Below are 70,107 nucleotides of genomic sequence, written 5' to 3'. Positions count from 1 at the left end.
GATTCAATGCAGCAAACATGAACACACAGAGTTCCTAAGATATAGATAGGTTGGAAAATAGATTTGGAATAGAAAGGGGTATGGGATATATGCGTAATACAACATGAAGAAGATCTAGGGTTCAGAGCCAAATGGCCAACGTTTGGTTCCAGGGCGGGGGGCAACGTGTTGGACACAGCAACAAAAACGGAAAGGTGTCAATGGCACTGAGCGATTGGCCTTTTGGAGGGTAGGATATTTATAGGGTGAAGAACTACCTCTGGGGGTATCAGGACAACCTTGGGGGTTGCTAGGATAACCTCTGGGAGGTGAACAGATGGATTGTTTTGAGAAACAACAGTGCATTGTAAAGTGGTCAGAAGAAGTTAGGTACAGAAGGGAGTATTTGGGTTAAGATAATCAGAGGAGGCAATGACATCAAGGGTCTTCTTGGGGCTGGAAATGAATATCCATTCAGCAGGGCTACTGTATCGTGTTGAGAACGTATTCTTCCTTGGCTGTGGAGCTGAAAATGTGCTGATATGGGAAGCAAGCTGGGAGCATGAGAACAGGAAAACAATTCCTGGAAGTTTCTTGTAGGTAGATCTGGCTATTCTCAGAAAATGAACTCCCCATCTCTGCAACATCAGCATCACCCTACAGGCTGGGATACCTGCAGTGGTGGGATCCAAAAATTTTAATAACAGGTTCCGATGGTGATGGGATTCAAACAGTGGCGCCGCCGCACACACGCATCTCTAGTCCCTATTGGGCAGGGAGGTTGCTTTAGTAACCCCTTCTCGGCACTCAGAAAAAAATTAGTAACCACTTCTAGAGAAGTGGTGAGAACTGGTTGGATCCCACCTCTGGATACCTGTGAATAAGCACCTCTCCCCCCATCACTATGCCAGGGCAGCATGGTAACACTATGTTCCATGTAAAGATGATAGTTTGGTCACAGAATCATAGAACTGGAAGAGACCCCAAGGGTCATCAAGTCTAACCCCTGCAATGCTGGAACACACAAGTGGTCAGTTGAGGTGCAGCGATTGAGAAAGTTGCATGCTTCTGCATTAGAATATAGTCCTGAACAAACATGAGAATTATTCATTTTTATGGGCTCCCTTTGTCAAAACCATTATTTTGTGCATTATTGAACATGGTACTTTGATACAACAGCATTGATGGCAAAAGGGCGAGGAAGGCACTAGGACCCAGGCGGGGCATTCTTCAGCAAAGAAGGTCCGGCATGCTTTGTTCTGTGGTGGAGGAATATACAATCTATTATCTTTATGTTGAATCGAATATAAACCAGCCCTCTATGGCATCCATTTTGGGCAATATCCATTGCCCTTTTCCAAATTCCAACAAGTACCCAAAAGCTCACCAAGGCTGGAGAAACCTAGTTTAGCTTCTGCAAAATAAGATGCACCTGAATAACCAGGGGCAGCCATTGCTGCCGTGGTGAGCAACGCAGCAAGATAAGGGGCATGCATGGCCTGGCGGCTAGCTGCAGAACCGGGTGCAATGATTGGCTCCCACCGAAAAAGGCGGGAGGAGCCTGGGTATATCTAGACGCCTTCCCCGGTCCGCGCCCTTCCCGGCGGCGAGAACCAGCAAGGCGTGGTCGTGTTTTTGGAGTCTCGCGTAAGGCCTGGAAGGAGACTGGCCTTTTCTTTCCTTTCCTTTCTTAGCTGAATTTCCTTCTTCCTCTGGCCCTCCTCGCTTCTCTCGTTTCAACCTTTTCTTTCCTTTCACCTCTTCTGGGCCGGTCTCGCAGCCGCCATGGGGCCGAAAAGGGCCAAGAGCAGGGAGCCTGCTGCTGAGGCGGCGGTGCCATCGGGCAGAGCGTGTGCTCTGCTGAACAGGGTCCGGGCCCAGACTGGCCCGGGGACGTCGGACGACGGCCCGGTTGTTGGGCGAATCGGAGCGGCGGCGAGGGCGGCCGCGGGCTCGGGCTTGTCTCCCATCGGCAGGGGACAGCCGGTCGGCATGGCGGGACAGTCCCCCTTAGGAGGGGCCCTCCCCGCGGTCCCGGGGGGTGCCGGCCCGGCATCTTCCCGGCCCGAACATGTTGGCCATATTGGCACCGATCCTGCCTTGGTCCGCAACCTGGCGGACACCCTGTTGCATCTTTCACAAGTCCTCGGCGGAGCGGCTGGCGAGTCGGGCCCCACCTCGGGGGTCGGGGGCCCTGAGCCTACCGCGCCGGCGGCGGCCGGTGCGGCGCCGGCGGGGGCCGCGAGCGGAGCAACGGAGGAGCTGCACCTTTCGCCACCGGTTAAGCGTAGCGTCCACATCGGTGGATGCGTCCGTCGGCCCTCGGGCGCGAGGGCAGGAGGAGGGAGCGGTTGTCAGGGCGTTCCCGTGTGCCCCGGCGATCCCCCAGCTCTTCGTTGGCGGGCGAGTCTACTGAGGATGATGCCGCGCAGGCCACTGGGGAATTTTGGGTGCGGGGGGGAGAGAGTGCCTGCTCTCCCACCGTGGCTTGCAAAGCGCGAGGCGTTTCGGGGCGGCGAAGCGCCATCCCCTGGCCCGGCTCAAGACGACCGCGGCAACCCGCCCGGGTCCCACCTCCCCAGGAAGCTCCGGGAGCGGGCGCTGGATGGGTATTACGTGGACATCTTTAAGTTCCCGCGGCGGGAGGGGGAGTTGGGTTTGTCGGGCGGGAAGGCTGACAAAAAACGGAAGGACCCAGCAGCAGCCGAGCGGAATTTTAACAACTGGCTGCAGGGCTTCACCGAATTCCTGGCCCTCATCGGGGCAGCGTATCCCCTGCGGGCCTGGCACCTGGCAGCTCACATGGCTCATGTGCTGCGGGCTTGGGCGCTGGCTGGGGAAACTGCGGCCATCGCTTACGACGAGGCCATCCGCAAGAACGCCTCGCACAAGTGCCTTTTCCGTTGGGACCTCATCCACGACCAAACCTGGATGGTCGTGGTCCAGCCCGCCATGGGAGGGGCGGCGGATCCTCCTGTTCTTACAAAACCCGGCAGAGCCTACCCGGGGCGGGTGGGGGCTAAGGGGTTGTGTTGGGAATTCAACAAAGGTGCTTGCCAGCGGCCAAAATGTAGATTTGAGCACTCTTGCTCCTTTTGTTCCGGCAGCCACAGCAGGATCAGCTGTCCCAAGCCGGCGGGACGCCCTCCCTTTCGGCAGGCCCGGTCGCCCGGCGCCGGGCCCTCCCACAAAGATGCCGGTGGCCAGGGCAGTGCCCCCGCCCCCGCAAAACACTGAGATGCTCGCTCAGCTGCAGTCTCTGGCTCCTACACCCGTTCAAGTGGGGGTGCTTTTGGAGTGGCTGCAGCGTTATCCAGACAGGGGGGCTGCGCGCCTGCTGGGGGATGGTTTCTCTTCTGGCTTCCGCATCCCATACCAAGGCCCAAGGAGGGCTTACCAAGCCAGCAATCTAAAATCTGTCCGCGATCTCCCTGGAGTGGTGGCTGATAAGCTCAACAAGGAAATCCAGGCCGGCCGCATTGCTGGCCCTTTCAGTCACCCTCCTCTCCCCAACCTCAGGGTCTCCCCAATTGGCGTCGTGCCTAAGAAAGCCCCGGGGGAGTTTCGCTTAATTCAACACCTCTCCCACCCCCGGGGCGATTCCGTGAATCATTTCATTGACCCAGAGGTTTGTTCGGTCCGTTACGCCACCCTGGACGAAGCCATCCCCTGCATCAGGCAGGCGGGTCCGGGGGCATCCCTAGCAAAGTGTGACATTCAGTCCGCCTTCCGGCTCCTGCCCATTTCCCCCGTGGACTTCGAGCTGCTGGGCATCCACTTCCAAGGCAATTGGTATGTGGACAAGGCCATGCCCATGGGCTGCTCCTTTGCCTGTGCCGCCTTTGAGACTTTCAGCACTTTCCTTGAATGGGCTTTCAGGCAGCGGGTGCCCTCCGGTTTGGTGATCCATTACCTTGATGATTTCTTGTTTATCGGCAGGCAGGGCACCCGGGAGTGTGAGCTGGCCCTTCAGGCTTTCCAGGTCCTGGCCGCCGAGCTGGGGGTCCCCTTGGCTCCCAACAAGGTGGAGGGGCCCGCCACTGCCCTCAGCTACCTGGGCATTCACCTGGACACGGTCCTAGGCACGTCGTCACTCCCGGCTGACAAGCTTACAGCCCTTTCAGCCCTGCTCCAGTCCGTTCTCCTCCTCCGAAAATGCAGGTGCGCCTGGTCCAGTCCTTACTCGGCCACCTCAATTTCGCTTGCAGGGTGGTGGCCCCGGGTAGGGCTTTCTGCTCCCGGCTGGCGAGGTCCTTGTCGGGCTGCAAGTCCCCTGACCATCACATCAGGGTCTCCCATGAAAGAAGACCTACAGGTCTGGTTGTCCTTCATCCGAAACTTCAACAGCATCTCTTTGTGGCAATCAGCTTTGGAACCTGGCCTGGAGTTGCAGGTGCACTCTGATGCCTCTGGGGCTTTTGGTTTCGGTGTGTTCTTCCGGGGTCAGTGGGCGCAGGGCCTTTGGCCCCCAGAGTGGCACGCGCAGGGCATCACCAGGGATCTCACCTTTCTGGAGCTGTTTCCCATCCTGGTGGCGGTGCACATTTGGCACAACCTCTGGCTTAACAAACGGGTGCTTTTCTGGTGCGACAACCAGGCAGTGGTACGCGTGGTAAACAGACAGTCGAGCAAATCGGCACGGGTCATGCGCCTGGTTCGCAATTTGGTTCTCACCTGCCTCACTCATAACATCTCTTTCAAAGCTGCTTTTGTTCCAGGTTTGCAGAATGAGATTGCTGACGCCTTATCTCGCCAGCAGGTGGATCGTTTCCGGCGCCTGGCCCCCGGGGCGGAGCCGTTCCGCGACAGTGCCGGGCGTCCCTCTGGAGCCTTGGCAACGAGACGTCATCACAGGTGTTTTGAACTTCGTTGGCACCGGCCACTGCAGGCAATACAGCCGGAGCCGTGCGCGATTTCCTGAGCTTCAGCTGCGTCCTCCGGGCGCCGGGTCTGCGGTGGGGTGGACACTGGCCTCCTCCTCGAGTATTTGGTCCGGCTCCATGGGCAGGGGATGCACCCGCGCACCATGGGGGTGCACCTGGCGGGCATCGCTTTCTACTGCAAGGTTTCCGGTTTTCCTGACATCACCAAGGCGTTTGTAGTCCGCCGCCTAGTGGCTGGGTGGCGGCGGGTGGGCACCAGACAGAGGGACCTCAGGCGCCCAGTCACCAAGGAAGTGTTGAGGGCGGTCACTGGGGTGCTAAGGCAGGTGTGCGCTTCGCGCTATGAGCGCTTGCTTTTCGCCGCCGCCTTCCACCTGGCACACCACGGGGCTTTCAGGCCTGGGGAACTGGTTGCCCCTACCAGGGATCGACCTTCCAGCACCGTGCTGCAAAGGGACCACCTCGTCCTGTCGGGAGACATGGTCTACGCTTGGCTGGCCCATTCGAAGACCGACCAAGAGGGCCGTGGGGCTTGGGTCACCATGCCGGCCCTACCGGGCGACGCCACCTGCCCCTCCCCCCCCTTATTGAGTGGCTACGGCACAGGCCTCTGGTGGGTGGCATGCTCTTGGTGCACGAGGATGGGTCCCCCCTCACCAGGTTCCAAATGCTGGCGGTGTTCAGGGCATGCTTGGCTCAAGCCGGGCTACCGGCTGCGGAATTCGGCCTGCACTCGTTCAGAATTGGGGCCGCCACGGCCGCGGCAGCAGAAGGCAGGGCCCCGGAGGATATCCGCAATTTGGGCAGGTGGCGGTCGGGGGCCTTTCGGGCGTACATTCGCCCACACCTGACTTGTTGATTTCCCTCCTCAGTGCCTCCAGGGACGCCGCAGACTGTCTATCGGCAGGTGTGGGTCGTGGGGCACAGCCTTGTCAACAGAGTCGGGGACTACTGCAATTCGAATGGGGCCGGCATCTCGGACTCGCGCACGTAAGAATTTCCTGGATGGGGCAGGGGCACATGCTTTGGCATGAGCTAGAGCCCAAGGTCATTGAATACATTTTTCAGCTGGCTACACCGGACCTCCTGGTCATCCACCTTGGGGAGGAAGATCTCCCTGCCAGGTCGGGCCTTGACCTGCGTTTTGCAGTGGCCGCCACGCTCAGGAGCTTTGCCAGGCACCGGCCTAACATGACCTTGGTTTGGTCCGAGATGGTGCAGTGGGCCCATTGGAGCGGAGCGTTGGATCCCTCTGCAGTGGACAGGGCCTGCAGAAAAGTCAATAAGGCGGCCGCCAAGGTGGTGCTTTCCCTCGGGGGAGCGGTGGCGGAACACTCCGAAATCACCCGGGACGTCATGGACCTTTTTCAGCCGGATGGCGTCCGCCTGTCCCAATGGGGCATGGACTTGTGGCTTCAGTCAGTTCAGTTTACCCTTTGTCGGTGGTTAAGATAGAGACAGGCTCAGGCTTGAGGAGCTTGGGCGGTGAGCTGCAAGGGTGGGCAGCTCGTGGCGGGTTTGCAACGGTGTCGCACATCTGGGGAGAGAACGAGCCTTCCGGCTGGGGCTCCCAGGCTTGCGCCCTATGAGGGCCGGGGGGGTGGGGCGGGCAGGCTGGCAGGCCGGCAGGCCGGGCCGCTGCCCGACACCCCAGGGAGTGGGGTTGGGTTGGGCCGTTAGGCGGCCATGGGCTTAGCCGGTGCCCGACACCCCAGCAAGCACGGGAGGAAGACGGGCTGGGGGCGGCCTTGGGGCTCAGCCGGTGCCCGTCTCCTCAGCAGGGGCGGGAAGTGTGGAAGCATTTAGGAGTATGATCTCTGGGCTTCCCTTCCCGCCAGTTTCCCATTCATTGGGATGTGATGTGCGACCCGTTTGCCGCCCAGCTCTGATGTAAATAGTTCTTGTTTATATGTTTGTTGTTTAATAAACGGGCTGCGGCCCATTCCTTTCCAGCCTGTCGTTGTGGTGTACTTATTGAGCGAGGGAGTCTCACCATCTACAGCAACTTTAACTAACAGGCCAATGTACTTTTTAAAAAATCCTATCTGGGCAGACAGCTTCTTAGGCCTTAGGGTTGCCAGCTCCAGGTATGGAACAGTATGTCCTCACTTATCCCTCTCCCACCCCATTAGAAGATTATATGCCAGTTCACACTCACACAGCCTGTTTGGGTTTGTTTTCTTGTATTGTCTGCTCCTGAAAATCTGTCCATGTTAAACATTCATTTCCTAAAATAATTTAAGAACATTACCATTTTAGTTCATCCGCCAGAAGTGTGCCTGGAGCAATCCTGACTCAAAGTAGTTGAGTGAAAAGTCCACTCCCACGTACCTACGCCAGACTTTAAGAACGATATCAAACATGTAATGACTGAGTTGTTATTTCTACCCACCCACCCACTTTACCCCCAAGGCTTCAAAGCAAATTATGATACAACCTTATCTTTTGTTTATCTCCGCAATAATCTTGAGATAATTTAGGCTGTGAGATGATAACGACTTTCTCAATATGTTTCATGACTAAGTTATTGTTTCAACCGGTGCTAACAGCACCAGTTTTAATACAAGTTATCTTTCCACTGGAATATCATAGAAACAGGACGAGTCTGATCTCGTAAGACCTTGGAAGCTAAGCCGGGTCAATAGTTGGATGGAAAACCACCAAGAAGAACTGGGCTGCCATTCTGAGGGAGGCGATGGCTCATCACCACTGCTCTTCTCTTGCCTTGAAAACCCCATAAGGTGGAACTTCAGGGGGTTGTCATCAGTCGACTGTCGCTTGATGGCACACTTTATTTTTATCCTGCCACTCTACTGAGCAACATTCTTTATTAATGTTTATTAAATAAACATTAAATTAATTTAACAAACATTAAATTAATGTTTATTTAAAAATTAAAACAAGTCCAGAAAGCTGGTACAGATACTCTGGGAGATCACAGCAATCTTTGATGCCAACAATTCCCATCTATATAGACTGTGAATAATTGACAACATTTATGAACAAATGACCTAAACCCCCTTTTTTGGCTTTGCCGTCATTAAGATGTTAGGGAAGGTACACCCCCTACACAAAAAATAAATGAAATTCTTTAGGGTACTATATCCTTTGACAGTTTAATTTAACTGGTTGTGGTGGGTTTTCCGGGCTGTGTGGCCATGGTCTGGTGGATCTTGTTCCTAACGTTTCGCCTGCATCTGTGGCTGGCATCTTGTGTGTAACAGACTTCCCTCTGTGATACACCTCTGAAGATGTCAGCCACAGATGCAGGCGAAACGTTAGGAACAAGATCCACCAGACCACGGCCACACAGCCCGGAAAACCCACCACAACCAGTTGAATCCGGCCGTGTAAGCCTTCGGCAAGACAAGTTTAATTTAAGCAACTAAAATCTTCTATAGTTCACTCTGATCTAATTCAATTTATGTAGATGGCTTAACATAGGGGTTTGTTGCAAGGACCAGATATGACATAAGTGTGACTTGGTTGGGCTGGGTTTGGAAGGGTGTGTGGCTGCTCCTGTGGTTCAGTGGATCTCAAGACCAGAAGAATGACCCAAGCAGGGGTCTGAAGCAAAAAAGAAGAATTAGCAGGAGAGCCATAGCCCTGCAACAATGGCCCATTAAGTCTTTGGAGCTGAACTGAGAATGTAACCTCTATTTGCCACATTATGAAAATTTATGTGAACTGACGGTGAGCACATTAAGGTTCTCCTGCAGGGCAAATAGTAACTCCCACCTGGTCAGGTTGACAGGATCGGGGACAGATGCAAGGTGGGCTTGTAAACAGTGTCATGCATTGATATGCCTAAGCCACAAACAGTGACAGCTGGCCCAGAGAAATATGAATGAGACCACATAGCAGCAAAAGGCCAATTCATTCAGTCTGATACCAGCACTATCAAGTCAAGAATCTTTAATGGCATACATTCAAATAAAAGAGAACACACATGCTAAAGTAACCAAACATGAACTTATGATGACCAGGCAAAAGATTGATTAGGAGCACTTACTAATAACTATACTAAGAAACTTAGCTATTTGCTCTAAAACTGCGCCCAAAGTATTATGCAGAAGAAACGATACCTTTTCTTGATTGGTCCAGCCTTCAGAACCAGCCAAGAGAGATAGCAGAAGCTTTAACCTAGCTGTCTCATACAGAGGGCCGTGGAACAAAACGTGGTGTATAGATTCCTCATTATTTAGCCTGCATACACAAAATCTTCCATGATGCGGGATACTGGTACCTCTTCCTTGTCTTACAGCAAAGGGTAAGACATTGCACCTAGCTAAAGTTAGTGCACAATGCAGCTTGGGGTCAGGAAGTAAGAACAAATATTTGGCCATTTCCCAGGAGTCGTATGGAATACCTAGGGAAATTGGTGAGCAGTACTTGCTAGCCTGGGCCATCAAGCTATGATACCAGCACTATCTATGTACAGCCTCATATTATAATTCCTTTTACCTTTCAATCACTTTGCCGTCATGAGGGTTGCTGCCCTCTAGGCTTTGGTTGAGACTTTCCTGGGATTACAGCTGATCTCCAGGCGACAAAGATCAGTTTGCCTGGAGAAAATGGCTGCTTCAGAAGGTGGGCTTCATGGCATTATACTCCATTGATGTTACTCCCCTCCCCAAACCCCACCCTCCTTATCATATTGGAATTCTTTGACCCATACAACAACAACATTGACTGCCTGAAACAAACATACCTAATGGCAGCTTTGCAAATTCAAACTTCTTTCCGCAAGTCATAAGATTTCCCTGAAAGAAGGAACCACATATTTATTGCATCGTAAAACATTAAGCCTGGAAGCAACATGAAGTTCGTCAGAACTATCCCATGCTCTGAAAAAATAGAGATGAAGATACTCATCCAAACAGAGTTTGCTGTGTGTACATGTTGAAAAAGAAAGCAAAATGTACCACATCAAGAGAATCTGCATAGAAAGGACAAGGACATACATACGCAGATCTCAGAATTCAGTAGGAAACAGTGTCACTGTGAATGCGTAAAGGTCAGAGGTAGTAACTGCAACTCTGTGAGAAAAATTGGCAGAAGACAAAGATCACCAACAAACTGGATCTATGGGAAATTTTCTCTCTGGGTGTAAGTACAGATTTTCCCAGAGATATCTTTTGTTCTCTGATGATGGGGAGTGCAAAACCCATGTGGGAAAGGAAAACTTCCTGGACCCCAACGGGACATTAGTGGAGCACACAGTTATAACCCTGCACAATTATACCCCTTTCTTCTTTATCAGAATCGAGTCCCTCAAAGGTATTTTGCATTTAATGTGGCTTTGATATTCCTCAAAGGAGAGGGGGCATTTCTTTGTTGCTTCTCAGTCACATAGTGTCTCATCTTGTTATCCAGTGAGTGTTTAGACATGAATTCCCTAAACAAATAAACTTATTCTTGCAAATGGATTGTGCCAGTACCTAGTCCTAGAATAACTCACACCTTCAAGCAAATGTGCCTTTGCTGAATAATCTGGCCCAAATAGATGGTATAAAGACCATGGATCTCTGTCTACTGGCAAATGGTAAATTGTATGTGCAGCCGTGATTCAGAGGGAGGAGAAATTATCCAATTCCTCAACCACTCTTTTTTTCATTGATGGAAATTGGGCACTTTGTTATTTCAAAAAAATCCGTTAAACAGGATCCAGTTTTCCACCAACAAGTCCATACAAATGGAAAGTTGTTCTTCAATGCTTAAAGGGAGCAGTACTAAGCAGGTAAATTCAGAAGTTCCATTTTATTCAATGGCACTTACTCTCAGGAGAATGCCTTTGGGATTAAAGCCATTTTAAAAAAGTTAACTCTGTAAAGGAAGCTCTCTTCCCAGTGGGATCCAGCTAAATCTGAAACTGGTGTGGGTGCTGATTACTTCCAGTTGTCAGCAACTGAAATTGCAGTTAATATATTTTGAAACTGAATGTTGTGCAATTGTAATGTTAAGTATTTATAATGTTTTTTGTATAGTTTTATAAAATGATGGAAACCACCCTGAGCCTTTAGGGAAGAATGGTGAATAAATCTACTACTACTGCTGCTGCTGCTGCTGCTGCTACTTTGAGGGTGGGGTATGCATCATTTTAAAACCTTCCCTGCCAAGCTGATCTTGCAAGACTTTGTGAATGTGGTAAAGGAGGGGTGAAGGAGTGTAGCCTTTTGAATGAGATTCTGGCACCTTTCTGAGGCTCCCATAAAGACAAGAGGCATGACACTCAGTTGCTACACTCTTCAGGCAGAATTTGCATGGGATAGCCTGAGAGAGAAAAAATTCAACCTATCTTGCCGAAACCCGGGATTGAACCAGGGACCTTTAGATCTTCAGTCTAACGCTCTCCCAACTGAGCTATTTCGGCTGCTGGGCCCACACTTGCCATCTCAGCGCAGAAAATAGCTTTAGGACTGGCTTAGAGGTGCTGAAATTTGCAACTTTTGCCTTTGAAAAGTTACGGTTGTGAAAATTGCTGTACTTTGACCAGCTGCTCAGCCAGTTTGTCTACCTGTTATGCTAGTGTTGCATGAATTGATTCTCCAATGAACAATGTAGCTCTGCTATGGAAAAAAGCATTTAAGCAATCTAAAGGGACTTTGTTAAAAACAGTTTGAAATGTTGATGCTTCCTTCATAGAAAGTTATTTCCCTCTGTATCAAGGCATAGTGATTCCTGCTTCTGTTGGCATTATTAACTTGGTTTAATACGTCTTTTACAAGAGGTAAATAATGAGAATCAGAATGTTTTTGTGCAACAGAAAGGGAGGGAGTGGTGTGTGTCATTTATTGACTGGCTAAGCAGTATAAAATAATCATTTCTATGTTGCAAAAAGAAACATGACAGGTAATTTCCCATCATTTTCCATGTTCAAATTATTAAAATGTCACCTAGCCGTAATGGGCTTTGTCATGGTGTCTTTCAGTAGAAATTATCCAGAATTTGCTTTCAAGGATCATTATATTTAACTGTAAAGGATCATTACATCTACGACCTCCTGGTGGTAGCTGGAGATCTCCTGAATTCAGCAACCTGCTGAACATAGGCATATTCTTGGCTCGTGGAAAATTAGGAATTGGGAATTTTAAAAAAGCTTCTGGAGAAGAGCTGGCCCTTAGAACAGAATATTGTACAAGTGACCACAGTGCATAGTGCTGCCATATAATTTTTTAAACAGAGGAATTGGCTCAAAATGTGGTTGTCCTTACTTACAGAATAAGAGTTTGAAGTGAGAAGATAACTACTACTCTTTACACATTTTATTTATTTATTTATTTATTGCACCTCCCTAAATCCCCCAGGGCTCCATTTCCATATATAGTGGCAATGGAGGCCTCTCCCTGTGACATCACTGGTTCCTTGCTATGATGTCATGAATGTTGCATTCCGGAATGGTTTATGCTTCTGTATAAGCCACGGCACTGCACATATGGTCAGGGCAACATTTACAATGAAATCAATAGGCTGGTGATATGTCATCCTCAAGAAAAGCAGAAATGCACATCCTTTACAGGAGAACCACAAAAATGATATATAAGTCTTTTGGCAAAGCTAGTCACTCTGCTTTGGACTCCCGCAATCCAGAGTATGTCTATAAAAGCAGAGATTGATGATAAACCAAGATGGCATCTCATCAAAATAATGCAGAATTTGTCTGAATACTCAGTGCCAGCTGACGCCTAGCTATAACGGGACGGGGTGGGGACCGGCACACCCGGCGGGTGATGGTGGGGTCACATGAGGGGTGGAAAATTGCCCTCAGACCCCTTTCCCTCTCACCCGGCCAGGCCCCACAGAGGCTGTTGCTGGGCATCCGTGCCCAATCCTGCCTCAGCATAGCTATAAGGGGGCAGGGTGGGGACCTGTGCAAAAAAAGGAGCAAATCTCTTCTCTTCCCCTCTCCTCCCCGCCCTCCAAGCAAAATGCCAGATAAGTAGGACGGGAAGGGAACACAGGAGGCCAAATGCCGGTTGGGGGCAGCGTGGGGAGGGGGCTCCCAGGCGCATGACAGTACCTTCGGCAGGGGGCAGAAAACTTGAAGTCTTCCCCAGGCTCCATTTTCCCCAGTTACACCTCTGGCCGGCACCGTGGAAAATAGAACACACAGTAACCTCAAGAGAAGTAGCATGGCAGAGAAACCCACAAATGCACTGCTTAGCACCAACAATGATTCATAAAACAATCAAGTCAGTTACAATACTACTGTCTCCTGGATATTCCGCGTCATATCTACTTGAAAATCAAGGAGAAAAAAGTGCCAGTAGATACAGGTTCTATAAGAGAATCTCTTGTTTCTGTAATTTCACACATTTCAGGTGTTAACAAAGGATTCCATAGCACTGTACAACACTTATTCTGAAACAGATGACAAAGCAATTGTCCCTGGAAAACCAGCACAGAGAATACTGCTCTTTTTGTGACAATACAAATCTGGAAACAGAAAGAACTAGAAAGGGTTGGTGTAGGACTGCCTTTTTTAAAAGAAACAACACATATAATACAAAATAGTTGTACCAAAATGTACAAATAACAAAAATGACTTTAATTCCAATTTTTAATAAAAAATACTTTAAAGCTTCAATATTGCATTAGAATGCTGATGAAATTAAGATGGTCCTATTGGCATTAAGATTTCTAAAATTTCTTTCTAGTGTCTTTCTTGATAGTGTTGATGATTCACATTTTATATTTACTGAAGACATGGCAGCTTCAATTCTGGCCGCTCCATGAAGTTCCCCTCTCTCTCTCTCGATAGAACTGTGGCTTTGAGGTAGAATAATTTCCTTCTTTTTTGTCCTTGTAGCTGCGCCATACAAGTCATCCCGATTCTTGCAAAACAGGATAAGGCTCCAGAGCGCTCCCTGCATTCTTCCAGTTGTGGAAGTTCTCTTGATACCATTCAACTAGCATGAGAAAAGGACAAGTTTTAAAAATATTAATAATTACAGCCTATACAATCTTACAGCACAGCTTTACACAGTTTTATACAGTCATAACCCAGAAAATTCAGTGAGACTGGCTGATAACTTATGAGCATGCAGGATTTGGCCCTAAAGTTATTTCTGAGGCTCAAAATTATGAGAATAAATTTTGGAAGCAAGTTTCCAGCTTGTGACAATGGAGAAAAACCTCAGCCTAGGATATCAGTCAGCTTAGGGATTTGGAACAGAAAGGCATGGAGTTTAAAAAATCAGAATATTATGAATAGAATTTAATTATTATTGGAAGGGTGACAACACTGAACATTTAGGATTTGTGTAATTAGAATAAACCAGAGCTGGAATTTAGGCCCAGAGTGCCTCCCAGCACATAAGAGACCATTCAATGATGCTAACTTCTTATGACACTGGACACACTTGTGGCAATTGTGTTCCACAAAACATAAACCTGACATCTAAATTCTATATTGACTGTTTCCAAATGAACCACATAACTTCATGGAGCATTCAGAGTTAACACTGGAAGCTGCCCAAATGGAGTTAGAGATTTGCCAGTTGCAACTAGTAACCACTGTCTCTAGATTTAAAAAAGTTAGCCAAGTATCCTCTGCTGACCTGACCCAATGAAATACAAAATTAAGCGAGGTTATTCTGTTACAAAAAGCTGTTCCATAATACAGGCAATCCAGTTCATGTTTGACTAGCTTCCCCCCCCACCCCCACCCCCGCACTCACCACTTTACTTCCATCTCATTAAGCATCACATTTATATTTGCATGTAATGGGAGAGGGGTAGCTTTTATGTAACTTGCTTTCAAATCTGCAGCTACCCATTCCTATGAATGGCATTGGCCAAGGTAGTTCCAAACCAATGTGTTGGCAGCATCACCTACTTGTTTTCTTTATTCCTTCTTTCCAGGGTACTTTAGGTCTCCAACCCAAGCTGTGCATTTTTCCAGAGTTCATTGGATATCCCAAGTCATTTGTAGGTCTTCAAAAAAAATGACGAGAAAAATACAACCAGAATTAAATTGCACACCACCTCAAGCAATTCATGTGTGATTTGGACCCCCCCCCCCATGCAAATACAAGTTTAGTCCTTTCAGTACCCTCTTCTTCTACAATGGTCCTTCTGTTGATCCTCTAACCTCTTTAGCAAATGTACTAAACCACCATTTACGTCACCATTTACGTCGTGCATACAAGCCACTAAAAGATTTCTAGTCTCTGACTAGATGGCTACAACTGTTAAACCACATAAGAACAACAGAAATCAGAAGTTCCAGTTCCAGTCATTGCTAATGGTGACATCTCTCCCAAGAGGAGAAGCTCCCCCTCTGTTCATTTTGCCTGGAATGTGATCCTGGGGAAAGACCAACTTTGTAGGAGATATGAAGCTGGAAGAGGAAGCACTTTGCTCGGCTAAGGTGGGTAGGAGGATGAGTGAAGGTACTACAAGTATGCCAGCTGCCCTGTCTACTTCTCCCACTGTCTTCTAGACAGAGGAAGGCTGAGGAGGCAGCACTGACTGTCAAAGCCTTAGAGATGCAGTACTACCTGTGAAACATGATGGAAAGAAAGAAAAACAAAAGGATAATTTTGCCATCCTCCTTATGTTGTGACCAGTGAGAGCTCTAGATCTGCTAAAAGATGAATACTATCTGTTTGTACCCTCATTTAATGAACTGAGTCTTAGATCACAGATCGCCATTTTATTTGAATGGAAAACTTCACTGTGAAACAGAAACACTCTCTTAAAATTGTTTTCCTAAAAGAGATAATAGGAAAATAGTTACTATCTGGAGGAGAAGCAAATGAACTACAACTGTAACTCATCTTGAAAAAAGAAAGTTTATCCTGGTGACTGATTTTTTGGAAGGAGGAGAGGGTAGGAGATTGCATGGAGATTGGACTGAATAAAACTGAGTGAATTAAGGACATTTGTGAGCCAAGAAGGACATCTAGTGGTGAAAGTGAAGATGGCAGATAAAAAAAGAACATGAGCTGGATCGGACCCTATAAAAAAAATAGAACTGTTGTTAATTTCCATAGGAAATTATATGTCAGATATGGAGAACAAGATGATGCGGGAAATATCAGACATACAAGAAGATTAAAGGGCTAGCTACTAACTTTAAAAGGATTTCAGAGGTGGAATGAGTTAGTGAACTTCATGTCTCTTTCTGTTGCAGAAATAGTGTCTATGGTGGATAGAATGTATCATGTAAGATCCTTAGCAGCCAAGAACAAGAATCTCCTGCAGGTCATTTAAAGAAGAGATATTATTACCAGTAAAAAAATACAGTTTCAAGGTTGCGACCTAATCTTCATGAAAGAACAACCATGTGAGATACTGCTGAAATGTAAGGAGTATCAATTTCTCACAGATGCTTTGAAAAAGAAGAAAATTCTCCTTAGACTAATTTCACCTTCAATTGAGCCTACCAGAAGATCACAGATATTCAAGATGTGAGACAGTTCTTCAATAAGAACAAATCTTCAGACAACCTGAAAGTTGTTACCTTTTCTTTTGAATTCTTTTTATGGAGAGCAACATAACACCAATGGGTTAAACTGAGAATCAGGGGGGTAGGAGAGACAGAATAAGACAAAAGTTATAGATTTAAGATTTAACTAAAGGGGTTAGAGTAATTATAAATCCTTAAATAATTTGAAAATGGTTGTACATAACACAGGGGCATGCAACAGATAGAATGAGATAGACAGAGAAAGTTAGTAAAAATGAAATGTTATATATTTTTGTCGCTTGTTATATATCATTTATGTACAAATACAATAATATTAGTGGAAATAATTTTTTTTTAAAGTGGGAACTTTAATAACATAAGCTGGTATAAAAGTAAATGGGCTTAGTCAGAAATATTATATATAAGATGAAGGCAGGAGAGAAATCAGCTATAATTCTTTTTCTCTTTTTATTCTTCTATTCTGATCTTTTTTAAATTAAATGTCACTGTATGGGTTATTTTCTGAGGAATGGAGGCTAAAGTTTTGTATTTCATATCTGTTTTTTCTTTTACCTCTCTATGTAGGATGGCTCTTACACCATCTTGTAGTTGATATAATATTAAAAATTATTACTTCTTAAAAAAGAATAACAGAAGTCAGTCTATATGCCTAACTGAGCACCCCTATCACATATGTACACTGTAGCATTTGGTCAGAAATAAATACAGGTCCAGCTACAAGAGGCAGTGGCTGTGGGTCCATCCCATAGCTGCTGACATCATTTTAAAAGCATTTGTAGTTCTCTAAAGATTGCTGTGAAACCCCAATCCACACCTGAAGCACAGATATTTGCATAGCAAAAATTCTTCGTACTCGTTACAATCCTACCTGTCTTTAACGTAATCCATCCAGTATTCTGTCTCAGATTCTGAACTTGTATTCTTTATCTGTGAATTAAAAAACAACTATGTTACCAGGGAAAAAATTTAACCCAAGGCATATCTATCATATTCTGTATCCCCACATTTCTGGTGTACAATTGTAAACAGCTATTTAATGGGTTTATACAGGTTAACGGAGCTATCAATACATTCTTCAATGTCAATTTCATAACAATTCAGCATAAGGTCTCTTAAATTTGCAGTGCTGACAAAGAAATACACACAGTCCAGATTACCAAGAATGTTTATCCAAAGAAACACACCACTGCAGATGAATGCTGCTAAATGCACAGAAGTAATTATTTATTTACTCATTTAGCAAATGTTTATCTCACCCTCCTTTCAGGGAGCTCTTTATTCTTATTACAACCACCCTGTGAGGTAGGTTTGGGGATGTGAAGGCTAGGATAAACTCCCCCACTCCACTCCACCCTAGGACTGTTTTTCCAACAGAAAAAAATGGGAAAATTTTGAGAACACAGCAAAAATGGCAGGGGCGAGAGGACGGGAATTCATCTAGCCTGCTCTGAATTGTCCGCCCAGGTCAACACAACGCAGGTCAACACAAAGCACAAAGAAACAACTGCTCTCCTCCTGTCTGATAGAGATCCACGACTTACAAGTTTGGTTGCTCAATACTTCTCACAGATTTTAAAATTGTAATGGTTAAATCTTAAAAATTTTAAAGTGAAGACTTGTATGAATTATAAATAAAGATATAACATAATCTCCAATGTTATCTTTTTATAACATCAATTTTAACCATAACTTTTACCATCTTAACCTATAAATCTTTCTAGTGATATGTACATTTTAATTTTATGACAACAACGGTATTTGTACTTGTACTAATCGTGACACAGGCTCCCAATTTGTTTCTGAGCCCAGTCCAAGGGCTGGTTAAGACCTTTCAAGCTCTTAATAGTATGCAACCCACAAATCTGAAGGACTGTGTCTTCCCTTATGTTACCATTTGCCATCTATAGTCCTTCTGCAGGGCCATATTCCCACTGAAAGCAGCCCACCTGGCATCATCCAGAGCCCTTGCCTTTTCCATTGCAGCTCCCACTTTGTAGAAAGGGCTCCCTGAGGGGTGGGGGTGTTCTGCCTCTTGATATTGCCAGGAGGCAGTGCAAGGCTATTTTATTTGCTGAGATCTTAGTAGGGTGTCAGCTGCAGGCATTTACTTAAGGAGAGGGAGTGTTATTCGCCCGTATGCAATCTGGGTTTGGAATTATAATCTGCCTTGAGCTGCAAAGGAGAGGAAGAGCATCTCCTCACTATGTTCCAAAAATGTTAACAGCAGGAATTTATGCTGCTAGTTCTGTGTAAATACTCTCAACTGAGCAGACAGTTGTGTAATTACAATATGGTTTTATTAAAGAATATACATAGTAAAACAAGAAATGAACCTATGCACACAAAACATACAACATCTGACTAAGAGAAAAGGAAAGAAGTTGGCTAGGGTTTCAGGGATGGGTGATGGTTACCAGTCTTTAAGGGATGTCCAGGGAAAGCAGGGCTGAAGAGGAAAACGACCAGCGTCTCCAGGAACAAAAGAAAAAGCCCACAAGCAAGTGGGCCTGTGGGCAAGGATTCAGAACATGAACACACAACATGAATGGCCAAAGGACCAATATCTGTACCCCAAATTGGATCCTGAAGCAGTATGAGCTAAATTGGCAGGAAAGCCAGAGACAAAGGCTCAATTGATTTTCCAGGAATCCAACAAAAATAGGAGAGGCTTGATGAGTCGTCTGTACCCAAGAGAATTCCTGGACTGCTCTTTTGAATACTGACTGATTGCTAGAATGGGTGCAGATAGGATAGTTAATGGTCTGCTCAGAGTGTTGATTAAATCAACTTAGGGTGACACAATGGGGATTAGCTATCTCCAATGTCCAGCCAGGCACATCTTAAAGCCACGGGGAAAGTTCAGATACCAACCACCTTCCTGCCCAGGCAGGACAAACAAGATGGATCCCAGAATTCTCTGAGAGGCAGCCATTTTGTGGGAAGCAGCGTCTTACTCTTATGTAAGTTTTTAGCCCCCATGCCTTTGTGACACCCCTTAGTTTAAAAAAAACACTTTTTTCCCACCCCAAGTCATCATTCATAATATATTATTTATTCACATTCAATTGCCAATTCTATTTATTACTCACTAGATGGATTAGTTCCTTGGCAAGCTGTGTAACTGACAGCTCAAAACTGGTCCCAATGTTATAGATTTCACCAGGCTGTCCTTTCTTCATCACAGTAAGAAAAGCTTCTGCTACGTCACTGGCATAAAGAAAATGTCTCCTCTGCAGTCCTGAACCATGAATGCAACTAACGAAAGAAACAAGAAAGCAAGAATATTTTAATCTAATTTGCAGGGAAAAAAATTAGGGGAACTGTTTGATGTTCAAGTTTGACTTGCAAGATGACAAACAGCAGAACTACAGCGGAGCTGATAATATGTCAGAGAAAGTGCTGTGATCCAGGAGGTGTGCAGAGCAAATCTCACCACTGGCATGGATTTGTTAGAAGATCCTGGACAAGCAGATCTCTCTCCATTTCAATTCACCACCACCACCACTCACATTTGCAATATGGAGAAAATACTGCCCTACTTTACAGAACTGATGAAAGGATTGCAGCACGACAAAGGCTGAATCCAGAATGCACACAATCCTCTTTGTTTGTTAAGAACCTGCATGTGAGCAGTTCCCCATGACTGAAAGTTTCCTAGTTTGGGAAGGTGTCAATCAAAACACCAATCTGTCCAGTCCCAGATGCAGGTACTGAGGGAAGTTTTCTCTCCCCCACCTCCCAAAAAGTATTTCATTGTCGCTGTGTCTGCAATTTAAATGACAACGTAAACTGGAGTGTGACTGAACATTTCCTAAACTTGGAAGCTTTTAATTGTACTCCATGAGCAAGAGGAGGTAGGAATACACAAGAAAACCACACACGTAGCTATTATGAAATTATTTAAGCTTGAGAGGATGGCTAAAGGCAACCAGCACTGGGAACCCTAAAATTGCTACGTAAGAGCGGAATACTATCTTGGTCCAAATTAGATGTTTTTAACTTTGTCACCAGAGGAGAGATTTGGTGACAAGCAAAAGGAGAATTAAGATTACCTAGAGGGAAAGAGAATGAAGTATCTTAACATCAATGGCACAGGATAGCACAACCTCATCAGAAGCTAAGCAGGGTCAGCTCTGGTTAGTACTTGGATGGGAGACCACCAAAGAAAGCCAAGATAGAGACAGCCAATGGCAAACCACCTCTGAATGTCTCTTGCCTTGAAAACCCTCTGGGGCTACCATAATGTCGGCTGTGACTTGATGGCACTTTCCACCACCAGAGGAAATAGCTAACAAATGCAACCTTCATTCTTAGTATTTGTGAGGGCCAACAAATCCAGGCATTACCCAACATGTGCAGAGGAAGAACATGTAAAAGCAACCTGGCCTTGCTGTAATACCCATGCATGATCATTGGCTTGTAAGCACAGAGTCTAGATGCCCATCTTGGTTCTTGTGATTGGAAACTCTGCTTTTTCAAACATTCCTGAGTACAGGGACACATACACATCGCCCAAGCACATAGACTCACTGGTCACCAGCTGGAAATCATGTGCAGATGGGGTCACTGTGCCTGTGCCAACTCCCTCTCTACTCAATGTCACTCCTATTAATGGGCTTCTGTTGGCAAACAAAGCAAGTTAAAAAGCCTTGTGGGGGAGTATAACTTTTGCAGTTATCAGAATATTCAGTTACATGACCTTTTAGTATGTAGAAGTTGTCAGGATTTCAGCTGTTGTCATTTGAGCAAATAGATTTTGAGGCGTAAGATTGCATTTCAAATATGCCACAATTGACTGAGTCGTGTTGCCAGATAATTTTTTTCTTAAACAAACATGATGACTATACGTACCATTTTCTGTTCTGTTGCAGAAGAGAAATAAACTTTGGAATAACCTGAAAAGGAATAAAAACATATTTGTTCATTCAGACTAGTTGAGGAAAACACAGCCACAATTTTCTCATGGAAAACGGTAATGCAAAAAAATGCACGGCAGCTCGGATCCAGCTTATTCTGGTGAGCTATGTATGGCTGAACACAGACAGTGCTATTTAAAAAGTTTAAAACCTTCTGATCGTCTGTTGGCCAAGCAAAGAGAAACAGGGATCGGATACTGCCATGTGTCTCCCTGACAACAGATTTAAGGAATGAATGAGACCGGCCTTCCAGTTCTGCCCAAATCCACTCTAGAGCAATTGGAAATCAAGGAAGAATTCCTCCCCCCCACCACTCCCCAACTGAGGAAGTTAGGCACGCAAACAGTAAAGATGGACTTTTGACAAAGTGTCTCTGCAAACTTGAAAAGAACATGGAGAATCCAGGTATAGTGAAATCACTGATAAAATTTAGCAAGAATACTCATGCAAAGATGTGGACTGGACAAATTGTTACACCAACAGGATTAGATAACAAGTGTGGTGCAGTGGTTTGGTATGTAGATATGTCAGACTAAGATCTGGAACAGCCAGGTTCAAATCCCCATTTGCGCCACGGAAGTTTGCTAGGTGACCTTGAGCCAGTCACATATTCTCAGTCTGACCTTCCTCATAAGGTTGTTGTGTGGATAAAATGGAGGATACGAGAAGGAAAGCTGCTTTGGGTCCCCACTGTGGTGAAAGGTGGGATATAAATGAAGTACACAATTGTATGAAGTCTTATCAAAGCTATCAGGAAGTTCTTTAATCAAACTGACCTTTTCTGGAAACTGGTGGGGTCCATAGACATTGCTGCTTCGTGTTATAACCACTGGGAACTTTAAAACAGACAGTGAAAATGTCAAAATTTCAAAATACCCAACACAAATAGCCATAAAAAGCTTACACAATACTTTCCTGCGGAGTAATCAATGCTCTTAACACAGCTAGAGAGTAAACATTCAAATACATCGGACAGAAGGATCTATTCTAACCTTCGGATTTCAATTCCATAATGTATCATCATCAATTTTGTTTATTACGGTCATAGACCAGAAGTTATCAGGTATAGAATATAAAGTCCACATTATACATTTCCAGGTTCAAATACAAAATAAAATTGAAGTAACAAGATTTCTAAAAGCCGGTTATTTAAAACCCTAATGAAAGCTCAAATTGAAAGCTGGAATAATCTTTGAACAAGGTGTACAATTAGTAATCCAGACGCCATGCCCTTATTGTCCAGTTTGTCCGTGCCTCTTGACAATAGCAATCCTGGTTTTCTCAAACAGTATACAAAATAGATAATCCTTACTCTCTGATGTGAATCTGTACAGCAGCTGGTTCTCTCCCTACAGTTTTTAGGCACACTTATCTGGTCTGGGCAACTGAAAAAGTGTAATTTCCCCATCAGGCCCAGCAATAGTCACCCGTGTTTCTCTGGCAAGAATTGCCTGCTTCCAACACAGAGCAGCAGGAAAGTGAAGCCACCATTTACTCCCCTGAAGACCATGCTACTGTGCCCCATGAAGCCATGGATGCTAGGAAAGCAAAGCCTGAACTCTTCACTGTAATGTAGCAGCTCAGAAAAATCTGTAAGATGCAGGCTTATCACCATTAGCCCCACTGAGAAACTGTATTCCAAGTTGAAGCTCTATTTTTAATCAAAAATATTAATATTACTAAAATATTTATACCCTGCCTTTTCTCATGGTTCAAGGTGGCCTACATGTAAGTAAAACCAACTAAAATTGGAAATAAAACCAAATATGTCATTTCCCCACTAAAGTATGTCTGCTCCAAAATCCCCAGCAAATCAACAAGTCATGCAGGTCCTCCTAGAAATCTTCAACTGGTGGGGTGGGGGGACTCATAAATGTGCAAGACAAAAGAGAAACTATACAGTCGGATTTTACACCCAGGAAAAAGTGTCACTTACATGTAATCTGGTCATATCAATTTTATTCAAGCCCATTCAAAAGTTAAGGTATTAAAACATTTTATTTAAATTTCAAAATGAAAGCACAAAAACTGCAAAATAAGATGGATGAATCACCATTTTCAGTGGCTTTTAACTGTAATTAGCAATGAACCAAGGCATACTGGTAAATATGTTCAGACATTTCAGAATAACAGCAGTAGCCAGAAAGTCAAGGCCTGTTTCCTCTTACCTGATACCTTTCCCAATAAGACTGAACAAAGCATTCAGCTGCTGCCTTAGATGTTGCGTAAGGGTTTGTGGGCAATTTAGGTGATGATTCATCAAATTCCTAGAACAAGAAGTCTGTTTTACTTTGCTTTTTCACTGGACTTTTGAAACTTTCATAAAATTTGGCTGCAAATGATAAGGGTACACTCGAGATGAGAGACACAGTCATATAACTATTGAAAGAGCACCATATTTGATGACGACTGTTGACATTAACATACTGACAACTATACTGCCCTGACCTGGATGGCTCAAGCTAGCTCAGCCTCATCAGAACTTCACAGCTAAGTAGGGTTGGTTCTGATTAGTACTTTGGATGGTAGACCACTAAGGAAGTTCAGGGTTTGGCAGTATAAGTGCTATTAACTGAGTATATCCCATGCCTTTCAAATGTTGATTAGCTGTGCCATGCCTCTATATTTTTATCATATTTCAGTGATACTTTCCTAGACCTGAGTTTATGCAAACTCTACTTTGCCTATGTACTAAACAACTGGAAATTGCTCTTTTGATTGGATCTGGTTGTAAACTGACTGATCATTGTAATACCCACCAAGGAAGTTCAGGGTTGCTGCACAGAAGCAAGCAATGGCAAACTACCCCCAGACCTCTCTCTCTCTCAGCTAGAAAACATGCAGGGTCACATAAGTTGGCTGCAACTTGACACCACTTTCCACCAACAACCATACTAGCCAATTCATTATCTCCTGGTAGTGCTAAATTATATAGCACATACAAGAGTTCTCTCTGCCCCGCCCTCCGTACTTGAGTAATTATTTCTTTCTATATCCTCTAAGTACAACAAGTTCTTTTCCTTCAATCAGGAGCTAGACAAATATTTGTTCTATTTACTCAGCAAGACAAAAGGCCTATTTAATTGGGAGAGTCTTGGGATGATACCCAAGGACTGGGAGTATTCTGTTCCCTTTAAAGCTAGCGGGAACAAAGTTTGCTTCTGGCCAAATTTGTAACAGGACATTCCTTCATTGCATATTACCTTAGTTCTTCCAGCGTTTTCTAATTGCCCAACACCCCACCCACTGAAGGCAAGATATCCCTTTTTATAAGCAATGCCATGGAAAAATCAAAATGCAGCCAACTTCAATTTGTGTATCGTTATCATAAAACTGTTAGCCATCATAACACTGTTAATCCTGAAAGTACACAGAAGTCATAACACCCCCTATATAATAAGTCAAGCTTACCTTATCGCAACTTCCGCCATAAACTTCATCGGTGCTAACATATACAAACTTCTCCACATTGGCCTCGTGAGCAGCCCCAACCAGAATGCAAGTTCCATAAACGTTAACGTAGCCAAATTCAAGTTTGTGCCAGAATGAAAGATCTAAATTTTAGGAATAAATTTTTTAGAAGAAAACAAGGTTTCAGCTAAGAAAATGAAAGCAATTAAGAATCATGACCGGAGTTCAGTAGAGGTCCCTTCTGAGCTTGGCGATGCTCATTGGGAGTTCTTAGAAAACAAAACAATCCACTGTCAAGAGTGAATCTATCTTGGAGGAATAGCAGCCTCTGCCAGGTGTAAAGTACACCCCCTCCCCAGCATTCGCTGCTTGTCTCCAGGCTGAGTTCTCAGGTAGCTAAGAGTCACAGTTGAAAGGATATAACCTGCTTGTTTGTGTTGGGAGGGGGGCTACATGCTCAGTCCTTGGAGGATGAGGATAGCCTTATGGTTGGTTGTTAAAGACCCACTTGCATAAAGGACCTCCACTTTTTGCTAAGATCAAATTAACAAGCTCTGCTGAGGATATCCGAACCCTTGGACAGTCCATGGTGACTAGAATAACACATTCTGCAGTGAGTTGAACCCTCTGGATGCAGCTTTCAGAAGGGGTGAAGAAGTCTAGCTCCCATCCAGAGAGAATGCCAAACTTTTCTGTCCCGGTGGCTTTTTTTATACCAAAGTTATTGTTTAACTGTGATTAATAGTCTGTGGTTTTATATGCTCAGATGCAGTCACAGATAGCTGTGGGGAAAATACCTTGAGCATTTGAAAAAAAAAGCAGCCTACTCATTTTTAAAATAAGTAAAAATACATTTAAGGGCCACAGTCGAGTGCTACATCAAGTATGCTTACAGTTAATAAGCTTAAATAAAGTACACTTCAGTCTGCATTTAGCACGGTCAGCGTGTACTGTATATTCAGCATTCTTCTCTGCAACTGTACAAGCAAACTCATAGCTGCAGTGAAAAGACTCAGATATATATCCCGTGAACAGGTTCCATGCGCTCTAGTATCTGCTTCTGAACGTGCTTCCTTTTCCACTTCCATTTCTACTCACACAAGATTAATGGTTTTCAGTGGGCTCTTGCACAGGGGAACTTTTGCGCCAAAAAGGAAAAAGGCAGAAATTTCCTCACAGGCCTGGAACTTACCAATAGGATCCATGCTACCTGGGCTGAATGCTCAACTGGGATCTCACCTACACATGAACATGTGTTCATTCTTGAGGACAGAGCCTTATGAACCAAGTACTTCTGGAGTAATGGTCAACAATCAGACAGGAATACTTCAACATTATAAATTGTATATCAAATTACAGGGCAATAATATTTTTCAAGAATATTTTCTTGCTTATACCATATGCCAAGAACAGGTATAGTTGCAACACTCACCTACATGGGTCTGTGCTGCAAAATGTAATACTATATCAATGTTTTCAGTCTCAAACAACATTTTTACAAAGTTGTGGTCACAGACATCTCCCTAAAAATAGGCAAAGGAAAAGCACATTAGCAGCCAATTACAGCTTTCAGATAAATACTTACTTTTCAATCGTGCCAAAAATTATACTCTATGTTTTTAAGTTGCAGCAATTTGATATATACATGTTTAATCTTGAGGGAAATGGCTGTTAATTTTGAATAAAACTGTGGCGCTATGTAATAAAATCAAGTTCTCAAAATACCAACTTCTAAAAACTACACTATGGCCCTTTCCACACGGGCCATAAACGGCGCTCTAAGGGATCGGGCAAAAAACGCCCAGTCTCCCATGGGAGCCTCGCTTTCAACACAGGCGGTAAGCTCATGGTAAAACGCGAGTGCAGCGTGGCTGACCTGGCTCCTTCCCCTCCCCAGGCCGGGAGGTCAGGCCGCCTCCAAAACCTCGCCCCTCCCGGAGGGAGGTTTTTAAAGCTGGACACCCGCGATTCCCAGCGGCATGCCGTGCTTAACGGCACCGGGCTGGGAATCTGCGTTGTTTTCTCCTTCGCCTTCCACTCACCTGCGTCAGCCGTCGTTGCCCTGCTGGAGCCTTCCGAAGACCCTCCCTCCCTTTGTCCTCCAACCCCTGGGAGGCTGCAGAGGGCAGTGTGGGCGGGTCTACGGAGCAGCGAGACAAGCTGGGCTAACGAAGGCATTTCCAGGTGAGTGGGAGAGGGACGGGAAGAGGCGCAGCCTTCCATGTGGGGTCAGCCTTCTCCTGGCGCTGGCTCTCTTGCGGGGGCCACTTGCACGCTTCTGTGCGAACGGCCCCCACCCCTGCACCGGCAGAATTCCTGCTGGTGCAGGGGCGTCCGCATGGCCCGTGCAGAAAGGGCCTATGTTACAAAAAAAATCCAGCTTACCTGGATGAATTTGTAGTTTGGTTTCCCAGAAACTGTCTCAAGATTCTTCAAACTTGCGCAGTAGTCCAGCTTAATAAACAAGCAAAGAATGCACATAAATACAACAGTCTGCTTGTCCACAGAACAAATGCCCCAACCTACCAACAGATTCACATGCAGAACTGGCTTTCCACATACCCAGCCAATGCAAAGGCAAAGCTGTATTTACATGTATATTGTTCTCATGCAACTTGCTTGTTCCAGCACCAATGAACAGGCTGGATAGCTCCGTGGACATAACTTTGGGTGGAGATACACACCTGCATACACATTCATGTCAACCAGGACTACCAGTCTGTAACTACAGCTACATCAGGGCCATACAGTTCAAGCTGCAACATACGGTCTTATTTTACAGCACATCGCAGAATTTAGAAGCAGAATAATACAACAGCCCACTGTCAAAGTCACCAGTTGTGATGATTTGTATCTTGGATTAAGATCTTTCCAGACTATTTAAATGAAGTTATTCTGATGTATACACTGAATGTAAGAAACTCACACAGTGTGTCAGGTGAGGGTAAAAACAAGAATGCAATTATCTGTATTTTTTTACCACAAGGAAATGCAACAACACATTCCTCACACATGATAATCTTATGGATTGTATTTTAAGATTTTGTATATTTTTATCTTGGCTAATCAACTGTTTATTGAATGTCGTAAGGATCCCAAGCCCTCTGATCCAGGTCTAAAACAAAGAAAGTACAATATTCTGGCAGGAGAGTAGTTTATGGACTTCCGGTAGCTCTGAAATTCCCATGGAGTCATGTATACATTCATGTATACATTCACATTCAGCAAATACCTCAGGAACACATGGCTTTTGCAGAGGCAAGTCCTGTCTTACAAACTTACTAGAGTTCTTTGAGGGTGTAAACCCTTGCTTCCTCTCATCTTTCTTCATTGTTATAAGCTATAGTTGACTAAAAGTGAAAGTCAAGCAATTAAAAGTGCAAATATAAGCAGCTCTCCATTGAAATAAATGGGATTAGAATGGTGTGACTATGTTTAGAGTAATATTGTAAATTACAGTATGACTGTTAGCATTCCAGTGGCACAGTAATTATGCATACTGATTTATAACCATATCTCTTTGTTTGTAAGTAAATAACATATTTGGTTAGATGTTGTTAGTGTTCAGGGGGGATCATTTTAATAGCATAATACATTTATAAGAAGCATGCATAAGAAAATGTATGACAAGCCAAGATCTAAAGTCTAGCAAAAATTATGATTAATATTTGATAGGTATTTGCTCAAAGAAAAGGTCTTACCTTATCCAGATTAATAATCATATAGTCTGGATATTCTTCCACAAGAGAAACTACCACATGAGATGCACTGCAGGTTTTGAGAAAACAAAATGAACACATTTGAACACATTTGAACATTTGAACACAGGTAATATTAGCAATTTCAGCAGCATTTCCATCAACTAATTTTAGGAGGTTTAACTGAGGTCCACCAATTCAACATTACAAAAGCATTTTTATGAAAAGGTAAAGTTTCCCCTTTAGTTGTGTCCAACCCTGGGGTACCACTGCAAGCAGTGATTTCATAGGCAAGCCGTTTTTGTGGGGTAGTTTGCCATTGCTTTCCTCGGCTATTCTTTACTCCCTAGCTAGGTACTCATTTACAGAACAAGGAATGGATGAATGGCTGACTTGACCAGAGCCAGCTGCCAGGATATCTGACCCACAGGGGGTTCAAACTCCTGACCTTGTGAGTGGCAGTGCAAGCACTTAACCACTATGCCACGAGGCTCCTACATTTTATGATAAGACAGAGATACTAAATACCCGCTTACAGTGTTGGGATATGCATGAATTCCAGTATGGCCAGAACCAGGTGTGACTGTACACTCTCTCTCTCTCTCTCTCTCTCTCTTTCTCTCTCTCTCGCACACACACACATAGAGCTCTCCAGCTGCTCTTATTTTTTCAGTTTTAATCTGGACAGGACAATTGCCCTTTGGGGTCATCAGGCTTCCCATAAGGGAACTTCATGGCCACTTGAATTTGCTGTCTGTTTTTTTCTTTCCGCACTTCCTGCATAAAAGCACTGGTGAAAGACCTCAGCTGACAAACTAGCACAGCATCCCCACAAGAGGTCAAAGTGACTTCTGTGCGACTGAGACAGTAGAAAACTGAATGTCGGCTCCCTGGTTCATGCATGCAGGGGCAGCAACAGAGATGGCTGGATGGCCTGCATCGCAACAAGTGGAGAATTGTGTTCTGGAACTCCCTTCTCTACAAAGGTTGCCCTGCAAGTAAAAAACTAGCTGAGCAAGCAAAAGGCATGTTTTTGTCAAACTTGGGTTTTGATGGGCTTTTAATGCAAATGCAAAAATTAAAGACATATGTTGGTGTTATTACTCCTTCATCTGTCTCAGCTGCCACAGATGTGGAAATCATTGGTGCCATCCTTACTGAGTCAGACTGAGGCAAGGGAGGGTAAATTTTTCTTATGGAATATGGGGGTGGACACCCTTTTTCCTTCCCTTCAGTAGGATCATGTTTTGGAACGACTCCTGATGAAAAGAATACCCCACATTCATGTCAGACCCTTTCTCCTTGTTGAACTGCATTTCAAAACTTATGAAAAATGTTTTTAAAAACCAAAACCAAATGGGTCCTTTAAAGCAGGAATCCACCACCAGTCTCCTGAATAGCCAAGAACCAGAGAAAGGTGTGGACTGAAGGGAAATATTCCGTGCAAGCATTTTTTTAAAATCAAAGAACATGATTCTCTTCCCCCCCCCCCCCACACACCCACACACACACACACGGGTTGCCAACTCTAGGTTGCGAAATTCCTGGAAATTCTCGACGTGGAGGGCAGGACCTCAGCAGGGCAACAGAAATAAAAACAAAAACCCACCCTCCAAAGCAGTCACTTCCTCCAGGGGAACTGATCTGTCACCCTGTAACATTCCGAGACACTGGCACGTCCCACCTGGAGGTTGGCAACCCTCCTCCACACACACTTCTCTCTCTCTCTCCCCCCCCCCCCTCCTTTTGCCTCGATTTCCAGCAAGGACATTAGACGAGTTGCCGGAGAGAACAAGGAGGAGACGCCCCGGCCCTCTGACGGAGCCCTCCGCAGCACGGAGGCAAAGGACAGCCCACCAGAAAGCAGGACATTTCCTCCTCCTCCGGACATCGCCCAAGCGCCTCGCCTCGCCCGCCCTCGCTTACATGAACCCGGCGCCGCCGGTCACCAGCACCCGCTTGCAGAAGCCCGAGGCCGCCTCAGCTCCGAAGAGGCCGCCGGACATCGTCCGAGAGAGGACGGCTCGTCCCCCTGCGGCGCTTCACTTCCGAGGCCGCGGCTGCCCATCGCCTCCCTCCCCCTCTCCGCCCGCCTCCTCCTCCTCCTCCTCCGGCGCGAGGCCGGGGAGCGCGTCTAGGGCTGCGGCCTTCATGGTGCTCGCGCGCCACGTGCGGTTCCCGTCGCAAAAATGATTCAGTGTCATCTTTCTCAGGCCTTCATTCCAGAGAGGAAATGGCCCGGTGTGGCCTCTAGGCAGAGCCACTCTTGTCTAAACAATTGGGCTGCAGTCCCTCTGCATGAGGATTATCCATAAAACTGACTAGGCTGAAGCCTGGGGGCCCTGCAGGGACCAGGGGCTTGTCAGTTTTCAGCCTTTCTGACAGGTGTTGACTGAGCAAGCATGTGAGGCAGCTGAGAGCGTTGAAAAAACACTCATTGGCTCATTCCGCACATGCAGAATAATGCACTTTCAAACTGCTTTCAGTGCTCTTTGAAACTGTGCGGAATGGCAAAATCCACTTGCAAACAGTTGTGAAAGTGGTTTGAAAACGCATTATTTTGCATGTGCGGAAGTCATCTGAGGTTTATTTCAAATCAATGGGCAAGGGGGAGATAGAGACAATGGGCCAATAGCATGGTAGCATCAGTGTGTGAGGGACTGCACCTAGGTAATTTAAATGCGTTCTTAAACCCATGGAGTTGTTGCAAGATATGCTGGCAGTGGCAGTGATTGGATCTGGTTGACTGAGATGCATTCCTATCTCAATATAATTGCTGCAAGATATAAGTAACCAGCCTTCTACATGTTACCATTGCTGTAATGGGACATTCTTTCCTTGGTCTCGTTTAAGACTTCACACACTTCATAGATAACTTGGCTTACCCTGACACCTCCTTGTCCCATGGGAAATGGGATGTTTCCGCTGCGTTGTGGGGCTAGCAGGCCAGGTGGCTCTATCTCAATTTGTCGCCAATCTTGGGGCACCTCAGCCTCCCTGTAACTCTTTCTCACATTCTTTGGGAAATTGGGAGGAGGGATTGTTTCTGAATAGAGGAGATAGCAAAAGCCAGGTTCGGCAGAACTGGCTTTTCCAAGTTGGGTGCTTCATTGCCTTCCAATAAACACTACTGACCAACAAGACAGAGTCCATTTATTGATTCAAGGTCCAAGACCTAACACAGGGTTGTGACATCATGCTGCCTACTCCCTTATTACACCTCCATGAGCAATACAGCTATATAGTCTAGTCGTGTCCTTGATCACATGTGAGTAACATTGTGAGTAAAATTCTTTAGGACACCTTCAAAATGGATATAGTGCTATGTACTGTGCTCTAGTACCTACTGTACCAGGGTCAGGCTGTCATCTGTAGTGGGGTGAAAAATTGTAGTGCGGGGGGGGGGGGGGGCAAAGGACCTGGGTTAATACAGCCAAGGATTAACATGGCCCTGATTGCTCAGTCAGTCCGTCCCAGCAAACAAACCAACGGAAGTCTTCTGGTGCAAGTGCTATAGCTAATGAGGGCTTCAGCCCACACCTACCTGGACGGAAGTCCCATTGACTGTAGTGATGCTTATTTCTGATATGGACAAGATAGACTGCCACAGCAGCACCGTGGTCTGTAATGATTCCATGCACAGTCATTCTAGAATTGCACCAGTCAATCCTGCTGATTGGCGGAGGCAGAAGAAGTGAGCTTTGTGACGCATTTAATCGTCACTTAAAAGGGCATTTAATTCTCGCCAACGAAATACCTGTTCCCACCTCCCAAGGTTTTTGTCATTCCATCAGCTCAATAAAGTAGTCGTCTCATCCTAAAAGCCATACCTATCTTCTTTAGGTATTAATGCATAGATGTCCCATTTTTCCTCTTGGTTCAAGGCGGTTTACAATAACTACTGGAAGCATTAAGGCTACTTCAAAGCCCCGCAACTTCAGGTGTTCCAATGTTCATATTGCCGTCAGCGCACTCTCCCCGCTCAGTCAGAAGTCTACTCGGAACCGAAAGTTTGACGTGTAAAGCAGCGGTTTCTTTTATATCTCTTTGCTCATACCGTCACCTCCCCTTCTCCTAAATGGCAGGGAACCGCAACATCACGACTCGCACCTCCCACTTTCCACGCCCCAGTTCTGACGTTGGCTCCTCCCCTAGCAACAGGTACATCCCACCGATTGGCTTAACGACCTCTGCGAAGCGAGCCAGTTTAACGTGCGTTGTCGCTTCTTCTGCTAGTCTCGCCTCAGTAAGCCCCGCCCACCGCCTTTCGGGATGCCCCCATTGGCTAGACGTCTACTCAGCGCCAATTCCCATTGGTTGCCCTCTCCTTCCCCTCTGTCTACGATGCTGTGGACGTGGTAAGGATGGGGCTGCTGTGGGTCGTCTGCCTTGCGTTGTGGGGCAGCGGCTGTACCGGAGTCCGCGCGAAGACCATCCATGGCGGCTTCTCCAGCGCCGCCGCCCGGGCCGAGCAGGTGGTTGCTCAGTTCCAGTTCCGCGGTAAGGGCCTGGATCCTCTCGTCTCCCCCGCCCGCCAAGCATGTCTACTCGGAAGAAAGGGCCTGTGGCTTCATGTGTCTCGGGGGTCGCCGTGTTAGTCTGTTGCAGCAGAAGAGGCAGGATTCGTGTAGGATCCTTCCAGGGCTTCCGGCCGCTTATCTCAAAGTCTCTCACTGATCTCCTGTGGGGGAGCTTCCAAAAAAGAATCCAAAGGTGAATTAGCCTTTATCAAGGGAATCCGGCGCTGTTTCCTTGCCAAGTCTCAACAAGGGCCCTTCTCATTTATTATCAATTCTATTAACTTAAAATATCCCATGCCTTTTAAAATGTGGATTAGTTGTGCCTTTATGTATTTTCTACTTGAATTTGCTTATATTTCAGTGACACTTTTCCTAGATCTGACCTTAGGTCAACCCTTCTTTGCCTATGTGGTAAACAGCTGAGGGTTGACCAGTTGGGTCTGGTTTTAAACTGGCAGATCATTGTAATACCATGACCTGATGGCCCAGGCTGGCCCCATTTTGGAAGCCAAACCAGGGTCAGCCTAGTACTTTGATGGGAGACCACCAGGATAGTACAGGGTTGCCATGAGAGTCAGGCAATGGCAAGCCATCTCTGAATGTCTCTTCTCTTGAAAACCCCATGAGGTTGCCATAAGGCAGTGTTGACTAAATGACAGTCTCCACCACATCTTTGTAACGGCTCCCTCCCCCCTTCTGCAATATGTAGTTTTCATTATAAATGTATCTGTTTAATTGATGAAAGCTTAATGCATTTGATGAAGTGAAACTTAGGAAAAGTTATTCTGGAATGCATATAATTTTTTTAAGATCCCATTCTGTTTTTTTTTTATTGTACCTTAAAAACTAACAAGGTCAACACAATACATGTTGTTAGTCTCACTTGACTACTGTTTTATTTTGTTGCAAACTTACAGAGTTGCCTTGTATGGAATTAAAAGTTTATTGCTGTATATCATGCTATATAGGAACTTCATGTTTGTAATTGAACTATCCTTATTTATCATATATTTAAGAATGGCAGAAAAAATGAAAGGTGTTATTCCATTATCAGTGTTTTGTGAACTCAAGTATACTTCTTCAAGTGCAAGGTAGGTAGATCCTCATTAGGCAGGCATTGTTTGTTGGAGATTTTAAAAAATATGTATACAGCAATGGGGCCATGGAATGAAGGAAGTACAGGATGAAATGTGATTATAGAACATTCAAATCTTATCAAGAAAACTACAGATTCACTAGTTCTGCTAAAGTAGTTAACAACAGACCTGTAATGGGTTGAATTTGTTTTGAGACTTGCAGTGCCAACCCTGTACAGATCTATTGCAATCTAAGCCCATTAAAATAGGTGAGCCTAGACTGGAGCAAATCTGCTTAGGTTTGTCATAGCAAACCTAAGCAGAGGTTTGTCCAGTTAGTCAAAGCTATGGTGGTGGTAGGAAATGATGTCAAGTCACAATCAACCTCTGGTGATCCCATATGGTTTTCATGGCAAGAGAGGAGCAGAGGTGGTTTGCCATTACCTGGCTCTGCATGGAGTTTCTTTGGGGTCTCCCATCCAAGTACTAATCAGGGCCAGCCCTGCTTAGCTTCAAAGGTATAATGAGATCAGGCTACCCTGGGCCATACAGGTGGGGGCAGTCAAGGTTATAGTGAGATTTTTAAAAAGTAATAAAATATGTGATTCTGAACACATTACAGATGCTAGCTAGAGCAGTGGTTCTCAACCTGGGGGTCGGGACCCTTTGGGGGTCGAACAACCCTTTAGCAGGGGTCACCTAAGACTCTCTGCATCAGTGTTCTCCATTTGTAAAATGGATAAATGTTAGGGTTGGGGGTCACCACAACATGAGGAACTGTATTAAAGGGTTGCGGCGTTAGGAAGGTTGAGAACCACTGAGCTAGAGAATCATAACTAGGGAACAGCTTCTATATTTTTCCTGATAAGCTTTTTACATAATAACATTTTGCCCTGGATTTTTGCATTTTGTAGCCCCTTTCATCCTGCTTGCCCCCCACCCCCAAGACCTTTGACTGCATAGAGAGGATCCACTCAAAACATCTGAATAAATGGGCTCTATTCCACAAAAGCAAATACTTAAAAATGTTAGTCTATAAAATATTCCAGGGCTGGCTTCTCTGTTAGAACTACAGGACTGCAAAGGGAACCTACTTCTCAAGGCCTTCTGGAAAAGGAAAAAAGTCATTTTGTTCCTGTCTTCTGCTTAGTGTGAGTTTCTGCTCTTAGAGCAGGCCTGGATGACTTTTCTTTGGTTCTAGGAACCAGCTGAAAAAATTAGGAGCCCCACACATTTTTCGTCCTTCAGGGTTTTATGGTTAATGATTACATTTTCTCATTCCTGTGACCACAAAACCTAATCCTAAAACTTCACAGTTTTCACCATGTTATTAAAGCTGTGACAAAACCAAGGATATTAAAACTATGACAAAAATAGTATAGAAATATATATGGGGTAATCCTAGTTGCATTTTGAAACCAAGCAAATTCTTGTCTGTTTACTGGGACTTTAATAAGGCTGCAAGCATATACCAGGAAGTTACATGGCATCAGAGTCATGTGACAGAAACAGAGGGGAGCCAGAACTATGACCTCACTGACATTGAGGCCTGGACCATGGGTAGCAAACCCAGATGGCTAGGGTCTGGAAGTGCTAGCCTACCACAGAAAAGTGTTCCAAGGTGAGCAGCAAGCCAAGAAGAACTAGTCCTTGAAGGAATCTCCTCCAAACACTCAGTTAACTGACCATGACATATTGCTGCTTATCCTGGGGTATGAGCAAAGAGAGCCATGGATTGCTGTCTCTGTGTGCCTTTCAGTGGATCTTTCCAAATAAAAAAGAAGGTATACAAGGAACCCTATGAGGATCCCAAGCCATGGGTTGAATATCGCTTTTCTAAAAAAAAGAGACAAATGACCCCCCCCCCCACATTGCAGTGTTCTGTCTGTTTATAAAATATGCTTCTATTCTGCTTTTCTCCTTAAAAAGGTTCAAACTGGCTCACAAAAACAGCAATGCAATGAATTAGAGAGATCCTGGATTTGAGGGCTTATCTCCAAGGGCTTTGTTTCATTAAGCTTTCTTTAGGATATACAAAATAGTGACAGGGACTTTTAAAAAAAAGTAATAGTACTATCTCTATTTCTTTTAGCACATGTTCAGACACTCCTTTTTTAGTAGTGAGCAGACAGTCAGCAGAAGGATAGATCCCCTATGTGATGTTAAATGTTCTTATGGATCAGATCTTCCGTACAGATCAGGTACTCCTGTGAGAATAGAATACGTAGCAGTTATTTTAGAAATGTATCAAACCTTTAGTCACTTCATAATGTTCTTTATTTTCTTGAAGTATATAAAACATTATCAATCATAAGAGTAGATATCACTGTAAAGTTGAAGATGTGGAAGCAATTTACAGTAAGAGACTGTTTGCCAGTATTAATAGTGATCTAGGCAATGTATCTCATTTATTTCTGCCTTATTTGTGTAATAGCATTTGACTTCTTTTTAAATATCAAGGTGATTGTGCTCTTCTGTATGTCAGAATCCACAACGTAGCAACAGCTATTGGAAAGGAAGCCCGGCTTCATCTGTTTCAAGCTCAAGAATGGCAGAAGCTGCAAGAAAGCCTCCCAGGTTACAGCTGTACAGAAAAACTGTCCAAGGCTGCTTTGATAAGTGAGTTTGGGATGTGTGTCAGTTAAATGCACAAAAAGATCAACATGCAGTCTTAGAACCTCAACTTCTTTTGTCCACAGAACACCCCATGTTGTCCTTTGACACACACACAAGGCACCCCTGTATTCCCTAGCTGATGGTGATCTTCCATTGACAATGTTGTGATTTCTTATCTCAATATTATTAGCAGAAGGAGGAGGATAACTTGGATCAGGAGACAGTCTTTTAGTTGTATTCCGGATATCCAACAAGTGCTTTCCTCTTCTAGGAGGTGTGTTCTCCAGGTGGCAGCCATCTTGTGCCCGGAGAACATTGCTTCTACCAGAGGCCAGTGCCTCCACAAGCATAATGGCTCTCCAGGACCAATCCCTTTAGCTTAAAGCCAGTGGTCTGGCTATCTAAGAATATTTATGCAAGGGCTGTACAGCAGCAAAGTTTACATTTAGTTGACTGTTCTGGGTTTTCCAGACTGTGTGGCCATGGTTTGGTGGTTTTGGCATTTAACATTTCATCCTCATCTGGGATTGGCTTCTTCAGCCCACAGATGCAGGTGAAATGTTTGGAGCTAAAATCACCAGACTATGGCCCCACGGTCTAGAAAACCCACAACAGCCAGTTGATTTTAGCTGTGAAAGCCTTTGGCACATGTTGTTGTTGTTGTTTGTTGTTGTTGCAAGTAATCTCAAAGAACCTACAGACAGTGAAGAAGAAGAGAAGAATTTGGAGTTATACCCCTCATTTCTCTTATACCCTTCTTTTAACTTCTCAACATGGTTTACAAACTCCTTTCTCCCCCTTCTTCCCACAACAGACATCTGTGAGGTAGGTGGGGCTGAGAGTTCTCAGAGAACTGTGACTACCCCAAGGTCACCCACCAGGCTGCTTGTATAGGAGTGGGTAAACAAATCTGGTCCACTAAATAAGAGCCTGCTGCTCGTGTGGAGGAGTGGGGAGTCAAACATGGTTCTCCAGATCAGAGTCCACCGTTTTTAATCACTACACCATCCTGGTCTCCAAAGTCTCCTGGTCTACAAGTCTCCAAATAATATTTTAAATGATCCTTTAAAAATCTAAATTGACCAGACAGAAACAGGAGCTGTATCTCTCAGTCGCATTGCACATCATATGTGATAGCCAATTGCACAATCACATTCCTTGTTGCATTCTCCATAGAACGCGATTGTAGGAGAGAAGTTCTATTTTCCTTGAAATAAAATTTTGCATCCAAAAACTTTTCTGAATGTATTCACCTAGAGTTCTATTCTGGAAGCAAGGTATTGTCTGAGAAGGCCTTGTGTCTGGTATAAGCATTAAACTCATCAAGGTAAAAGTTAATACAACATGTCCAAAGAGCTTCATAAGAGCTGTAGAAAATATAAGGGTGTTCAGTAGATAAATAACCAGCTTTTGGAATTGCTGATTTTGGTCTGTTTCTCTTTAAGTGAACATGAACAGCACAGAACAAAATCTGACCGTGTCCCAGATTCCCTACCCAGACACGTGGTACGTGTTTTATGTCGACAAGTTTACGTGTGTGGAGAATTCTGAGTACTCTGAGTCGGAGGATGTTCAGTTTGAAATGGTAATACTAAACCCAGATGCAGAAGGGAATCCGTTAGATCACTTTAGTGCAGGGGAATCTGGTAAGATGTTTTTCTTGACGTTGTGGGTGAATGTGGGAAAATACAAAACCAATGAAATATTTATCAAATATATTTCTGGGGAAAGAGAACTTTAAATTGTGTGTCCTTTCACTGACATCCCATCCTTTGTAAGTTGAGAAGGGAAGCAGCCTTTGTTTAGTGATGACTGGTTCACCCTCAGAGATCAGGGAAGTTTTTGGACCATTACAGTCTTGTCTCCTTTCACGTGAAATATCTGTTTAATTTCATTTAGGCAATTATTTAAAGCGAGAAACATATATATACTGTTAGTTTTGGTTAGGTGATTCAGGTGCCTATCTAGAATAATTAAGTTGCTCAATTTTAACATTGATGTTAATTGACAAAACCTTTACCGTCCTTCTTCCAGCCATTAGTACAACTTTAACTGAAACAGTAAGGCTGCAGTCAGGTGCTGTGCACAGTTTTGTTTATGACAGCCATGAATTTGACAAGTTGGCCTTCCTTTGAGACGTTTTCTTTAAGAATAAAACATAGGAGCTTTCTCCTTTGTCTCAAATTCAGTGCCATCTGCTATTTTAATTCATGTGCCATGGATGCACATGTAGAGGAGTGGGGAATCAAACATTGGTCAACTCCTTCAAAATCCTGTTTTTAGGTACTATATAGGCCAGTGGTGGCGAACCTATGGCACGGGTGCCAGAGGTGGCACTCAGAGCCCTCTCTGTGGGCACGCACAAATAGAGTCCCCCCCCCACACACACACACACACACATCTGGGCTGGCCTGAGTCACTGGGCTTGATTACTAGGATTAAACCTAAGACCTCGTTTTGGGGAAGCACTGTAGGTAACCCTGTTAAGCGCTGTTAAACCCCACTGATTTTCATATGAAGAACTAAAGTGCAATCCTTTACCTGGAAGTAAGCTCGGTTGCTGGCAATGGGGCTTGCTTCTAAGTAAACCCTCCTAGGGTTGTGATTCACCCATTGGAAGAGTTGCACGGTTGCTTCAAAGCAAAGCCACCAACTACCACCAAGCTTACTCCCGAGTAACACACACCTCGGAGCCAACTGTTTTTTCTAAACTAAAACCTCAGTATTCGGGTTACATTGCTGTGTTGGCACTTTGCAATAAATAAGTGGGTTTTGAATTGCAGTTTGAGCACTCGGTCTCAAAAAGGTTCGCCATCACTGATATAGGCTAAACTGTGTGTCTCCGAGTGTTGCAGCAGTGACACCTGGTGGTCAGATAATGCAGCACAAATACCAGCTACAGAGCCTCTCCAAATTTTAGATTCAAGTCCAATAGCGCCCTTCGGGAATTGGGCGGGATATAAATTCTAAGTAAATAAATAAAAATAAAGAGTGTCAGTTATAACAGCTACCCTCTGAAACTATCTCCAACATCTGCAACAAAACCTTCTCTGCAAGCACACGGCAAAAATGAAGGCTATTTTGCACATAACATGAAAAAGGCATTTGTTGAATGTCCCCAATAAGTGGGGCTTGAAGGCACCTTCTTGTCATAAAGATCTCCCTACAGTGCAACTGAGATTGAGTAAAACCATTCATTTCAAAAGAAAGAAATGCTTCAAAAGAGTTTTTTTCAGTGTTCCCCAAAATGTCGAGTTTTTCCATTGGAAAAAATAAAAACAAAAAAATAGTACTCAGAAAAAAGATATTTTTATCCTGTGTGTCTAATTTAAATTTATTAGTTGGATCTAGGGGTAAGAGTGTAGAAACACACATGGACTTTGCATTTCTATCTGGCCCAACACCCAGTGCTTTCATCTGTAAGTATTATAGTGCCCAGAAATGGGTTGCACAAGATCTTCAGCAAGTTAAAACACAAGTTGGTTACAATAAGCCTGACTTAGCAAAACTGGCCACTGTGATCTGTTCCTTTTCTGCTTGAACAAGAGCTTTAGCACAAGCATAAATTTTGCACTGGATCCAATCCTCTATCTACTTGTGGCAAACAAATGAATAAAGGTTTGGTAAAGGAGAATAGTGGCTTGCTATCTCAAATCAACCAGTTTTCAAATAAATGGTTCATACTATTCTATGTCCTAGTGAAAAAAATACTTAGGATGGGTCATGGCAGTCCATTGTGATGTCAGCATTTGGTCACAGTCATGCTTCAGTTATAAGCAAATGCACTGGCAGAAGTTGTGTTTCTTTTTATTTGTGTCTTCAGCAATGCAGAGAAAAATCCAGCTCACAGTTTGCTTACCCAGCGCATATTTTGTTTCCTCTCTTCAATAATGTCGCACGTCATGATTTGCTGAAAGGTTTCTTCTGTCCGCAGGCCTACATGAGTTCTTCTTCCTGCTGGTCGTAGCGTACTTTGTGGCTGCTTGCATCTACGCTCAGACACTGTGGCAAACGATCAACAAAGGAGGCCCGATGCACACAGTATTAAAGGTCCTTTCCACTGTGTTGCTGCTGCAGGCCGCATCGGCTTTTGCTAACTACTTGCATTTTTCACGGTAAGTTTTAAAATCTTGGCGTCGGGAACATTGGCAAATTTGAAGTGTCCCTACTGAATCTACCCATTGGGCCACATCGTCTTGGATTGTCTTTTCCAAAAGTCCAACAAAGGTATTTCCCAGCCTTGACATCTGCAACTCGGTTAGTAATGCTAAGGATTGATTTGGAACCTTCTGCCTGAAATGCACATACTGTACCACTGAGCTATGGGCCCCCTCCTAAAGGTACGGGATGCTGCTCTACTACAGTGAACCCATGAGATCAGGCTTGGAACCCATAGTCCCTCATGTGCAGCTCCCTCAGTGAAACAGTTGTACTGCAGCAGCAAAGGCATAACTTAAGGAAACTGTATCTCTTACATGTTAAACAAGTTTGCCACACGTACCAGGGCAGTGCTGGTAATCAGAGTTCCAGATGCCTGTAGAAATGTGTGTGTTTTCAATGCTTATTTTAAATTTGTGTGCAGTATATAGGCCGTTTACGCACTTACAGTTCGCTGCAAGGTTTGTCTTCAATTGATCTGCAGGATTTCTCCCTGCAGCATGTGCTTTGAATGTTTCAACTTTCCCTTTCCCATGAATTTTTTCCCCTGAATCTGCTGCGGCTCTTCCCCGTCAGCCATTTTCTTCCGCTTCAGTTTTTAAAAGGATTTTCCGCCCTTTGCATTAGTAAACTAACATTAGGGCAAAAAAATACGTGAAGTTGATTGTGTGCTCTTTGTCAATTTCGCCTAGTATTTACGAGTGGCAAAGATACATTACTAGGAGCGAGTCTCTTGCCTAACCACTGACACAATATATCTTAGCATTTCTCTCACGAATACTAGGCAAAATGGCAAAGAGCACATGATCTCTGTTTCTTTATCCTAACATTAGTTCACTAATGTTTCTTTGCCCTAACATTAGTTCACTAATGCAAAGGGGGAAAATCCTTTCAAAAATGGAAGAATTGGGAGAAAATAGCTGACAGGGAGGGTTGTTTTCAGCAGTAGTGTGTAGAATAAATGTGACTGAAGAGACTGAAGGGAAAACAACTGGTGAAGGGAATGGAGGTGTGCCGAATGATTTTACAACCGCAGTATAAAAATTGAAGAGGAGGGAGCAAAATAGGCAGAGAGCAGGCAGACGAAAAGGAGAAACAATCCTGTTTATGGGAAGGAGGAGAAAACATAACCCGAGGCTAGCATGGCACAACACTCTTTCTGGATTGCATTCCTGGTGAAGCTGAGAGAAAGATCGTGGTTTGCCCGCACCAGTAAACTCTGACCTTTCATTTACCTGTGGCGCAGCAGCATTGGGACAGTTGCGAAAAATGAAAATCCAACCCAAAGGAAAGGTACGCTTGGTGCAGCAAGAAGCCCTGTGCGTAAATGCCCATAGTGCAGCTGGTGCTCTCAGTTTTTTATTATCTGCATTTAAGGCCACGATTCCTATTTGCAGTATTGTTCCTTAAGTGTGCTAATGAGAAGTTGCACAGAAATAACAGACTGAATTCTGAAGGTTGATAAGAGATCAGTTTATGAACTTCAGTGTTCTCTCCTACTGTTATATCTGTCTATTACTATGTCAATTACCAATGAAAAGTTGTTCCCCATCCCCCGCCACCATGGTGGTGGAGGGAAATAGCCTTCATGGGAACTGGGGAAGAGAAAAATGTGCCATTGTAGATGGGACTATAAAAATCTAGACTTTACTGCTCACACAGCGATCGATGTAGCGGTGCTGTCATCTGTCTCCAAATATTGCAGCAAAGCAGGTTGAAGAAAGATCATACAAAAACTGAGGAAAATGAAAGCATTATAATGCCATGGGGAAGCAGGAAAAAATGTTTCCCAATAGCCAGGCTAAACCAAATGACCATGGAAGTGATCTGAATGTATATATTATGTTACTTTAATGTTTATTTATCAGATCCTTAACATGGTCCAAACAATCTCAGCTTATTTTGATCGGTTTTATTCTAAAATCTGTTGCGTATTTTATTTATTTATTTGACTGGTATGTATTTGTGCACATATATAGAGCGAGAAATTACCTTGGGTTGTAATTCAATTGTATAATAAATAAAATGTTCTAACATGATTTTTTAATGGACATTGAAAGGTTTTTGTGGAACTCTCTGCAGAGGGCACTTAAATCAAATATGAATTGGCAGGGTGTTGTTGTTTGTTTGTTTTAGGTATGCTAAAAATGGAGTCGGAGCACCTTTTATGGGAAGCCTAGCAGAACGTGAGTACTTTTTAGTGTTACTATTGCTTTATTTTAAGTTATTGTAAATATATAGGCATTTGAGATGGAGTTTGTACGTCACTGATATATATTATTATAGGTTAAAATAATAGAATATTAACAGAGCACACGTATATTCTTTTTAGAGGTGGCTTTTAGAAGCTTACTGACCTGTGCCGGACAGAGGGAGCTCATGCTGTCCAGATGCTGTTCAAAAGGAGCAGCAGTGGCGTAGTGGTTAAGAGCAGGTGTACTCTAATCTGGAGGAACCGGTTTTGATTCCCTGCTATGCCGCTTGTTCTGTGGAGGCTTATCTGGGGAATTCGCATTAGCCTGTACACTCCAACACACACCAGCTGGGTGACCTTGGGCTAGTCACAGTTCTTCGGAGCTTTCTCAGCCCCACCTACTTCACAGGGTGTTTGTTGTGAGGGGGGAAGGGTAAGGAGATTGTCAGCCCCTTTGAGTCTCCTACAGGAGAGAAAGGGGGGGATATAAATCCAACTCTTCTTCTTCTTCAAAGGGAAGAGGGGCTTTAAAACAGTGCAGGGAGGGACTCTGATAGTCAATGTATCAGAGATACTGGCTTCTCAGAATTAAAGCTTTGCACTAGCTATTTTGCATTGCTGTTTTGCATCTGCCTGAAATTAATAATTTAATTGTATTAATGCTCTTCTTCCCCCCACCCTGTAGTGTGCGACATAATCTCTCAGATGCAGATGCTGTACCTGCTGCTGAGTTTGTGCATGGGATGGACCATAGGCAGAATGAAGAAGATGCAGAGCAAGCCTCTCCAGTGGGATTCCACTCCAGCATCCACTGCCATTGCTGCAATAGTTGTTGCTGTGCAGGTCTGTCGATCGTTGCACTGTGTATTTTATGAAGTAATGGTGCTAACTGGGAGGCTAAGCAAAATGAATGAACATTGACGTGTCGTTGAAGCAGAAGACTGGCTGGAATGTAGCATTTTCTGCAGTTGCTGCTGCTGCTCCTGTAGATGACGGAAGAGGCTTTAGACACAACATTGTAACCTGTCTGAGGATTTGTTCTAACTTGCTGAAAATGTTTGAAAGACCCAGAGATGCATCTTATAATTCCTTTTCAATGAATTCTGCAGATACTAAATATGTCATCCTGAGCAGGATTACACCCTTTTTAAAGTTAGTAGTGGGTTCGACAGGCTGGTCAGTGGAGTGGTCAAATATGGTCAGTTGGCTGTTTGAATATTGTTTCAGGAAACCAGGAGAGCCATTTTGATTTCAGTAGGGTGTTGTTAGTTGGTTGCATGCCTTCATAGCCCTACATAGGTGCTACAGGAACAATCCTAGCTGTGCAGCAAAGTTTCTAACCCCACCCCCCCACCCCCCACCCTTATCCACCTAATGAAACTGCAGGTACCACCGAATAAGAGCACAAGCAGTCATCGTGGCAAAAGTAATTTCCAATCCCATTTTAAAAGTGAAAGGTATTTCTTTGCCATTGGAAACCACTATTTTCTCAGTTTCCCGTGCGAAATATACTGATGTTAGGGGGAAAAGCTGTCAAGTCACAGTCAACTTATAGCAATGCAGGGTTTTTCAGTTGAGACTTGCAGAAGTGATTTGCCATTGCCTGCCTCTGCATAGGAACCCTGGACCTCCTTAGTGCAGAGGTGTAGCTGGGCCAAACTGCGCCTGGTGCACAGTGTGTTTTTTCCTGGGAGGTAAGGGCAACCTACGTGGTTCTCTTCTTCTTATGCTACTCTTTCAAACCTCCTGCAATGAGATTGAGGGGGAATGATTGCCTAAAGTTTTGGGATGGAATGGGAATTTGAGCAAAGGTCCCCCAGATCCTAGTGCATTGCACCTCACTATTATGATAGTAGTTTGTCATGAGAGGTCAGCGTCTCTCAATCAGATGTCTTGGAGAGCTGTATACCGTGTTTCCCCGAATATAAGACAGTGTCTTATATTAATTTTTGCTCCCAAAGATGCGCTATGTCTTATTTTCAGGGGATGTCTTATTTTTCTGCGTTCTGTTCATCGGGCACGCTTCCAAACAAAAACTTTGCTATGTCTTACTTTCGGGGATGCCTTATATTTCGCACTTCAGCAAAACCTCTACTATGTCTTATTTTTAGGGAATGTCTTATATTCGGGGAAACAGGGTAGGTGAAAGCATTGATACGGTCCATTGTGGCCAACCTACTGCATGTAGTAAAGACCCTGACAAATAAACAGACAACAAAGTTTTGATACCAAGACTATATTTAAGGATGTCTGAATGTACAGTATGTTTTTTCTCCCTCCTGCTTTTTTTCCCTCCTCCCTTTCAGGCCAGTAGCGCGTGACCATCATACTTGTTACTTTGTGGGGGGCGGGGGGTAGTATACAAACAAATGTACTTGATAAAGTTCCATTTGGGCATCATCTTGATCATGTATGTGTTATTTTGCAGTGTTTTTTGTTAATCTGGGAGCAATTTGAAGACACTAATCACCATAGCTATCACTCGCACCAGAGCGTAGCAGGTGGACTTCTCATTGGGTTGAGAATTTGCCTTGCTTTGTCACTAGGCTGTGGACTTTACCAGATCATCCGAAGAGAGAGGAGCACACTTAAAAGGGAATTCTATATCACCTTTACAAAGGTATGTGTCTTTAAGTGGGAATCTTGGTATCTAATGAGTTTTGTTATGGACTCTAATTGACGTATTCAGTGGAGAGGTGAGTATACACTGATCTCTGTGATTATTGGGTAAAAACTATAATAAGATAAGACCACAAGCTTCTAAGAATTTATCTCTGTGGACATTTGTAGTCGAGTAGCTCAAGACACTTCCCACATACTTGATAGTTCTGCATGTAGCTTTCTGTAGATCATTTTCTAGGTCACATGTCCTTGACCTTATTGAGCTATGGACATTTGCAGAACTTTGAGAATGGAGCTTTAAGAACTCTGAGCGCCATCACAATGGCTGCCATGGTAAACAGGATCAAGCGGAAAACGGCTGCCATGGAAGCAGGGATATCAGAATGTTGGGGAGTTTCAAGCCAAGCATCCTTCTTGCAGACCCAAAGGTGATGTCTTCTGGGTTCTCCTGGAGTAGCTCCTGCTCTGAGGAGGTTGCGAAAAGCCAAGGTTGGAGCTTTGCTTTCCAGAAGAGGTGTTTTCAGGAAGCACCAAGTGGACACCAGAAAACATATTATGGGTACTGCATTGCGGATCACTGTTCTAGTTTATGAAGTGTCAGCTGCTGAACTGGAATGGAAAGTGAAGATGAGAGAGGTGTTGTATTCAGTGTGATATTTCTAAATTGACATGTTAAAACTCCTCCTTGTTAAACAGTGACCACATTTAACTGCAGGCTGGAAAATCATTTATCTAATCGTATGCATCTAGATTTGCACTAACTGAAGGTTTTACACTCTTTGCTGATATTGTCCTTCGCTAGGTTAGGCAGGTAGCATTATAGCATCCCAAGTAGTGTATTTAATTTATGACAAAGGAACAATGGAAGATACTATGCATTGTTAGATTTTTTAATTCTATTTTTTAAATGTTCAAATTGATTCTTACACCAGTGACTAAAAGAGTGTATCAACCAGTCATGGGTGGTGGTCTTGTCCATTTATAGAAAGGTTTTGACAGAAAAACCAATTCTAAAACTAATTTAGAAGATATTTCAGATCCAAAGACTTCTAGGAGTTGAAATGCTACCTGATTATAAAAATATGATTCATGATCTTTTAATGGCTGCTTAAGAAGTTTATTGCTAATCACTGGCAAAATGCCTAGAATTGAAACATCTAATTGTGGGTGAAATAGGTTTGGCAAATATTTAAACTTTCCAAATTGACAGAACTTGTAAGTGTGAGAGACGGGAGGCAGTTAAAGCCTGCCTTTTATAAATGTTGGCAACCATTAATTAAAAATAGGGATTAAATATTAAGTTGTATAACAATTCTACATTTAATAAGCAAATGGTAACATTCGGTTATGTAAAAAAGAGCATTATAGATGGTAGGTGTGTAATTATGTATGCCATGCAGATATGTTTTTAACAAAAATAATACTGTAGAAATTGTATGGCCTGGATCTTACTTTCCTCCCCACTCCCTTCTGTCTGGGTGCTGCAAAGGTAGATTTATACTATCAAGCTCACTTCTACTGGCACCAGACTCTTCCTCTTGCAGTAGACCCATGTTTTGCAAGGAGCCTCACAGCCCAATCCAGAGAGGGCTGGTGGACATTCTGGCACCGCCCCGCTGCTCCACAAGCCTTTTCTGCAGTGTGGGAAACTTGAAAAAGTAAAAAAAAAAAGAAAGCATGCCAGAGAATCCCCCATGGGGAGAATAGAAACATGCCACAAAAATCATGGTATATCTCCACTGGCCACTCTGTCAGCACCTGGGGGCTGGCCAGGCAGCTAAGGTTGGCCAGCACAGTGTTTTGCCCCAGTGGGCCTGGGCAGCAGAGCCATGTGTCATCTGGCTGCCAGGGTATGTACCCCCCTGCCAGCATATTTGTCCCTTGTGCCAGCGGGGTGGGCACACATGCCAGTGGTGGGCTGGGCTGCGCTGGCCACCACCCCCCCCACACACACACACACCCCACACACACGGACGGATTGGCTGTTGGAAAATCCAAGTGCAAAAGGAAGGCCCTCTGCACCAGAGGGCTGCCTCCACACCACCCAGAGAGAAGTGCTCAGGGAGGAAAAGTATGAGACCCAAGCTTATGTTTTCTACTGTTGGTAGTTTTAATGCTGGATTTTTAACTCTGAAATAAAAGTGTAAGCCAAACATCAGATTACTTTTGAGTAGTGACAGATGAAAGTCAATGATGGTCACCAGTTCTTTTCTTGCAGGGCTGTGTCCTATGGTTTCTGTGTCATCCGTGTCTGGTATCCATATCTCTAATGTTTAGAGACTACCAGAGAGAGAAGGTGGGTGTGTAAATCATAGTAAAGATGCTTTTTAAAAACTGGCTGTCAGTTAAAGAAATATTTTTATGCACGGTCAATATTTATGCATACACTTAAATCAGCTAACACCTCTCAACAGTGCTGCAAGGAAAATGTGTAGCTGAAGACAAATCTGTTAAGGCTGGTTTTTGAAATCTTTGTAAGTGGTGAAATGGAGCCAGGAAGCTGCATCTCAGACTGGATTAGGCAGATACCAAGTTCCTCTCAACATTTTCCTGGATTTATGTGGCTTTTTCGCTCCTTTACCTAGCTGGGTACCAGCGGCCCAGCACACAGAGCCTGCTGCTGTCAGATAAAGCCCGCTGCCATTCTCAAGCGAGTGGCTGTATCACTCCACAGCGCTCTGTCACTTCCTGTGGTGACTGGACTGTGGGCCCATATGATTGTGCAGGAAATTAGGAAGGACAGTGTGCCCCTACGCACACGAAGAGACACATTCCCATTACTTCGCTTCCCAGGGCGTCTGGAGAAAGTACTTTTATTCCTTATAGTTGCATTAATTAGCAAATTGTAGTTCCATTGATGCTGCGTACTTTTTTCAGTTCGAGCTCTAGGAGGAAGGAGACCTCGAAGATCACCAGTAGAATTATTAGCTTCACTCTGTTATTGCAGTCTATTGGAGGATTTACTGCAAGAAGTACAGGCTTCGTCAGCCAGTTAAGTGTTGAACCTGAATAATTGCAAGTCCCAAACTGTGCGGCTCTGAAACAGGGTTATTAAAGGCCCCATCCTACCGGGCTACGGCAGCCCAACCAGGAGTTTTGAACTGCAGGGGGTAAAGTACCGTCAGAAGCACACAGTAAAAAGGACAGAACAATTGCAACACTCTGAGCTCCTTCTAGAATTTCTTGCACACAAAAAACACTCATAACGCTTCTGAGATATCTTTGGGACTTCATTGTGTGGATAATGTAGACAGAGGGCTTTAGTCAGCTCCCTCCCAGCCATTCACCCGATTGTGCCGGCAGATGGAACAGCTGGATTATTCTACCAAAAATGTGGCAGAAGCCTGTTCTGCCAGATAGAGGCTTACTGGCGTCAGGGAAGCTTTTCGGCTTTCTAAGCCTCCTCACACTGCCGGGAAGCCTCTATGGAAATGACAGGACAGGGCCATATCGACACCGTGGCCCGCCTGAATTTGGATGGTGCTGTTAATGTTCTGGCGGAAAATTGTTGCCTATTTGACAGCACAGCTCTGCTCGGTTTGAGGCCAGCTTAGAAAGAAAAAGTGTCTCTCTAGCAGTGTGTGTTTCAGAGCGGCCCTGTTACAAACAGTCATGTGCTGCTCAAAGTTTTGTGTGTCCCTTGTAGCACAGCATGGAAAAGTTTCCTCTCTAGAAAATACAGTTGTCTCTTCTACATTGCTGAGGTTAGGGGAATGGCATCCCCCACGATCTGGAAATCCGTGTAAAAAAATTTGGCCCTCTCTTCATACTAAACAATAAGTCTAATTTCTTCTTTTTCTTTTCTTTTAACTTTAAAAAAGAAATTGTGTATATTTGTGGTATTAAAAGATAAAATATGTCATGTTATACAATACTATACATATATTTTTTGCATTTTGGAGTTTCTAAACTTTTTCTGTGTCATCTTCTGACCTTTGTTTGTCCTCTGTGGCTTCCGCAAAACTCTCCCAAAATTTCCATTTAATTTCTTATGCCAGCCGGCAATATATCAAAACCACGATGGGGAAAGTCGTGACGTGGAAGGGATAACAGTACTTAAGAAATTTTTCTGTAACTATATTATGGGGCACTGTGGGTTGGATCCTGTGGACTTGTTCTATTAACAGGAGGGAGCCTCTTTGTTCTGGGCAAGGTGCCAGAGGATGGCGTTCCCATTCGCAGAACAAGTCAAGAAGCTCCAACACTTTCTTACTGAAGCCTTTAGTTAGGTCAGATCTCTGCACTTATGCCCAACGTTGATACTGCATCACTAAATGATAAGATGTGAATCCTGGTCTGTAGGCCACAGACTGATCACTCACTGCTGCTTGAAGACTCACAGTTGCCTACAGAACTTTCACCTTTGTAAAGCATTTTGCTTCAGTCTATGCAGATTGCTGACTGGTGGGTGAATTGAGGGGTGAAAAAGCACGTGTGTTTCCGCATTATAATGTAGAACCCAGCCTGCCAAAGAAGCCAAGAAAGAAAAGGTATCTCAGAGTTTAAAGCAGCAAACAGAAGCTTTTTGCTTTTGTGTGCTGTAACACAAAGGGTTAGACATCTGTTGTCATTCCTTTACTGTGTTGTGTGTTGCCGCCTGAATGTAACAGCTTGGCTGGGACTTTGAGTCTGCTGTTATAGAAATGCATAAAAATCTTTCTGCCCTGCTTGTTGTCACAGTACAAATGCCAGGAACATGTTTATGGCAAGGGAGGTTGTGATGATGAACTACAACTCTTCATTCCCCCCTATAGATATGCTGAGATTGACTATAATAGACACTTATCCATGCAGCACATTTTTCCCACAGTCATTTTTGTGGGGTTGTGCGGAGAAGTGATGTTGCCATTGAGAAATGTGCATTACCATTTCCAGAAATGCAACTTTCCTAAGATGAGACTTGGGAAACTTTGAGATGCTGCAGCACTCTTAGCAGCACGTTTTCCTGGGAAACCCACTGCAGAAATTGGAGGGAGAGGGGAGAAAAGGAGAAACACATGGCACAAATGAACTCTACCATGGCAGTAGTGTCAGTAACACCTGGACATTCCCTTGCACTACTAATGTTACAGTAAGTTATCACTGCCAGCACCAACCACCATATTGCAGCAGCTTTTTTCTCCTCTGTGGAGCAAGGCTGGGCTGCATTCAGCAGCCAGAGATGAATAGATTTCCAAAATCAATCTGGAAAGCAAAGAATCTCTAGTATTTGTGCCTCCACCCTTATTCCCACCCACTGCATCCAAAGCCTTCCCTGAACCTCAAAGTGGTCTCTCATTGGTGATGGCCAAGTCAGTAGGTATGTTTACTACCAGCTGCTTGTTCTAAGAGGAATGGCGCATCCGGTGGTTTTGAACCATGATGCAGAAGAAAGCATTTTAGTGCACCACCAACCCAAGCAGTGACCCTTAGTAGATTTGGAAGTATTTAAATCCAAAGGAATGTTTGAAACTTAAAATGTTACAGTTCTGAAGTGGCTGTATGCTGTAATACACAAAGACACATTAGAGGTACATTGAATGGAAATGTTTAGACAGTCTGAAAAATAACTCTCCTTTTAATTCAAGCCGAGCTTCTGGACGTATTCTGAAACCTCTCCTGACTATAAGCAATAAACCGCCCATGTGTTGAATAGTGAATATTTTGTTCTTCTGCAGTGAACTAATTTTTGTAACCCCTATTCTCTATTTATGTCTTTTAGATTATTACCATTGGCGTTATCCTCTGCCAGTTATTCTCTATGGTCCTCCTGTACCGACTTTTTGTTTCCCACAGTCTGTATTGGGAAGTGTCTTCGCTCTCAGCAGTGACGTTGCCACTCACTGTAGCATCTGGACATAAAAGTCGACACCACTTCTGAGATGCGTTGGGAAGGTTTAATGGCAAAGGTGCAATAAAGACTTGGAAATAGTGAAGCTCTTTTCAGCAGTAAATCCTGGGGAAACCAGATGTTCGTTTTGTGGCTGAATTGGAACAAGTAGAGATAAGAGATGAATTTTATGAAAACAAGCAACTAGCAAATATGTTGTCTATCTTGGATGAGGATCACAGAGAAACAAAACAAGTTCTTAGCCACAATTATTTTTCACTCCAAAATGGGCTTATTTTTTTTTAATTGAGAGCGCCAAATTTTAGTAATCACAAAGCATAAATGTAGAACAGTTTTGTCATGAATGTTGGTTTAAAGTTGACTTTTTTTTCACTTACGTTTGAAATAAAGTGCAATTTATGCATAGGTTACAAAAACTTGAAAACCTAGTATCACCCAGGAAACCAATGTAAAATGTTTACAGCAAACTGTAGCTCTTGTTATTTGTGCCTGCATGTGTACTTTTAAAAAGTACTTTCTGGCTTTGAGATCTGGAAGTTATTCAAATTTCAGCTTGATCTCCTGCTTTTTGCATTCCACATATTTGAAAAATGTTATAAGAACATATGAGCAATGGACCAGCATTGCAGAAATTTTCTTTTTTAGATAGCAACACTAAGGTTAGGAAAGTAGCAAGCTTGCCTCTCCCAAAGTGCGGAGAGAAAATAGAATGTGTGAAGCGGTACTCGAATTTTAATCCCAATATAATTCATTACTCTTACATTGAGGATTCAGTCATAATTAAGCCATATACACAGATTAAATTAACAGAAGCATTTCAAATAAATGTAAGTTTCAGTCATCAACTACCCATGAATTCCTGCCCAAGGATACTTAATCAGGATTAAATTTTCTATGAATAATTGAGAAACAAAATACTCAGTGGATTTGTTATAATCCATGTTGGCATAGGGTTCTAAGTAGTTGCCATCTACCACTCGTCGTAATAGAACCGTGCTTTCAAATGATGCCTAACATTCAGATTGCTGTTGTAAATGTATAGTTTATTGAAGTGCCTATTTATTGACAAAGGTGAAAATTGTGCGGACTTTTTTTGTGGTATATAAAATGAGCATTCCTCTTAATTAACTGATTCTTGCATTTCAGTGCTTTTTTGCAATGTTGAAAAGACAAAATTGGCACATTAGGAGAAATATGAAGCTAGTTTTAAAATTTTGAATACACTTCATTCACAGTTGATCTGTAGTTGCAGGCTCAAGCCTGTGGCTATGCTATTTTTGTGTACTATCCCAGGAAACAGGCGTGAAAGCTGACTGATTCATGCTTATATGCTGTTCTTGCTCCAAGGCTGTGCTCGCTCATGCCATGTTGATCCAATTGCCAGAAGAAAGGAGCCATACCAGAGGTAGTGCGACCTACTTAACCTAAGTTTCCACTTCCCATTTTCACACCAAGACTAGCATCAGCTACTATAAACATATACTCACATTACTTCTTCTAGAAGAAACCTGGAAAGAGAGCCAGAGGCTGCAATCCTGAAACTGTACAAACTTGAACATAATTTTAGGAATGCAGTCTTTACAGTTGTCTTCAAAGCTATGCCCCGCTAAAATCTGCTGAGCTTCTAGTTACTTATGGATCACTTTGAGAATCAGCCCCTAGATTTCATTTCATAGGTGCTACAGAGACTTGCTTTCAACAAGGGCAAATAGCACTACATGAAAGATTTGTTCATTGCATAATCTTACTGCTTACTCTTGGTAATTCTAGTCAAAGAATGGCAGGTTGGAGCTGGAAAGACAGAGATGGTATAATTTCACAAAATCAGCAACAAGAATTGCAGATTAATTTTTGTGAGTCTCTTGTTGAGCATTGCAAAGCGATCGTCAAGTTCTTGTTGTCTTTGTTCATTTCGGAACAAAAGTGCCTTTTGGTACAAACTTCTAATATAGAATATAAACATGGATTTTCTGTTCTGTGAGCCATGTTTGTATGAAGTGATAGCAATTGGGGCATTGGGATCTTGCATTTGCTCTCAAGAAGAGTTACCCAACAGTGCACAGCTGATTTGTAATGTCACTTGTGCTATGAATTTTCTGTGATGAGGATTTCATGTTGTGCCAGGAACATTTGAAACGGAGCACAGTTATTTCACATGCCAATACCACACTTACCAGGGACTGTATCTTCTATCTATCTTATGTAGCTTCATTCTTTTGAGAGTTAGCAATATCAGAATGGGACCCTACTAACAAGGGATACATCAGCCATACTACACAGCTTATTTTTACCAAATAATATTTTATATTGATTGAGTTCGTATATTTTTTGCAGAATGATAAATGAATGTGACATGACTCTGAATCTAGTGGGCATAGAAACTCATTCACTATTTCTAGGGTGTAACTTTGTAGAAAGACATAATTGGGGAGCATCCAAAGCCTTAGCTTTGATATATGGCCCAACTGTGCTATTGGGAGGAAGGGGGGAAACGGGGTGTATGACTACAGTGATAGATTAGCATGATTCACTTTGCTAGTCCCAAAGTCCAAGTTATGCAACTGTGCATCCATCGCTCCTGATACTAAAAGGGTTTTAAACCAGCCTTACCAGCAATGAGGTTCAGCTTTCACATCACATACTGAATTCTGAACCATGCCATAGAGCACTGGCATTAGGTCTCAGACCCTTAAGCCAACAAACGGACTCTGAAGTATTGATCAGTAGCGTTTATTGAGCAGGCATTGAAGTACCACCTGGTTAAAGCCAGTTCTGGCAAATCTGGCCTTCACAGTCCCCTTTATCCCCCAAGCAAGTCCACTTCCGTTTTCCCAAGAATTTGTGAAAAACAACCTTGGGGAGCTAAGGCACCTCAAGGTCGCAAGCAGATGGTAAGAGAAAGTCACCTGGCTTCCTGCTCCATGAGATAATGAAAGCAGCATTGCTCCCATGGGACAAGAGGGCCAGGTGAAGCCTAGTTGCCTACGGAGCATGTGAAGCCATAAAGCAAAGATCAAGGAAAGAATGCGCAGGTGGCAATGGTTACATATATTTCAGTAGCACTGTGTAATTTTAAGCAGATACATGGTTCCAGGAGTGCCTCTCAATCAACCAAATAGCATCCCCCTGGCAACTGGTTCCCCACCTGGGGTACATGTACCACCAGGGATATGCAAAATAAATTTGTAATGGGTTTGCTAATATGGGGTACAATTGTAGGAAAATGAAGTGCCAAGGGGTATGCAAGTGAAAAAAAGTTGGGGAACTACTACTATAAAGGATGTGATCAACAGATCCACAAAATGTTTGTAAGGATCAGAAAGGGGGATTTTTTTCTACAAGCTGAAAGAAATATCTAAAATCTAGAAGAAAAAATTAAAATGTGGAATTACCCTCCCTCCAAAAAAAACATTAGAAACAATGACTAACTTTGTGGTAAAATTGCCCATTGAGCTCTCAGTAGCCGTTTTGGAAGTTGCTAGGCAACCACAACAGTATTTCTGAGCCTTCTAAGCTTTGGATTCTGTACAGCAAAGTAAGGAGGGTGGAGAACCCTTGGCGCCAAAACAAATCAACCTTGGAAAAAGTCCTCTTCCACTGTCATATCCCCTGATGAAAGAGGACTTACTGAGACAACCACTCGAAACTCACTAGTGAGACAACTCAGCCCAGCACTGATGAGTTGCACCATACAACCAGGCCAGACTTCCCAGGGAAAGGCTACCAAACGGAAGGAAAGATGAAGAAAGGGGAGCAGATAAAAGTAGTTTTGCTGGTGAGAAGGAAGGAAAGAAGGAAGCATGAAAAGTGGAGAGGCTGCCAAAAAAGGGAAGGAGGATATGGGGGCATCAGGACACCCTCCCCCCTGCAAATCCAACAGGTCCTCTGATGGTTGCATACAAAAACCAAAACTGAACTACACATATTTACTTGTAATGCCTTGGAAAATGCAATAGTCAGGATTAGATTTGTCTCATCTTGAGTAAAAGTACCGTAAGAAAAATAGTCTCAATGAGAATGGAGAATGCTGATTAAATGAAGTTCTGGCACCAGTGCAAGGGGGCAACCCATGGAGCCTAGCACCAGTCTTCCCCACAAGTACTGTTTCCTGCTGAACCTCACCGGGGAGTGTGCACAATCTGCCAGAAGGTGAATGTGCAGAATCCTGTTCACCCTTTGAACAGTATCCAAATGGGTCTTTTTGGCTCTAAGGAGCAGCCGTGGAGGCCTGTGCAAACATGCAGCAAATTAAGTGAATAATCAGAAAGGGGGCAAGAGGGAGGCTGCAGCCAGACATTCTGTGCAGCACCAGTCAATTCGCACATATTTAGACCCAAGAGCAATACGGAGTCTTGTTATGTTAGTAAAGAGGTGGGGGTAGGCGCTTTTGTTTTTATAAAGTCTTGTACATTGCACAGGATTCCCCTGCCCTCATCTGCTGATACGCCCAAACTTCCTGGTGATGGTAATATAACAGAAATCTTGATTTTTAAAATTCTGTTCCAGCTAGCCACTGCTGTGATGAAAGGACTCGCAGGATTGCATCCACCTGCTTTTCTTCCCCTCTTATTCTAGAGGACTGTTTCTAGGTTGTGCTTCTCTCTCAGACCAAAACAGTGGTTTCCAGAGCCCTGCTTAGTTCTCTTTGTAATTCTCCAAAAGTGCAGTTTTGAAAGATGTGGCATCCGCATCTCTCCTGTACGCAGGCTGTCTCCTCCCTGCTCCGATGCTCTCTCGGCTATACGTGCCTCCAATTTTTAGCCTCCATCTGCACACCTTTGGTATCTGCAGAAGCACTGGAAAAGGCCAGGTCAGAGGTCAGAAGGATGTACGTACCCTCCATTATTCTGCACGGAAATAGCAGTGCAGAATTCCAGATTTCGGTTTTAGAAAAAAAATGTAACACTGAAGACTGCAAAGGCAGTCTTGGAAGAGCCTGGATAGTTTTCTAAAGCAAAATTGAGTAAAGGTACTAGGGTGGGGGTGCACTTCAAGGCTTTGTACAGCTCTGGCACACCATGTGCATGCTTGATTAACCACCCATGGTGTTGAATGCACTGCTCTCTTGACTGCTTTCATTTGATGTATACAATCCTTGAGTAGATTTGGTGTTGAACTACAGAAGTACTCTTATTCCGGTGAGGCGTCCTGGAATTCAGACTTTCAGATTATTTTCACAGAACTTCCTGAGGCATTACCAAATGCCTTCTAGGAAAATGTATGCCTATTTTGGAGGACAGTGTAATTCGTAGTAGTTACTGCTTGGTGTTAAAATTGGCAAGTTTTTATATGCTGTGTTTTTTAAAAGAGGATTTGTCTAGATATACAAGGACAGGAAACTTCAACAAAAAAAAATTAGGCCTGCCTTACCCAGTGTTCTTCTTATACCCAGTGTTCTTCTTACAAAGGACTTACTGGAATCTGCTTACGGTTTAGAAATGGTTAACTAAGCTCCTCCCACCTTATTTCACCACCACACACACACAAATATATAGCATGGAACCCCTGAGAAATAAAAGATACCTGGATAAGACCCAGGGTGTAGGTCTGAGGAAAGTTAATACTCCTGGGTGCAAAACCCAGTGGAATCCATGAGCAGGTCCCAGAGGTAAAAGGGTATACAGCTGCTCTATGTGTTTTCAAGTCCTCTCCACCATCAACTAACATGTCTGTACATGACATACAATTGCACAATTCTGATTGCAGTTGAATCCTAAGCAGACAGCGGCCATTCAAAGAGAATAGCTTAAGCTGTTGAGATAAACGTACACTGTAAGCCATGTGTATGATAGAATATGTGCAGACTAGTATTGAGGAACTAAGTGCAAAATAATGCACTTTCAATCCACCTTCACAATTGTTTGCAAATGGATTTTGCTATTCCTCACAGCTGCAAAGTGCATTGAAAGTGGATTGAAAGTGCATTATGCTGCATGTGCGGAAGGGGCCTAAACGTTCATAGAATATTTTACAAACCTTTACTCATTTTACTGATAGAAAAACAGGTTGAGTATGTAGGTCAAAAAAGACAACTGGTGAATCTATAGCAAAGGATGAAAAAATAATGCCAAACAGATAATATGTGGGGCCAACCCACAGATGATAAAATGATGTGTTTCTATGAATTCAAAACTTATATAAATGATATTACTCAAGAAGTTAGCCCAGCCACAAGGATGGTTAGTAAATCCAAGGATTAACTCAAAAACTGTGCACATATATGTGATGCTACCTTATAGAAAACCATGCCTTTGGTCTAGCAAAATTGTATTATCTTTTCTGGCAGTGATTCTCCAAGTAGCAAGAGGTCTTTCCATTCCTGCCCTTCTACCTATTAGGGTCAAAGTACATGATACACTTGACCATGAGTTGGGTTGGGTGTTTGCTCTCCCAATGGGCCAATGAATTCAAGATCAAATCAAGCCTGAACTGTCCCTAGATGCTAAAGCAACTAAAGTGAGGCTATCATACTTTGGCCACATTATGATAAGACAAGAGTCACTGGAAAAGAGAATGGTGCCAGGGAAAAGTTGAAGGCTGTAAGAAAAGAGGAAGACCCAACATGAGATTGATTGACTCAAACGAGGAAGCCACAGACCTCAGTTTGCAAGACCTGAGTGTGTTAACAGGACATTTGGGAGGTCATTAACTGACAGGGTCACTATAAGTTGTAAGCATCTTGACAGCATTTAACACACAGCTACTGCAAGGAACTTACATCCTCCAAAGCCACAAGGTCAAATACCTGTGGACTACAGCACTGAAGGCAAAGCATTCAGCAGCAGAAAGGCAGGTACAGGGACAGGTAAGTTGGGAGTCCCATCCGTCTGCTGCTATTGCCATGCCAGTAAGATGCATCGCAGACTCCTGACTACAGCAGCCCCAAATGAAACCAACTGGACAGGTATATATACCCAGAAACAGTTTGGATGTTCAAACCACTCCATGGCTATGTCCTATCTGCCATGCAGAGGCAGGTTTGGGTCCACCACTTTAAACCAGATAGACAGTGTGGTCTGTTCAAAAATACAAAGTCCAAAAGACAATCCAAGGTCAGCCCAAAAGTTCCCACTCACAAATAAACAGTCCTCTCACAAGTAAACCCAATATGCAAAGCCAAGTATGGTTCAAAATCAGGCAACAGGTTCTCAGATTCAGAGGCACAGTTCCAAGTAGGGTTATCAGCTCTGCACTGGGAAATACCTGGAGATTTTGGGGATGGAACCTGGATGTGGGGAGAGAACACCATACAATCCACCCTCCAAAGCAGCCTTTTTTTTCAGGGGGAACTGATCATGTTCATCTGGAGATCAGTTGTAGTAGCAGGAGAGCTCCAGGTACCACCTAGAGATTGGCATCCATGGTTCCAATGAAGGTCCCTTCACTAGTACACAGAGACGTTGATCCCACTCTGGCCTTGGTCTCCCAACAAGCGTAAGTAGCTCATTTTCCTTCCAAGTGTAGCTGGATCCAATTATTGGGATCAGCACCTGTGCCAAATTTACCTATAGCCTTGGAACGCCAAAGCCTAAAGCCTCAAAATCTAGGGGGCCTCCAGTCAAAGTGTACAATATTTTTGACACTGTCATAGACCTTTCTTACACATGCTGACGTAATGCACTGCAGTCCCTAAACAACCCTTCAGTAATTTTCCTTGCACTCCATTTCAGAATACCACTTGAAGTCAACAACTTGACACTAGTATTGATTTCTGTATTGGTTTTGTCCTTCCAGAACTTCACTGAAGTGGACCCCATCTTCCCCTAGTTGTCAGGGTGGGGGATGGGGGGGGACTCAAAAGTAGAATAGCCTAAGGCTTCTCTTCATCTAAATCCTGCATGGATCAGCATTCTCAGCGGAGGCATCCTTCCTTCTCCTGAGGAGCAACAAGGCCCAGATCCTATCAGTACACATCATTGTAGCCCTCTGTGTCCACAAGGGAAGAGTGACTATGGACTGCCAGGTGCAAACTTCTGTACCTGCTCAGGGGCTTCTGCCCTGGTTATTTGCCTTCTACTTTGCTGAGGTCCTGGAGCAACTGTGGTGGGTCTGCAAGGGGGTCTGCCAATACTGACACCTCCTGCCTCGAGGGTCCTTCTGGCTCAGCCCCCATCCTCTGATGACTACTTATCCTCTCACATTTATTCAGAGCTGCTCACCATAAGTTGCCATGGTTATCACATATGTTGCCTGGCTAGCTGCTGACTTCACAATGGCCCAAAATGAAATGAGACGGGCAACACACCCAACACCATCATCCCAACAGGAGCATGGGGTGCTTTCTTCTGTCCTTCTGCTTTCTTCTGCCCTTCTGCCAAACAGATGCTGCTTAGACCGCCAACTCTGGCACTGACATGACAAAGTGGAACAGGCAGAGAGCTGACTTACCCACTACCATTCTAATATCAGCTAACATACTTTTCTCTAAGCTCTGTGTACTTTTCTGAGTTGTATGTGCAGTAGCGTGTGCTCTCTGAATATCCCTGGGTCCTCTAGTCAACACATATGCACAATCCACAATGATGTAAAGTAAAAAAAAAGGGAGAACAACTTGAGTAAACAAAAAAAACCACAAACCCCCAACATAAACTTTAAAAGACAAAAATCAGGCAACTTGTCAGTACTATAAAGGGCAGTTTGGCTCATGAAAATCAGTTGGCTGGAATGTTTTTCTGCATTCATCAGAATTAAGACCAGACCCCAAGGTGCTAGCTGATGACATTATTAACCCAAAACTAAAGAGCTATGCCTGAATCTGCTAAGATCTGGATCATGGTTGCTGCTGCTGATGGCTATTCAGCAGCAACAACCAAGCATTAAAAACCAAATCCAAGGGAACAGCTGGGAAAGGCGACAGCAAAGCACGCTGTAAACATAATCTGCCTAGTAAAAGTCATGATGTCACATCATCCCATGGGTCAGTAATGACCCAGTGCTTGAGCAGGGGACTACATTTACCTTTTACAGAGAGCAACGGAATATGACAGCTTAACAACATGAGCATCCAGTCAACATTCAGCAAAATATTTAGGTACCATAGGTGCAAATGTATACGTCTCTGAGCTTCCATTGTCCTCATGTACAAGAACACAGAACAACATTATTTCCTTGCCAGTGTAAAAATAATCCTCTGTGCATTCAAATACTCTGCAATGCTATGGTAAGGAAACAGAATGGAAACTAATTGCAGGAGATGGCAAAGTAAAAAGACATGTCTAGCGGAGGAGGAAATATTGGGAACATTCATACCAGGGAGTGAGATCTGGGCTGAGCTTTGGTTTTCTCCTTTGTTACAGGTATTTAAGCATAGACATACCTTTGACCCAAATCACAAGCCTTACAGTCTCTGAGCTTGAGTATGCTGGATCAGTGGATCCAAGACCAGCCCATGATGTTGGAGTTGTATTTTTAACTCTATTTGCCTTAATTATATTTTGTGCTTCTCTGTCAGCCACACTAAGTCCCTGGTGAGGACAAAAGTGGGGAAGAAATTCTTACCACAAGTAAATACAGTTATCCCTTTCCCACATCGTGATTTTCCTCATGGTGCTTTTGATACATCAGAAAAAGACATTAAATGGAAATTTGGGGGGAGTTTTGTGGAAGCCACAGACAACATATGAAGACCAGCAGACCACACAGAAAAAGTTTAGAAACGTCAAAATGCATAAAATATATGTATAGCATTGTATAATATCAACATCACCATAATACCATAAATATACACATTTTCTTTTTTTAAGTTAAAACAAAAGAAAAGAAAAAATTCAGACATTGTCTGGTAGAAAGGGAGGGCCAAAAACATTTACGTGAATTTCTAGATCGCAGGGGGTGCCATGCTGCTAACACCAGCAATGTGGAAAGAAAAACTGTATTTTCCAGAGGGGAAACTTTTCAACACTCTGCTACGCGGGACACACAAAATCGTGAGCAATCAATGATTGTTTGTACCAGGGCCTCCTGAATGGGTGGTTCTCTGAAGCACACATTGCTGCAGACACATTTTTCTCTCTAAGCTGTGAAGTCTCAAACTGAGTGAAGCTGTGCTGTCAAACAGGCAACAATTTTTAGCCAGAGCATTATGTATGGTTAGTTTAGAACTGAGCTTCTACAGTGTTCAGTTCGTTGAAGGCGCTGGTCTGCCGACAAAAGCCTCTGCTTCTTCAGGAACTGGCATGCACAAAAAATAAAAAAACAATCTTTTAATCCCATAAATAAACACAACTTCTTTTTTACAGTTAAAATAAAAGAAAAATTAAAAATTCAGACTTATCCTCTGGTTCAAAGGGAGTGCCAAAAGGGTTTCTGTGGATTTCCAGTTCGCGGAGGGTGCCATGCCCCTTACCTCAGCGTTGTGGAAGGGATGACTGTAAATGTGGCTCGAGTGAATCCCAATATAAATGTCCCACACAAAGGACAACTATACTTAACCATGCAGACAAGACTGATTTGTTTAGGAGCAGTGAGCCAGCCAATCTAACACAGAGACAAGTGCTGCAGATCAAACAAAAACGGTGGAAAGATTAGTCAACTACCTCTAAACAGTATTTTCTCACTTCAGGATAAAGCACTGAAGAGTGTGCTTAAGGCTGGCTAATGAGTATTGCACGGTACAGTAAGAAAGCTCACTAGGGAAAGCTGTGCAAACAGGCAGTCTCAGGGGCCCGTCCAATGGTTTGTTTGATGTGGTAGGTAAAACTAAAAGGGCAATTGGGATAGTAAGTCATTAGACAAACACCTCTTGGGCATGCGATCCTCCTTAAGACAATTGAGTTATGAATTTCAATTGAGTTATGAATCCGTAAGCTCAACACGCTCTTTAGAGTCAAGGGTAAATCAATATTTACAAAAAGATCTCCATTCAGTCCCTTTAACCTGAATCTTTGCTTCAGGCTGAAACTTGCCAAACAACATTTCAAGAATACAAGACGGAATGTTTTTGATTTGGAAAAAAAATGTTTTCCTCAATTTATGAATTCCTTTAACTGTGTTGTAAAGTCGGGGGGAGGGGGCAGAGAACCTGCTTTTGGAAACAGACCAGTTTCATTTGCATTTTGGCACTGTTATAAATTAAAATAGATTAGATTTTTTTTAAAAAAAAGGAAAATTGGCAAGTGATTAGTCAATTATGTGATTTTACTGCTCTGGGTATTTTGAAACGAAGACAAAAATTGAACTGATATCTTTTACTTTGAAAGGTGCCTGCTGTACGTGCGCTGCAACTGCTTCTCGGCAATACAAGAGGCCTTCTACAGAATCTGCACTCAAGGCAATGCTCCAGACTCAAATATGTGTTTGAGTGATAGGCAGCTGAAACGGCACAGGACTGTTGGAGGCCACCGGGTGACTTTTAAAATAAACATATTTAGATAAAACGGCAGTAAGACAAGGGTTTCAGAGAGACTGGATTAAATCTAACATGCAATGGAAGTTAGAGCAGCTACAGAGGCCCTGTGAAGATAATTTCTTCTTGGTGTTGGTGAAAAGTGCCGTCAAGTTGCAATCATAGTGACCTCACAGGGTTTTCAAGGCAATATCCTCACAGAGATAGTTTCCCATTGTCAGCCTCTGCGTAGCAACCCTGTGAGCCAGCATGGTGTAGTGGTTAAGAGCAGGTGCACTCTAATCTGGAGAACCGGGTTTGATTCCCTGCTTTGCCACTTGAGCTGTGGAGGCTTATCTGGTAAACCAGATTAGTTTGTGTACTCCAACACATGCCAACTGGATGGCCTTGGCCTAGTCACAGTTCATGGGAGCTCTCTCAGCCCCACCCACTTCACAGGGTGATTGTTGTGGAGGGGGGGAAGGGAAAGGAGATTGGGTTTCCTTACAGGAGAGAACGGGGGGATATAAATCCAAACTCTTCTTCTTCTTCTTCTTTGGTGGTCTCCTATCCAAGTACTAACCAGGGCTGATTCCACTTAGCTTCCAAGATCTGAGAAGCTCGGGCTAACCTCAGCTTTCCAGGTCAGGACTCTTTCTTTTTAAAGAATAGAAAATTTTACACTAGTGGTGTTTCTCAGGGAATTATAGGTATACCCACAAGCACAGTGCAACACAAGTGCGCACACAAAACTTTCACTAGATTTGAGGTGATTCTAAGCGGCCCAGTGTGAGTTAGTACTATTAGCCAGGAGTCAGACTGAGAAGGTGCACTTCCAAAATGCATATAGTTCTTCACAGGTATAGGCACATGCTGAATATTTCTAGAGCTATGTATTGTCTGGTCTGCATGCTATTTCTGCATCAACAGCATTTTCATCCTGGAGTACTTCGGCGTGTGTTTTTTTTCTTTTTCAAGAGCAATCAACTGACCCAGTAATAATTGCAGATGCATTTCTGAAGATTCTCTGGTTTTCCTGCTCATTTTAAATTGGCAGCATGGCTTGCATGCAGTTTCCTTGAGAACCTGCACAGAACCCTCTCCCACCCCCATTGATGGGAATGAGAGCAGCTTACAAGAGATTCACGTGGGGGGGGGGGGGCAGCGTGGAATTTAACAACATCCTACTTATCTACTTTATAGGGAATGATCTCTACATATAAAATTGTAACTGCCATCATAAAATTAGACTTTGAAAAGTCTCTGAATTGTTCTTTCTATTCTCAGTCCATTTTGGCAACTATCCAAAGCAGGCTGTAATCCTAAAAAGTTACATCCTTCAAAGTCCATTGATTTCAGTGGATTTAGAAGGCTGTAATTCTGCTTAAGACTGCATTGTAAGAAATTCATTTGTTTAGTACTGGAAGAATATGCCTATGCCACATATTTGCTATTTAATATCTTTACCCCACTCAATATATTTTAGACCAAGTCATTCTAAGTACCCAACTGGGGCTGTCATCAGTAAACAGCATTCGTAATTTGTTGGACTAATAATATGCAACATTGTTCTTGCAACACACCACAATAGCTTCTTCATTGCAAATAATGACACTTCAGTAATATATTATATTATTAAATTATTTTCAGCCTGCTTATACAGTTTCACTCTACCACTACATCTTTAAACTGTACTGGGCCAGTCACTCACTCTTAGCCTAACAGTCCTAACCCATCTCACAGAGTAGTTGTTGTGAAGATAAAATGGAATAGAGGAGAATGGTGTTAACAGTAGCTTTGGGTCCACATTGGGAAGAAAAGCAGGTTATCAATAAATAAACCAATAAATAAATTAATGTAAAGACCAAGCAGAGGTGTCTCCCCTGGTGGAAATGCCTACATATGTACAAATCATTTCAGAAGTGACATGTTTTGATTAAGTAATTTCTTAGATTTATCCTCTAACTTGAATGAGCTGAAAAGCAAAGGTTATCTATTAAAGAATACCTGTCAGTTATGTCAGGCAAAAGGCGCACATGTGGGGCAAAAGACGACAATCTTTTAAAACGCTGAACAAAACTCTCAATCAAAATCAATGGACTTTCTTATTATCAAGGGACATTTCAGTGGCTTATCAAGGAGCAGCAGTGGCGTAGTGGTTAAGAGCAGGTGCATTCTAATCTGGAGCAACTGGGTTTGATTCCCCGCTCTGCCGCTTGAGCTGTGGAGGCTTATCTGGGGAATTCAGATTAGCCTGTGCACTCCCACAAACGCCAGCTGGGTGACCTTGGGCTAGTCCAGGGGTAGGAAACCTGCGGCTCTCCAGATGTTCAGGAACTACAATTCCCATCAGCCCCTACCAGCATGGCCAATTGGCTAGTCACAGCTTTTCGGAGCTCTTTCAGCCCCATCCACTTCACAAGGTGATTGTTGTGGAGGGGGTGAAGGGAAAGGAGATTGGGTTTCCTTACAGGAGAGAACGAGGGATATAAATCCAAACTACTACTACTACTACTACTACTACTACTAGAATAGAATAGAATAGAATAGAATAGAATAGAATAGAATAGAATAGAATAGAATAGAATAGAATAGAATAGAATCTTTATTGGCCAAGTGTGATTGGACACACAAGGAATTTGTCTCCGGTGCATATGCTCTCAGTGTACATAAAAGAAAAATACATTTGTCAAGAATCATAAGGTACAGCACTTAATGATTGTCATATAGGTCTAGTAAGCAATCAGGAAACAATCAATAGTAATGAAAACATAAAATGTAAAATTATAAATTAAAATAAAATAAAATGTCAGCACAGGCTATAGTCATACAGTCAATAGAAGTGGGAGGAGATGGGTAATTATGGGTGAAATAGTGATGAAAAAAAAGTAGTGCAGTAATTATATAATAAGTATATAATAAATAGTTTAACATTATCGAGGGAATTATTTGTTTAACAGAGTGATGGCATTCGGGAAAAAACTGTTCTTATGTCTAGTTGTCTTGGTGTGCAGTGCTCTGTAGCGACGTTTAGAGGGTAAGAGTTGAAATAGTTTATGTCCAGGATGCGAGGGGTCAGTAAATATTTTCACAGCCCTACTACTACTACTACTACTACTACTACTACTACTACTACTACTACTACTACTACTATTATTATTATTATTATTATTATTATTATTATTATTATTATTATTATATTTTTAAACAAATTGAAGTTATCAAATTGATTTTGGCTGTGGGCTGATTGTTTTGGAAAGCCTGATTGTGCTGACTTTAGGTTTGCCTTGCTGCCATTTTGCATTCTGTTTTTTAGAGTCATTTGTGCTTTCATTGTCCATATTGGTTTATCTTTTTCAGGTTTCATTATAACTTCTTTTCGTTGCTTGTATGTTGCTTTCGAGATTTGTTGAGAAAAAAACGCACACATAAAACTGTACAATAAAATAAATAAAAGCTGAGTTCAAGTCCTGCATCATTAAATGACATATCAGTACCCCGTTTTCTTTTATTGTGCCCCTTATAATCATTTCAGTAGAAGACGGTTCAGATCCGACATACAGTTCTTTATAAGCATCTCACTGATATCAAGAGAATAACACATGAAGCTGCCTGATAGTGTATCAGGCCATCGATTCATTAAGGCCAGTATTGTCTGTTCAGACTGGCAGTAGCTCTCCAGGGTCTCAGGTAGACATCTGTCACATAACTGCTGCCTAGTCTTTTTACATCCCAGTCCGGGGTTGGGGGCAAGAATATGCCTTTGAAGGTGTTGCAGGGCTATGCCAGTGGATTTGCCCTCCCCAGGCACTTACCCCACCAGAGGGACAAATCTACTGGCTGGCAGCCACCGCAGCCCTCCACAGTGGCCAGATGCAGCCCAGAGAATTGCATCAGCATTCCTGTGCCCCCGGTTGCCTCCACTGGCATAGCAGGGGCATTCCAGAGAGGTAGCCAGGAGTGCAGCCAACATTAGTCAGCTTCCACGTGACCTTTGCCTGCTGGACCGCCAGTGCCTGGGGCTTGAGCTTACACCACCCTTTTGGGTGACATAGACCCAAAGAGCCCAATGGAGGGCTTTTCGGTGGCAGGGAAGCCTTTTCTGTTTTTTGCCCTCCCCACACCATTAAGACGCCCTCTTGGGGGCAGTGGGGGGGGGCACCAAAGTGATGCTGCATCCCACTGCCAGGTGCTCTGGATTGCGCTGCCCAGTGGAATTCTGAACACAGGACCTTCTGTATGCAACGCAGATGCTCTTTACTTCCACACCCCCTCTCATATACTTGGAGTAGATTTAGCATTAGGGACCTATCCATAGCATACAGATTTTGATGACGATTTGTATGGCACAGATATACTTCTGGATGTATTGAAGTTAGATGTATTTAATTTGTATAATCAGTCTGGAGTCTGGGGGGAAATGTGTGTTCTCCATACACAAATTATGGAGCATATTCTTTTAGAGGGAATTAATACAAACTGTATAGTTTCATCACAATGACAGTTTTTCCTTTTGAGATTTATGGCAAACTGCTGCCATGATGATCCTATCTTGTCTGTGATTCCAGGCATACAGCAAACTGAAATGGGGATCAAGGCAGAAACAGGGAGTGTTTGTGGTACAAACCGGTCTTTAAAATATGGGCATGGGGAAATGTGTATGGCAGTATGAACAATCTCAATTTTTTTGTTTAAATCATATGCCCTAATGCCTAACTCATTGCAGTGAGTGAGCTGCTGCTCATATATATGCTGCCTTGTAAAAAAAAAAATCAGTATGCAAAACAAAGTATAATCTAAAGTGTCAATCATCCTCAGCCGCCCGTACCAAATGATTACCTGTTTTTTACTTTTCTTAACAAGTATGTGTAATACATTTGAAAATTGCAGCTTAGCTAAAAAGCATACTGCACACATAGTTCTACAAAATGTCACAGGGATGTCATCACATACATCATGAGGAAATGGCACACTTGCAATTATCTCCCCCCAAAACTCAACAACAGATGACAAGAAGCCGTGCTGTGTGCTTGACTCTTGTTACTTTTTGAACTGTATTTTAAAACATAGGGCCAGAAACTGGTCATTTTACATGACTTACCATTGCATAGTAGAAGTGTTTTGAGGTATTCTTAAGTGCAAACGGAGGCGTTATCTGCGTTTGCAGCCCACCTGTACCTTTAGAATTTCCGGAATGTGGACAGAGTAATGCCAAAATAACATGTGTGAAAGGAAAGCACATCTGTACAGATAGACTCCACCGTTATAGGAAAGGTTAGCAGAATGCTATGAGATTTTTAAAATCATACAGAATCTCCAGTGCAGTGAATTTCACACATCTAACAGTTTCTTGTGCTAGACAATAGCCATTCACAAGAAAAATTAAATGATACAGCACATGCTCTTTGCCTCCTGTGTTCTAGGGATAAATGCACCTTTCTACATATAAGCATATCACAGTGGTAGACTGAGATAGTCAAATCTGGATTATACCACTTCGGACCAGAGGTTGGAAGTGGAGAAGATCTATATTCACTTAAATTTCCTCTTTCGATGAACTAAAATGGCACACAAGACACTTAACCGATTCCTGTCTCTGTTAGTCCTAACCTGCCTGCAAGACTCTCATCACAATGACTGTTGTGGCATCCTCTTCTTTGTTTTATCTTCACAACCATCTTGCATCATCAATTAGGAGGAAAACAAACTGTCTCAAAGTCATGGCACATGTTTTCTGGCAAGGAGGGGACTCGAACCTGACTGTTCCAGATCTCAACCTAATGTTCTAGCGCAGGTGTCACCAGAATGGTGCCCTTGGGCACCATGACACTTGCTGACACTTTTCCTGGTGCCAGCCAAGTGGTTTTAGAAAGTGGATTGAGTCAGATGGGGCTCTTCCCCAGCAGGTCTTCTGACTGGCTGCGCAGTAAAATAACATTGTTTCGACAGCTGCTGCCACCATAGTGTTGGTGTTATTCTCTCTCACTCCTCTTTCTCAGTGTCCTTTTAAATTACTCCTCTTCTCCCCTGCATGTGGGTTTCCTGTGTGGGGTTGTTTCTGCCTCCTGCAGTGGACATGTTGTGATTGTGCTCATCACTCTATGTCAGGATTCCAGAGGTGCCCCCAGGCTCAGGAAAGTTGGGGAATCCCCACTGGCTCAGCCACCTTCTCCCCAATATGGAATATTACTAGTTGTGATGCACTTTTTAGGCAGGGAGACATGCAAATATGTTCTCTTGTAATATAAGGCAGTGTAGTCCAGTAATTTACCGCCTCAATCCAGAAGAAGAATTTGGATTTGTACCCTGCCTTTCTTTCCTGTCAGGAGTCTCAAAGTGGCTTACAAACTTTTTCCCTTCCTCTCCCCACAACAGACACCTTGTGAGGTAGGCAGGACTGAGCGAGTTCTGAAAGAACTTTGACTAGCCCAAGGTCACCCAGCAGGAATGTAGAAACACATCTGGTTCACCAGATAAGCCTCCGCCACTCAGGTGGAGGAGTGGGGAATCAAACCCGGTTCTCTAGATTAGAATTCACTGCTTAGTTGCTATACCATGCTGATTCTCATTCTGTGTAGAGTAACTCTTCTTATACTTGGTGCACTTTACAAGTGATCTAATAAACATCTTTCAGAATGAAATATGGCATCTGTAAAGTTTTAATTCACAATAGAGAATGTCTGTGAAAACTGCATGAACATCCTATTCCATCCAGTTTGCTTCTTATAAAAGATGTATAAATACAATTTTTTGAATGTCTCTTGCGAAAATGCCTTCAGATTTGCAACACCTAGTTTTAGGGGTCTGCTCAGCCGCAGACTCACTGCAGTTCTTGAACATCTCTCTGTCTGCCTCAGTTCCCCACCAGTAAAATGAGTACATGATCAATCTACTTTGCAAGGGGCTGTGAGAACAAATGCCTAAATTCTACCCACTTGAAATCTTATCCTATACTGTATTAAATTTTTGTGGCCTGTCCTGTGTCCAGGAGCAGCGGTCATAACAGCAATTTCCCACGAAGTGCTAGACGAGTACAAAGGACAAATAATCTAATTGCACCACAAAAACGGATATTTGTATTTATTTTCTCTTCCTTTTAATCGGCGATGCTGGGCAAACGAGTTTGCCAGCAACGCATTTGATCCGAGAGCGGCATGCCATAAAAAGGCAAAAGAATGTCATTACTGTACACATCTTTTCACACACATATATATGCACAACTTGGAGCATGTCATAGAAGAGAACAATACGATTCACTTACTCAATTGCACATGCTATTAGTTGTCCCTGTGCAGTTTTCATTCTTTAAAGATACTACAATTGCAGCCAGAAATGTGTGGGTGTTTCTTTGCCTCTTTACAATGGCACTCGAAATACCACTAGGGGCATTGTTAAACCATTTTATATGGCAGGGAAATGAAACTGAGTGTCTGAAAAGTGTCTGCTA

At 43.6% G+C, this 70,107-nt stretch overlaps 2 protein-coding genes and 1 non-coding gene across 5 annotated transcripts; 1 reads left to right on the top strand and 2 right to left on the bottom strand.

Moving 5' to 3' along the window:
- Positions 1 to 11,162: 11,162 nt before the first annotated feature.
- TRNAF-GAA lies at positions 11,163 to 11,235 on the bottom strand. Its single transcript has one exon. It is a non-coding gene; the product is annotated as a tRNA-Phe (tRNA).
- Positions 11,236 to 13,142: 1,907 nt separating this feature from the next.
- On the bottom strand, positions 13,143 to 30,398 carry TGDS (TDP-glucose 4,6-dehydratase). Its single transcript, XM_048494756.1, has 12 exons — positions 30,248 to 30,398; positions 28,325 to 28,391; positions 27,009 to 27,077; positions 26,056 to 26,146; positions 24,624 to 24,766; positions 23,381 to 23,479; positions 21,989 to 22,048; positions 21,148 to 21,191; positions 19,386 to 19,551; positions 17,165 to 17,223; positions 14,701 to 14,798; positions 13,143 to 13,771 (listed from the first exon to the last, which is right to left on the bottom strand). The coding sequence occupies exons 1-12, from the start codon at positions 30,325 to 30,327 to the stop codon at positions 13,686 to 13,688; spliced, it is 1,062 nt and encodes a 353-aa protein (XP_048350713.1). The 5' UTR covers positions 30,328 to 30,398; the 3' UTR covers positions 13,143 to 13,685.
- A 2,271-nt stretch (positions 30,399 to 32,669) lies between these two features.
- Positions 32,670 to 52,469, top strand: GPR180 (G protein-coupled receptor 180). 3 transcript variants are annotated; one of them, XM_048495453.1, is made up of 9 exons: positions 32,670 to 32,821; positions 36,378 to 36,536; positions 37,979 to 38,179; positions 40,468 to 40,648; positions 42,828 to 42,877; positions 43,571 to 43,728; positions 45,314 to 45,505; positions 47,726 to 47,803; positions 51,209 to 52,469. In XM_048495453.1, the coding sequence occupies exons 1-9, from the start codon at positions 32,686 to 32,688 to the stop codon at positions 51,365 to 51,367; spliced, it is 1,314 nt and encodes a 437-aa protein (XP_048351410.1). In that variant the 5' UTR covers positions 32,670 to 32,685; the 3' UTR covers positions 51,368 to 52,469. The 3 variants fall into 3 exon arrangements, with proteins under 3 accessions (XP_048351410.1, XP_048351411.1, XP_048351409.1); XM_048495454.1 differs by having other exon boundaries at positions 32,690 to 32,821; positions 36,403 to 36,536; XM_048495452.1 differs by lacking the exon at positions 32,670 to 32,821 and adding an exon at positions 32,831 to 33,034 and having other exon boundaries at positions 36,403 to 36,536.
- Positions 52,470 to 70,107: the final 17,638 nt, after the last annotated feature.

The sequence above is a fragment of the Sphaerodactylus townsendi genome, linkage group LG04, assembly GCF_021028975.2.
Source record: "Sphaerodactylus townsendi isolate TG3544 linkage group LG04, MPM_Stown_v2.3, whole genome shotgun sequence".
NCBI classification, from domain to species: domain Eukaryota; kingdom Metazoa; phylum Chordata; class Lepidosauria; order Squamata; family Sphaerodactylidae; genus Sphaerodactylus; species Sphaerodactylus townsendi.
This window is presented reverse-complemented; position numbering and strand designations above follow the sequence as displayed.

Coding starts and splice junctions, on each gene's coding strand:
- TGDS (XM_048494756.1), bottom strand. CDS start 30,327: ATGTCCGGCGGCCTCTTCGGAGCTGAGGCGGCCTCGGGCTTCTGCAAG. Junction 22,049..23,380: donor CTTATTGGGAAAGGTATCAG/GTAAGAGGAAAC, acceptor TCTGTTTTAAAG/TTCCCAGTGGTTATAACACG. Junction 17,224..19,385: donor CCAAGGAACTAATCCATCTA/GTGAGTAATAAA, acceptor TTTAATTCACAG/ATAAAGAATACAAGTTCAGA.
- GPR180 (XM_048495452.1), top strand. CDS start 32,862: ATGTCTACTCGGAAGAAAGGGCCTGTGGCTTCATGTGTCTCGGGGGTC. Junction 38,180..40,467: donor CTTTAGTGCAGGGGAATCTG/GTAAGATGTTTT, acceptor TTCTGTCCGCAG/GCCTACATGAGTTCTTCTTC. Junction 42,878..43,570: donor TATGGGAAGCCTAGCAGAAC/GTGAGTACTTTT, acceptor CCCACCCTGTAG/TGTGCGACATAATCTCTCAG.